This window comes from Petromyzon marinus, unplaced genomic scaffold, assembly GCF_048934315.1.
Source record: "Petromyzon marinus isolate PM22_M1 ecotype Great Lakes invasive population unplaced genomic scaffold, UKy_Petmar_22M1.pri1.0 PM_G_Scaffold_30, whole genome shotgun sequence".
In the NCBI taxonomy this organism is placed as follows: Eukaryota; Metazoa; Chordata; class Hyperoartia; order Petromyzontiformes; family Petromyzontidae; genus Petromyzon; species Petromyzon marinus.
This window is the reverse complement of record NW_027422873.1, coordinates 1634104-1706192: the sequence shown is the minus strand read 5'-3', so window position 1 is coordinate 1706192 and position 72089 is coordinate 1634104. Positions and strand designations below refer to the sequence as shown.

The 72089-nt window shown below is 49.6% G+C and overlaps 1 protein-coding gene and 1 pseudogene across 1 annotated transcript in view; both read left to right on the top strand.

Moving 5' to 3' along the window:
* The first annotated feature begins 34347 nt into the window (after nt 1-34347).
* LOC142915397 (putative RNA-binding protein 46 pseudogene) lies at nt 34348-52236 on the top strand (annotated as a pseudogene).
* Nucleotides 52237-66330: 14094 nt separating this feature from the next.
* LOC142915378 (uncharacterized) overlaps nt 66331-72089 on the top strand; it is a 35100-nt gene continuing 29341 nt past the window's right edge. Inside the window, exon 1 of the mRNA XM_076061211.1 lies at nt 66331-66363. Coding sequence (XP_075917326.1) covers nt 66331-66363 — 33 coding nt within the window. The remainder of the gene's footprint in view (nt 66364-72089) is intronic.

Sequence of the window (72089 nt, the reverse complement as noted above, 5' to 3'; positions counted from 1 at the left end):
GATTTTAATGGTAGGTTTATTTGAACAGTGAGAGACAGAATGACAACAAAAAAATCCGGAAAAACGCATGTTAAAAATGTTATAAATTGATTTGCATTTTAATGAGGGAAATAAGTATTTGACCCCTCTGTAATTTGTCGGTAATGTTTAGAATTCGCCAGCGTGCAATGGCCTACTCGTTTTGAATGACACTACAATAGTATGTTTTACATCCACTGTTAAGCAGATGCTGCATATTTTTTTAAAGAGCTTCTTAATCAGATGTTATCTGATGCAGTATATTTCACTGCAGTAATTAAATTTTGTTAAAATGCCTGTCAATTATTTCGATTAAACACTTGTCTGATTTTGTGTGTACATGCATCATTTTATTTATAAGGGTCAAACATTGAATAAGTGATGTTAGGACAAAGTGTGTGTGTGTTTGGAAGTAACCTGTACAGAGAACTCAGGTGAGACCCGTTGTTCTTGTGATACAGGTCAAAGGGTACTTTTGTGTTTCACGAAGCGTCTGCCTCTGGAGCAACTCATTGTCTTTGAAATAGGGAGCACGCTCGGATCATTCATCAGTTACAAGGCATACCACTTGAAAGTTACACGTACAGGAGATACATACACACAGTGTACACACAGTGTACACACACACAGTGTACACAGTGTACACACACACACAGTGTACACACACAGTGTGCACACACACAGTGTACACACACACAGTGTATACACAGTGTATGTCCACAGTGTATATACGTACACACAGTGTACACACACACACAGTGTATATACACAGTGTACACACACACACAGTGTACACACACACAGTGTATACACAATAATGTCCACGTTGTTGTAGCTGAGCCCACGCACCCAAGGGAGGTAGCAATGTAAAATGAATCTAAATCAACTTAAACTCCAATCCCGCTGTGTGACGTCACCACTCAGCATTACTTCATCGGCGTGAAAGGCCAGGGGGAGGTGTACCTCGCTAGTGACGTCATGTCACCAAGGTATTCATCCGTCCATCGCGCTCTTGAACGTGACGTCACCTCCGCTTGGGTCACTGCCGATATCGGTCCAGTGCCAATCCTTATTTGGGCAAAGCTACGCCCAGTGACTGGCGGCTCATTAACATAATGTATCCGTTAAAGCCGTCGCGAGTTTATTGCGACGGGTTCAGCACCCACGACATAACGGGAGGTACATTAACATAATTTATTTACCCTATAATTTATTTATTTACGGAGCAGCTCATGGGAGGAGCGCGTCTCGTGACCCGGAAGTGACGTCACGTCACCTGCTACCGCGTGACGTCACGAGGTAACAGGAAGCTATCGCTTCCTGTTACCTCGGAAGCTATCGCTTCCTGCACTGAAATCTGAGGTGAGAAATTCTCATTGCGATTGTGGTTGTTGTGGTGGTGGTTGTTGTGGTTGTGGTGGTTGTTGTTGTTTACCAAGGTAGAGCTTCGCTCTCTCTCTCAGGGATGTCAGTTGAGTAGCAGCGAGCATGGGAATCGATGTCCAGGTTGGAACTTTACAACGCGGGGCCTAGCCACGCGGGGCCTTGCCTCCTGCCCTCGCCTGATTGCATTCACTTTAATTATCTCGCTTAAGTTTAATTTGTATTCACCCGGCTCGCCACTTTGTAACTTTGTTTTATTGTAAATATTCACGCAGTTTTTATTTTCGTTCTTTTGTTAGCAGGCCAATCCCGCTTGAGCTGCTATACCGCTCTTGTTATCAGAAGCGACCTGCCCACAACAACACAAGGTGAGGCTTTGTCAACGTGTGTGAATGTTTTGACTTAAAACTTTCGTGACTGCATGAAGTGCCAGCGGGAGGTGTAACTCGCTAATTAATATTCATGGTTTATTCGGTAAAGCCACGTAGATAGAAAATAAAATAATACAAATAAATGAAAAATATTTTTTTTAAAATAAAGCAATAAACCCACGACGTTTTGATCGCAACACAAGTGGTCTTTATTTATTAAATTTGATCTGTTATCTTTATTTTCTATCTACGTGACTTTACTGAAAGAACCAACAATACGTGCGTCAATGTCTATCGGTCAAAGACGCTAAGCGCGTGCCGCTGTTGACTCTGAATGTGTGGAGGGGAACACCTTCACCACGGGGAGAGAGAGACAGAGACACGGATAGCCTCGGCTATGTTGATTGATCCTCGATTCATTACTTGGTGGAGTGAGGAAGAATTAATGCTGAGCAGATGAAGGTGGCCAGGCATCGTTCTGGTCACACCGCCACCTGTTTACCCATGGCAGTGTGTGACAGTGTCAAGTTTGTGTTTGCAGTAAAGTCTATTAACTCTGTTGAACACGGAGGTTATATCAAAACAATAGTTTATTTTTGTTTTCCTCTGGAACTCTTTATAAGAATGGAAACAGGAGGTGAACACAGCACACACATTCAGCTGAAGTCGGAACTGTTCATCCCCAGCATTCAAGGACATCTGAGCCTGGATTCACACCTCTAAGTTGCGATTGAACGTTAATTTATGCATTTCTGCATAACACAAATAGTATTGTTTTCAACACCATTTGCTATGTCAGCTGAATTTAGCTTTTATAAATATTCATTTTGTAGTCAGACAGCCGAAATTGTGTGCTTAGAGTTTTGGGTTAACATTCATCTTGAAGATATGAAGGCTTCCAGGCATATTCATGACATTTTCCCTCTCACTGTGTCCCATAACAGCCCGTGGAGAGAAACCCTTCAGGTGCACTCTGTGTGGGAAGGCGTTTGCACGTTCATCAAATCTGATGAATTTGGGAAACTTTTTCACTACATCATGAATATATTAATAAGTATAAACGTGTAAGTCACGTGTGCATTCCTCTGTGCCTGACGTGTAGATGGTGTGGATATTCTTTTTTTCTGTCTGCAGCTGACGCTTCCTCTGCAGATTTGGTCTGATGGAGCAAAGGCAGTCAGCGCAGCTCGGTACAACAAGTCAACAATGCGACCAGTGTGCATACAGCACAGACCGGACTGGAAATTTGACACGGCACCAGAGAACTCATACAGGAGAGAAACCCTTCAAATGTACTGTGTGTAACAAGGCATTTGCATTGCCATCAGTTTTTCAGAACCACCAGAGAACACACACAGGAGAGAAACCCTTCAGGTGCACGATGTGCGGGATGGCGTTTACACAGTCATGTAATCTTGTAACACACCAGAGAACACACACGGGAGAGAAACCCTTCAAGTGCAGTGTGTGCGTGAAGGCATTTGCACAGTCATCTGATCTTGTAAAACACCAGAGAACACACACGGGAGAGAAACCCTTCAAGTGCAGTGTGTGTGGGAAGGCATTTTCAGATTTATCTACTCTTAAAAAACACCAGAGAACACACACAGGAGAGAAACCCTTCAAGTGCAGTGTGTGTGTGAAGGCATTTGCACAGTCATCTGATCTTGTAAAACACCAGAGAACACACACGGGAGAGAAACCCTTCAAGTGCAGTGTTTGTGGGAAGACATTTTCACGGTCATCTGCTCTTAAAAAACACCAGAGAACACACACGGGAGAGAAACCCTTCTTGTGCAGTGTGTGTGGGAAGACATTTTCTGATTCATCTGCTCTTAAAAAACACCAGAGAACACACACGGGAGAGAAACCCTTCAAGTGCAGTGTTTGTGGGAAGGCATTTTCACGGTCATCTGCTCTTAAAAAACACCAGAGAACACACACGGGAGAGAAACCTTTCACGTGCACTCTGTGCGGGAAGGCGTTTGCACGTTCATCAAATCTTGAAGTACACCAGAGAACACACACGGGAGAGAAACCCTTCAAGTGCAGTGTGTGTGGGAAGGCGTTTGCAGATTCATCAAATCTTCAAGTACACCAGAGAACACACACAGGAGAGAAACCCTTCAGGTGCACTCCGTGCGGGAAGGCGTTTGCACAGCAACAACAACTTAAAGTACACCAGAGAACACAGAAGCATCAGAAGATCCACAAGGAGCGGAGTCTGAAATCAGCTTGTGAAAGTCAATGTGCCGCAATGAGCCCATCCCTCATGAAACACGAACCGGAAGAAAATCCCAGCTTGGACACTTTTAAAGGTATCGAGGTGAAATATGAAGAAGTGATGGTGAAGAGGGAAGATGTGAAGATGAAGAGGGAAGAAGTGACGGTGAAGAGTGAAGAAGTGAAGGTGAAATATGAAGAGGTGATGGTGAAATGTGAAGAAGTGAAGGTGAAATGTGAAGAAGTGAAGGTGAAATGTGAAGAAGTGATGGTGAAGAGGGAAGAAGTGAAGGTGAAATGTGAAGATGAATATTCAACTCCAAAATGGGACCTTCACATCGATGGAGGCAACGTGAAGCAGGAGGAGAATTCTGACTGTGAGGCAGAGCGAGGCAACTCCCAGCAGTTTGTGGAAGTGGAGGTGTGGGTGGACTTCCTCCGAGACAATACAAAGTCAAGTGGAGACCCGGTAGATGTGTAAGCTTGAGATGATGTCGCTACAATGGATGCACCTTTGTCACAGGCCTTTAATGACAAGAACGTGAAGTTGGACACTCAGTTGCTAGGTTCAACCTGCAGAATAAGGGCGGCCAGTCTTTGTGGACCTGTGGGTTGGGTAGATCTTTAACCAGGAGCGAGAGACAATAAGCCCCCAAGCATTCACTATGTTATAATAATTGCATTTACACGGTACTTGCTTAACCGCCTCAGCAACTCGGAGTTTAGTGTCTCGTCTGAAACACTCGAAGAGCAACCCCAAGTAGCAGCTGCCCCTGTGTGGCACAAGGTGGTGGCCCTGCACCAGCTTGCATGTGGACAAGAGCCTGTCAGTAGGGGGCGATGATTGATGCGTTATCTCAGTTGTGTAGTTTGTAGGTAATGTTTAGAATTTGCTACATTTTCACTCAGATGCCAGCATGCAATGGCCTACTCGTTTTGAATGACACAATAATGGTTTACATACACTGAAGCAGACTGTGCAACTTTTTTTTAAAAGCTTCTTGTTAATACGATGTAACGTGATGCAGTATATTTAACTGCAGTAATCAAATTTTGTTAATATGCCTGTCAATAATTTAGAATGAATACTTATTTGATTTTGTGCATACTTGTAACATTTGATCTGTAAGGGTCAAACATTGAATAAGTGATGTTAGGACAAAGTGTGCGTGTGTTTGAAAGTAACCTGTACAGAGAACTCAGGTGAGACCCGTTGTTCTTGTGATACAGGTCAAACGGTGTTTTTGTGTTCCACGAAGCATCTGGAGCAACGCATTGTCTTTGAAATAGGGAGCACGCTCGGATCATTCATCAATTACAATGCATACCACTTGAAAGTTACACGTATAGGAGGAGGTACATTCTCTACAACACGAATTATAGTTTTGTCTTACGTGTTGAGGCCATGTGATATGTCGAAGGCTCTCTGCCAGCTCACAGGACAGACCCAAGTTGCCATGTGCTCAATAAGATGACTGACAGGCACCACTGCACCGACTTGGTGTGGTAGACGCTCCGCTCGTCGTGAGCGTCGCTCATCCGCCCTCCGTTGTTACTGGAGGGCGACTGCCTCCAACTGCCCAGCAGCGTGCTTCACGAGCCTCCTCCACAGAGGCCTATCTTAACACCACTGGTACCGGTCATCGGCAAGTCCACTCAGCTCCACATCTTTATGTACAGCATAAGTCCATACATCTTTAAGAGGGTTATCGAAATGCCATGCAACAGACAGATGGGCAGATATGAACGAACAGAGCTAATGCATGAACATCTCAACCTTGGTTGGAAAGCGTTAAAAAGGAATGTCTTATTTGACCTGAACTGCATATTGTTTGATTTGAGTTAAGGACAATAAAAAAAACTAATACAGAGATCGTGCACTCACATCAGTCTGGGTTAGCGCGTGAGAGGACCTGTAATACTATGATCTTACCAGATACGGAGACAAATTGGCATTAATGCAGATTTGAGGCTATGCGGATGGTTTTGAACCCAATGCACCCTTCAATGGTAATGCACATAATAGAGACATGCTTTGTTCTCTTTCCTAAACCCATGCTTTTAAAACATTCTCAAGCAATTTTCTCTGCCAGTCATGTTGCCTGATCTTTTTGCACTCACACAAAGACAAAGATCCCCCATATAGCCTTAACAGACAGTAGGAGCAAGTGCTGTTAGCGAGCACCTATGAAGGCCAGAACGGTACACGAGGTGGTGGGTGGCCAGCACCACGCCCGACCGCCTTTTCTCCCTAGTGGCAATGTTTACACTGTACCAGGTACTCACACACACACACAAAGAGCCCCCGTACAGCCTTCAACAGACTGCTGGGGCAAGTGCTGTTGGTGAGCTCCTATAAACGCCGGCACGCACGGCACTCGAGGGGGAGGGTGGCCAACACCGCACCGGGCCGCCTTTGTCTCCCCTGATATTTACACAGCACACTAGGAAGTCATTCAAGACTACATCGATGTAGGGAAAACCCAGGACTGGTTTAAATATCTGCCACTGTTGTGTGTCATGAGCAGGAATCCAATTTGGGTCACCGAGTTTCGGAGTGCAGTGCGATAGCCACTAAATTACCGCTCCCCACTCGTACACAACGACAAGAACAAAGATCCCCGGTAGAGCATTAGCAGACTCTAGGGGCAAGTGCTGTTAGCGAGCACCTATGAAGGATGGCACGGCACACGTGGGGGGTGGGTAGCCAGCACCGCGCCCGGCCGCCTTTGTATCCCGAGTGGCGATGCTCACATCACACGAAGTACTCATTTTTAGGCTGAGACGACCTAGGGAAGGCCCAGGACCGGTTCAGATAATCGTCACTGGCGGTGTTGGCCGTGAGCGGGAAACGAACCCGGGTCTCCGGGTTCGTAGCGCAGCGTAGCGCTAACCGCTGCCCTACTGCTCGTACAAAGATACGTTTAAACACGCGCACGCAAATACACATTCTGTTTGACTAACACTTCTTTCAAACCTTACGTAGCCAAACATTTCCGTTGTAGAGTTTCTGGATAATGTCTGGAATTAACCACAATTTTGACTGTGACACCAGCATGCAATGACCTGTGCGTTGTGAGTGACACAATACTCTGTTTTACATCCGCCGTGAAGCAGAACAGCGCATATTGTGGTGAATGTTACAGGGGTAGCCAGGTGTGCCTGTCGGATTTGAACTTTGAACCTCTGCAACAAATAGAGAATGCGCTACCATATTCCTGGTTCTTTCGGTAGAGCCACGTAAAGAGAATACAAAAAAATAAACAATAAAAGATTAAAAAGATGCAAATAAATAAAAATAATACATTTTAAAAAATAAATTGATGAGAAGATGCCATGGGTCGACTGACTGAGATGACTGGCCAATGCTCCGCCTTTGCCCTCCACTACACACACACAGTGTGTACGTACACACACTGTGTGTGTGTGTACATACACTGTGTGTGTATGTACACACTGTGAGTGTGTACGTATACACAATAATGTCCAGGTTGCTGAGATCACACACCCAAGGGAGGGGGCAATGGAAAATGAATCTAAATCAACTTAAACTCCATCCCCGCTCTGTGACGTCACCACTCAGCATGACCTCATCGCCATGAAGTGTTAGCGGGAGGTGTACCTCGCTAGTGACGTCATGTCACCAAGGTATTCACACTACCCCCAACCCCGTCCACAGCGCTCTTGAGCGTGACGTCACCTCCGCTTGGGTCACTGCCGATATCAATCCAGTGGCAATCCTTATTTGGCCAAAGGTACGCCCAGTGACTGGCGGTCATTAACATAATGTATTCGTTGAAACCGTCGAGTGTTCATTGCGACGGGTTCAGCAGCCACGCCCCATCCCATGGACATATGGCCCGAATTCATTAACATAATTTATTCTGTTACAGAGCCGCTCCTTATGGGAGGGGCGTGTCTCTTAACCCGGAAGTGACGTCATGTTACCTGATTTACGCGCGTGACGTCGCGAGGTAACAGGAGGCTGCCGATCCGCGCTTGCACTGAAATCCGAGGTGAGAAATTCTCATGGTGGTGGTGGTTGTTGTGGTGGTGGTGGTTGTTGTTTACCAAGGTAGAGCCTCGCTCTCTCTCGTAGGGATGTCAGTTGAGTAGCAGCGAGCATGGGAATCGATGTCCAGGTTGGAACTTTACAACGCGGGGCCTAGCCACGCGGGGCCTTGCCTCCTGCCCTCGCCTGATTGCATTCGCTTTAATTATCTCGCTTAAGTTTAATTTGTCTTCACCCGGCTCGCCACTTTGTAACTTTGTTTTATTGTAAATATTCACGCAGTTTTTATTTTCTTTTGTTAGCAGGCCAAGCCCGCTTGAGCTGCTATACCGCTCTTGTTATCAGAAGCGACCTGCCCACAACAACACAAGGTGAGGCTTTGTCAACGTGTGTGAATGTTTTGACTTAAAACTTTGGTGACTGCAGGAATTAATATTCTTGGTTCTTTTGGTAAAGTCACGTAGATAGAAAATTAAATGAAAATAACAATAAAATAAATGAATAATTCCAAATAAAGCAAAAAAACGTCGTTTTGATCGCAACACAAGTGGTCTTTATTTAATGTAATTGTATTATCAGTTATTGTTATTTTCTATCTACGTAACTTTACCGAAAGAAACAAGAATACATGTGTCAATGTCTATCGGTCAAAGACGCTCAGCGGAGAGACGCGCAAACTCCAAATATACAGCAGGCGTCAGGGTCGGGATCGAACCCACGACTTCCTGTATACCAGGTGAGGTAGTTAACATCTCACCACGGAGAGAGACACGCAAACTCCAGTTAGCCTCGGCTATGTTCGTTGATCCTCAATTAATTACTTGGTGGAGTGAGGAAGCATTCATGCTGAGCAGATGAAGGTGGCCAGGCATGGTTCTGGACATGCCACCGCCTCTTGACCCGTGCCAGTGTGTGACAGTGTCAAGTTTGTGTTTGCAGTAAAGTCTATGCTAAATTAGCCTGTTATGTAAACCCCTTTGTCAAGGTGCCTCACTTCTCTCAACCAGCTTAAAAGACTCTGCGAATCTTAGCGTTCATTGTAGCTGTGTCATCCCGACAGGTCTGTTCCTTTCACCTGAAGAAGGCCACTTGTGTTGTGGCCGAAACGTCGTGAGAATTTTATTGTTTTACTTTATTATTTTCTCATTCTACGTGACTTTACCAAAAGAACCAAAGAAGATCTATTAACTCTGTTGAACACGGAAGTTATATCAAAACAATAGTTTATTTTTGTTTTCCTCTGGCACTCTTTGTAAGAATGGAAACAGGAGGTGAACACAGCACACACATTCAGCTGAAGTCGGAACTGTTCATCCCAGCATTTAAGGACATCTGAGCCTGGATTCACACCTCTAAGTTGCGATTGAACATTAATTTATGAATTTCTGCATAACACAAATAGTATTGTTTTCAACACCCTTTGCTAGGTCAGCTGAATTTAGCTTTCATAAATATTCCTTTTGTAGCCAGTCAGCCGAAATTGTGTGCTCGGAGTTTTGGGTGAACATTCATTTTGAAGATACGAGGGCTTCCAGGCATGTTTATAACCATTTGCCCTCTCATTGTGTGCCATAACAGCCTGTGTGATGAATTTGGGAAACGTTTTTACTACATCATGAATATATGAATAAGTATAGACGTGTAAGTCACATGTGACACTATATATGCATTCCTCTGTGCCTCGATACTGTCGTGTAGATGGTGTGGATTTTTTTTCTGTCAGCAGCTGACGCTTCCTCTGACGCTTCCTCTGCAGAATTGGTCTGATGGAGCAAATGCACTCAGCGCAGCTCGGTAGGACAAGGCAACAATGCGACCGGTGTGCATACAGCACGGATCGGACTGGAGATTTCACACGGCACAAGAGAACTCACACGGGAGAGAAACCCTTCAAGTGCACTGTGTGTGGGAAGGCGTTTTTACGGTCATCTGTTGTTAAAAAACACCAGAGAACACACACAGGAGAGAAACCCTTCAAGTGCACAATGTGCGGGAAGGCGTTTGCACAGTCATCACATCTTCAACTACACCAGAGAACACACACGGGAGAGAAACCCTTCAAGTGCAGTGTGTGTGTGAAGGCATTTGCACATTCATCAAATCTGCAAAGACACCAGAGTACACACACGGGAGAGAAACCCTTCAAGTGCACTGTGTGTGGGAAGGCGTTTTTACGGTCATCTGTTGTTAAAAAACACCAGAGAACACACACAGGAGAGAAACCCTTCAAGTGCATTTTGTGCGGGATGATGTTTGCACAGTCATCACATCTTCAAGTACACCAGAGGACACACACAGGAGAGAAACCCTTCAGGTGCACTCTGCAAGAAGGTGTTTGCACATTCATAAAATCTTCAAGTACACCAGAGAACACAGAAGCATCAGAAGATCCGCAAGGAGTGGAGTCTGAAATCGGCTTGTGAAAGTCAAAGTGCCGCAATGAGCCCATCCCTCATGAAACACAAACCGGAAGAAAATCCCAGCGTGGACACTTTTAAAGGTATCGAGGTGAAATATGAAGAGGTGATGGTGAAGAGGGAAGAAGTGATGGTGAAAAGCGAAGAAGTGAAGGTGAAATGTGAAGATGAAGATTCAACTCCAAAATGGGACCTTCACATCGATGGAGGCAACGTGAAGCAGGAAGGAGAATTCTGACTGTGAGGCAGAGTGAGGCAACTCCCAGCAGTTTGTGGAAGTGGAGGTGTGGGTGGACTTCCTCCGAGACAATCCAAAGTCAAGTGGAGACCCGGTAGATGTGTAAGCCAGAGACGATGTCGCTCCAATAGATGCACCTTTGTCAGAGGCCTTTAATGACAAGAATGTGAAGTTGAACACTCAGCTCCTAGGTTCAACTTGCAGAGTAAGAGTGGCCAGTCTTTGTGGACCTGTGGGTTGGGTCAATCTCTCACCAGGAGCGAGAACCAATAAGCTCCCAAGCATTCACGATGTTCTAATGATAATTGCTTTTACATGGTGCTTACTTAATCGCCTCGGCAACTCGGAGTTTTGTATCTCGTCTGAAACTCTCGAAGAGCATCCCCAAGTAGCAGCTGTCCCTGTGTGGCACAGGGTGGTGGCCCTGTACCGGCCTGCATGTGGACAAGAGCCTGTCAGTAGGGGGGGATGATTGATGCGTCATCTCAGTTGTGTAGTTTGTAGGCAATCTTGATTCGAAGCTTTCGTGACTGCAGGAATCCACACTCTTGAGTTCTTTCGGTAAAGTCACCACGTGGGTAGAAACATAACATCACGGCGTTTAGATCACAACACAAGCAATCGTCATCAGGTGGGACAACCACAGCAAGAGAAACTGCTGAAGTAGTAGGCGCCTACTCCAGCAGTTTCCTCTTATTGCTGCTGTGCTTGTCCCACCTGATGACGATTGCTTGTGTTGCCATCGAAACGCCGTGATCTATTATTTGTAGCGTAATGTTTAGAATTTGCTACATTTTGACCCAGACGCCAGCATGCAACGGCCTACTCGTTTTGAATGATGCAACAATAGTACGTTGTACATACACTGTTAAGCAGACGGTGCGTATTTTTAAAATAGCTTCTTGTTAATACGATGTAACGTGATGCAGTCAATTTTGCTGCAGTAATTCAATGTTAATATTCCCGTCAATGATTTAGAATGAATACTTGTCTGATTGTGCGCGTACATGTAACATTTTGTCTGTGAGGGTCAAACATTGAATAAGTGATGTTAGGACAAAGTGTGTGTGTGTGTGTGTTTGGAAGTAACCTGTACAGAGAACTCGGGTGAGACCCGTTGTTCTTGTGATACAGGTCAAAGGGTACTTTTGTGTTTCACGAAGCGTCTGCCTCTGGAGCAACTCATTGTCTTTGAAATAGGTAGCACGCTCGGATCATTAATCAGTTACAAGGCATACCACTTAAAAGTTACACGTATAGGAGGAGGTACATTCTCTACAACACGAATTGTAGTTTTGTCTTACGTGTTGACGTTGATTTTGTCTAACTGGGACTAGAAATGCACCTTGCTGATTCACGTCTGGATGTTCGTACCTATCGGTTGAAGCAAACCCCACTGCTGTTGTTGAGACGCTGTGCACCAATAAGGGTCCAACACATTGACGGCCTTCAGGCCAGGAAAGTCACAACATTTGCACACGAAGGACGCATTCACGCAAGTACCCCATGCTCCGTTTTGAAGTTGTAAAATGAAACATCTTTGAATTGTGTTGTGTTTTGAATTAGATTATTTTATTTCCTCATTAAAAGCTTGTATCAATTTACATCTGGAAGACTTCATTGAAAAGGACATTGCGTGTTAATTTTCTCTGGTCATTAAGTAGATGGCCTTGCCGGGGGTTCACACACACAGTGACACAGTGACACAACAACAACCGCCATTTGCTACTAAGTGGCGGTGACGTCACCACGACGCTTGTGCCAAGCACAGTGACACACACAGTGACACAGTGACACACACAGTGACACACAGTGACACACAGTGTACACACACAGTGTACACACAGTGACACAGTGACATACACACAGTGACATAACAACCGCCATTCACCACTAAGTGGCGGTGACGTCACCACGCTTGTGCCAGGCACAGTGACACACACACAGTGACACAGTGACACACAGCGACACACAGTGACACAGTGACACACACAGTGTACACACACACAGTGTACACACAGTGTAAACACACGCAGTGTATACACAGTGACACACAGTGTACACACACAGTGTACACACAATGTATATACGTACACAGTGTACATACACACACTGTACACACACAGTGTACACACACAGTGACACACAGTGACACACACAGTGACACAGTGTACACACACATAGTGTACACACACAGTGTACACACACACACAGTGTACACACAGTGTATACACAATAATGTCCACGTTGCTGAACCCACGCACCCAAGGGAGGGAGCAATGGAAAATGAATCGAAATCAACTTAAACTCCAAATCTGTGACGTCACCACTCTGCATTACCTCATCGGTGTGAAACGCCAGGGGGAGGTGTACCTCGCTAGTGACGTCATGTCACCAAGGTGTTCACCCCAACCCCGTCCACAGCGCTCTTGAGCGTGACGTCACCTCCGCTTGGGTCACTGCCGATATCGTTCCAGTGGCAATCCTTATTTGGGCAAAGCTACGCCCAGTACTCTTTGGTTCTATTGGCTAAATTCTAGATTTAAAGCTTTCGTGACTGCTAGGATCCATACTCTTTGGTTCTATTGGGTAAAGTCACGTAGGTGAAAATAAAATAAAAAAAATAACAAAAAATCACGACGTTTCGGCCACAACACAAGCGGCCTTCATCAGGTGAAGGGACGAGACTGTCTCTAGGACAGCGCTGGAGTGGAAGAAGCCACGCTTAGATCACGACCTTTAAGCTGTGTGAGAAGAAAAAGACCAAGCGCCTTGACAAAGGAATTAGCATATAATTTAGCATTGAAATGGCTCATTGAAATAGCTAAGTTAAAGTATACACATCCGCAGAGGTACCCCTTGACAAAGGAATTAGCATAAAATTTAGCATTGAAATAGCTGAGTGATTAGCTTGTTAAAGTCAGAGCATATACATTCACCGAGGCACCTAGTACTCATCACGTCCAGTGACTGGTGGCTCATTAACATAATGTATCCGTTAAAGCCGTCGAAAGTTTATTGCGACGGGTTCAGCGCCCACGCCCCCATCCCTCCACATATGGGCCGGCGTCATTAACATAATTTATTCAGTTGGAGAGCAGCTCTTGGGAGGGAAGTGACGTCATACTACTTCCTGCTGTCGCGAGGTAACAGGAAGCTGCCGTGTGCGCGCTTGCACTGAAATCCGAGGTGAGAAATTATCATCGTTGTGGTGGTGGTTGTTGTTGTTGTTGTTTACCAAGGTAGAGCCTCTCTCTCGTAGGGATGTCAGTTGAGTAGCAGCGAGCATGGGAATCGATGTCCAGGTTGGAACTTTACAACGCGGGGCCTAGCCACGCGGGGCCTTGCCTCCTGCCCTCGCCTGATTGCGTTTACTTTAATTATCTCGCTTAAGTTTAATTTGTCTTCACCCGGCTCGCCACTTTGTAACTTTGTTTTATTGTAAATATTCACGCAGTTTTTATTTTCTTTTGTTTTCACCAGGCCAAGCCCGCTTGAGCTGCTATACCGCTCTTGTTATCAGAAGCGACCTGCCCACAACAACACAAGGTGAGGCTTTGTCAACGTGTGTGAATGTTTTGACTTAAAACTTTGGTGACTGCAGGAATTAATATTCTTGGTTCTTTCGGTAAAGTCACGTAGATAAAAAATAAAATAAGAAAAATAAAAAAAAAGTAATACACCCACGACGTTTCGATCGCAACACAAGTGGTCTTTATCTTATTGAATTTAATCTGTTATTTTTATTTTCTATCTACGTGACTTTACTGAAAGAACCAACAATACGTGCGTCAATGTATCTATCGGTCAAAGACGCTAAGCGCGTGCCGCTGTTGACTCTGAATGTGTGGAGGGGAACACCTTCACCACGGGGATAGAGAGACAGAGACACGGATAGCCTCGGCTATGTTGATTGATCCTCGATTCATTACTTGGTGGAGTGAGGAAGAATTAATGCTGAGCAGATGAAGGTGGCCAGGCATGGTTCTGGTCACACCACCACCTGTTTACCCATGGCAGTGTGTGACAGTGTCAAGTTTGTGTTTGCAGTAAAGTCTATTAACTCTATTGCACACGGAGGTTATATCAAAACAATAGTTTATTTTTGTTTTCCTCTGGAACGCTTTGTAAGAATGGAAACAGGAGGTGAACACAGCACACACATGCAGCTGAATTCGGAACTCTTCATCCCAGCATTCAAGGACATCTGAGCCTGGATTCACACCTCTAAGTTGCGATTGAACATTAATTTCTGCATAACACAAATAGTATTGATATGTCAGCTGAATTTAGCTCTCATAAATATTCCTTTTGTAGTCAGACAGCCGAAATTGTGTGCTTAGAGTTTTGGATTATCATTCATCTTGAAGATATGAAGGCTTCCAGGCATATTAATGACATTTGCCCTATCATTGTGTGCCCTAACAGCCCGTGGAGAGAAACCCTTCAGGTGCACTCTGTGCAGGAAGGCGTTTGCACGTTCATCAAATCTGATGAATTTGGGAAACTTTTTCACTACATCATGAATATATTAATAAGTATAGACGTGTAAGTCACGTGTGCATTCCTCTGTGCCTGACGTGTAGATGGTGTGGATTTTCTTTTTTTTCTGTCTGCAGCTGACGCTTCCTCTGCAGAATTGGTCTGATGGAGCAAAGGCACTCAGCGCAGCTCGGTACGACAAGTCAACAATGCGACCAGCGTGCATACAGCACGGACCGGACTGGAAATCTGACACGGCACCAGAGAAGTCACAAAGGAGAGAGACCCTTCAAATGTACTGTGTGTGGGAAGGCGTTTGCATTGCCATCAGTTTTTCAGAACCACCAGAGAACACACACGGGAGAGAAACCCTTCAGGTGCACTGTGTGCGGGAAGGCGTTTACACAGTCATGTAATCTTGTAATACACCAGAGAACACACACGGGAGAGAAACCCTTCAAGTGCAGTGTGTGTGGGAAGACATTTTCAGATTTATCTACTCTTAAAAAACACCAGAGAACACACACAGGAGAGAAACCCTTCAAGTGCAGTGTGTGCGTGAAGGCATTTGCACAGTCATCTGATCTTGTAAAACACCAGAGAACACACACGGAAGAGAAACCCTTCAGGTGCACGATGTGCGGGATGGCGTTTGCACAGTCATGTAATCTTGTAACACACCAGAGAACACACACGGGAGAGAAACCCTTCAAGTGCAGTGTGTGTGGGAAGGCATTTTCACATTTATCTACTCTTAAAACACACCAGAGAACACACACGGGAGAGAAACCCTTCAAGTGCAGTGTGTGTGGGAAGACATTTTCAGATTTATCTACTCTTAAAAAACACCAGAGAACACACACAGGAGAGAAACCCTTCAAGTGCAGTGTGTGCGTGAAGGCATTTGCACAGTCATCTGATCTTGTAAAACACCAGAGAACACACACGGGAGAGAAACCCTTCAGGTGCACGATGTGCGGGATGGCGTTTGCACAGTCATGTAATCTTGTAACACACCAGAGAACACACACAGGAGAGAAACCCTTCAATTGCACTGTGTGTGGGAAGACATTTTCAGATTCATCTACTCTTAAAACACACCAGAGAACACACACGGGAGAGAAACCCTTCAGGTGCAGTGTGTGTGGGAAGACATTTTCACATTTATCTACTCTTAAAAAACACCAGAGAACACACACAGGAGAGAAACCCTTCAAGTGCAGTGTGTGTGGAAAGGCATTTTCAGATTCATCTCATCTTCAAAGACACCAGAGAACACGCACGGGAGAGAAACCCTTCAAGTGCAGTGTGTGTGGGAAGACATTTTCAGATTCATTTGCTCTTAAAACACACCAGAGAACACACACAGGAGAGAAACCCTTCAAGTGCAGTGTGTGTGGAAAGGCATTTTCAGATTCATCTGCTCTTAATACACACCAGAGAAAACACACGGGAGAGAAACCCTTCAAGTGCAGTGTGTGTGGGAAGGCATTTGCACAGTCATCTGCTCTTAAAAAACACCAGAGAACACACATGGGAGAGAAACCCTTCAAGTGCACTGTGTGTGGGAAGACATTTTCAGATTCATCTGCTCTTAAAACACACCAGAGAACACACACGGGAGAGAAACCCTTCAAGTGCACTGTATGTGGGAAGGCATTTGTACAGTCATTTGCTCTTAAAACACACCAGAGAACACACACGGGAGAGAAACCCTTCAGGTGCAGTGTGTGTGGGAAGACATTTTCACAGTTATCTGCTCTTAAAACACACCAGAGTACACACACGGGAGAGAAACCCTTCAAGTGCAGTGTGTATGGGAAGGCATTTTCACAGTCATCTGCTCTTAAAACACACCAGAGAACACAGAAGCATCAGAAGATCCACAAGGAGTGCAGTCTGAAATCAGCTTGTGAAAGTCAAAGTGCCGCAATTATCCCACCCCTCATGAAACACGAACCGGAAGAAAATCCCAGCTTGGACACTTTTAAAGGTATCGAGGTGAAATGTGAAGAGGTGATGGTGAAATGTGAAGAAGTGATGGTGAAGAGGGAAGAAGTGATGGGGAAGAGCGAAGAAGTGAAGGTAAAATGTGAAGATGAAGATTCAACTCCAAAATGGGACCTTCACATCGATGGAGGCAACGTAAAGCAGGAGGTGAATTCTGACTGTGAGGCAGAGCGAGGCAACTCCCAGCAGTTTGTGGAAGTGGAGGTGTGGGTGGACTTCCTCCGAGACAATACAAAGTCAAGTGGAGACCCGGTAGATGTGTAAACTTTGCGTTTTAATAATTGTGTTTTTTAATTTTATTTTGGGCACCTTTATAATACACGCCACAGGACCCGCACGAGCTTAATCCGGCACTGTCCGGGATACCGTTCCAGTGGCCAACCAGGCTGTTGAAACCACCGCGGGTGGAGTTGAGGGTGACGGTGGAGGGCGCGAAGGGGGCGAGTGATGCCGATGGGCGGCGAGGTGGTCACCCGAGATGATGCCCAGTGGGGAGACGAAACAATGAAATCGCTCCACGTGTCAGGTGATGTTGATATCGAAAACTGACATATAACTGGCATGCCATAAATAGGAAATTAACTCTGCTTATTCGAATCAATGTATTCATATATGTTGATAAACTGTTTTCAAGCAGATTGTCTCTAACGGCGACTACAGGGACCACGTGATTGTTTAAAAATGTCTTTGATTATAACTATAATTGCCTACAATTCGTCATGTGTAGCTTATTTAGACTATAATTTATTCACTACCCAAACTGTATTTACTTGAAAACATAGAGCTGATATTTGTAAGCAGTCTTTTTTATTTATACGTTAAGTGGAATTGGTAAAAAAAATATTTGTACACGTAGAGGCGTTGTGGTCCATAAGTCTGGTGACACAGAGGCGTTGTGGTCCATAAGTCTGGTGACACAGAGGCGTTGTGGTCCATAAGTCTGGTGACAAAGGCATTGTGGTCCATAAGTCTGGTGACACAGGCGTTGTGGTCCATAAGTCTGGTGACAGAGGCGTTGTGGTCCATAAGTCTGGTGACAGAGGCGTTGTGGTCCATAAGTCTGGTGACACAGAGGCGTTGTGGTCCATAAGTCTGGTGACACAGGCGTTGTGGTCCATAAGTCTGGTGACACAGAGCCGTTGTGGTCCATAAGTCTGGTGACACAGGCGTTGTGGTCCATAAGTCTGGTGACACAGAGCCGTTGTGGTCCATAAGTCTGGTGACACAGAGGCGTTGTGGTCCATAAGTCTGGTGACACAGGCGTTGTGGTCCATAAGTCTATGGGCTGTGTTGAGTCTATGGCAGTGTTGAGTCTATGGAAGTGTTGAGTCTATGGGTAGTGCTGAGTGTGTAGACAGTGTTGAGTCTGTGGGTAGTGTTGAGTCTATGGCAGTGTTGAGTCTATGGGTGGTAGTGTTGAGTCTGTGGGTAGTGTTGAGTCTATGGCAGTGTTGAGTCTATGGATGGTAGTGTTGAGTCCATGGGTAGTGCTGAGTCTATGGGTAGCAGTGTTGAGTCTATGGGTGGCAGTGTTGAGTCCATTGGTAGTGCTGAGTCTATGGGCAGTGCTGATTGTATGTGCAGTGTTGAGTCTATAATAGTGTTGTGTCTATAGTAGTGTTGAGTCTATGGGTGGTAGTGTTGAGTCTATAGTAGTGTTGAGTCTATGGTAGTGTTGAGTCTATGGGTGGTAGTGTTGTGTCTATGGTAGTGTTGTGTCTATGGGAGTGTTGAGTCTATGGTAGTGTTGAGTCTATGGGTGGTAGTGTTGTGTCTATGGTAGTGTTGTGTCTATGGTAGTGTTGAGTCTATGGGTGGTAGTGTTGAGTCTATGGGTGGTAGTGTTGAGTCTATGGTAGTGTTGTGTCTATGGTAGTGTTGAGTCTGTGGGTGGTAGTGTTGAGTCTATGGGTGGTAGTGTTGAGTCTATGGTAGTGTTGAGTCTGTGGTAGTGTTGAGTCTATGGTAGTGTTGAGTCTATGGTAGTGTTGAGTCTATGGTAGTGTTGTGTCTATGGTAGTGTTGTCTACAGTGAGGGAAAAAAGTATTTGGTCCCCTGCTGGTTTTGTACGTTAGCCCCATGACAAAGAAATGATCAGCCTATAATTTTAATGATACGTTTATTTGAACAGTGAGAGACAGAACAACAACAACAACAAAATCCATAAAAACGATTCGCTACGTGGCCACGAGTGACGGTGAAATATGAAGAAGGGGCGACCTTGAAGCGTGAAGGTCAGGAATCTTCTCCGGGTGCTCCTCCCACGTTTGCAGGCGCCTATCAACGTCATCACAGCATCCCAATGGCAGTATTCTCGACACGAATATCTCGAGACTCAAGAAGGCTATTCTGGATAAAAATCATTCGCGTTATTCTCATGATTATTGTAATCCTCATGTGTGTATGTTGAACTCCTTTCGCACAGTACGTAGCCAACCTTGCTATACATCCTAAAAATAATAGAAGAGTCATCCTATGCAGAGACCGGTGCCTGCCAATAAATGTGTAACTTCCACCCTCGAGCTCAGATAAGAGCCGTCAAATGTATATTTGACAATGGTGACACTTTGCTTTGTGTTTCTGGATAAGGTTAACATATAGGTTGCATTTTGCATTCAAACAGATGACTATACAGGAATACAGCTTCTGACCTTCAAGTGTGCATAACGTTCATTTTATTTAAGCCGAGATGCCATTCATTAATGTGAATGGAAATAAGCTCAAATATGTTTTATGAAAGTATACCACATTGATGAAATTTATGGTGTGCATTATTGAAGGTCTGTGAACTTTATAACAGTCTTCCCAGCAAGTGAAGAAACTTGTCAAGCATTTCTAAAACACTTTATATAAACAAGGTTAATGTTTTAATGGTATCTGTGAAAGCAGAGGATGGAGCTCTTTTTTCATCAGCGGAGTACGGTGCCACACTCTTACACAGCAACTCTTTGAGTTTATGGATCACGCAATGATCGTAAAACTCTGCACGCCCGACTTGCAGGGCAGCACTGTGGTGTCTGTCAGAGCGTTCATTTTGATCTATGCACGTAGTCTTCAGTCTCGGTGGTGCTTTCCTGGGTAAATATTCTAATGAAATATGGATGATGAATGTTAGCAACTGCTCAATCTGCTGTGTGTGTATATATTTACATTTCTGCTCTAATTTGATGCGTGAGAAGGGGAGATCCATTTTTCACTTAATGGGAACCAGTCTTTCCAAAAAAAGACTGCAATATAGTGGCTGTACAAATATACTTACAGCTTTGTTGAACAGCACCGCTCACCTTCATTACAGTGGAGATAACCCATGTATATCTGTTCACCAACATTGATCTGTTGTTCACACATTACTAAGCTTGTGGTTATGGTGGTGGAGGCAGAAAAATACATTCTCATCCCCACAGTTCACAATTGTAATGCGAGCTTGTGATCTTTGCAGGTCTTTCTCCGGGTCAGACCACCTTGCCTTGCACATGAAGAGTGTTGTATGTGTAGAGGTGTTACGGGAGGGTGACACGCGGTTGTGTAACGGTGGCCACACAAACACGTGTAGAGGTGTTACGGGAGGGTGACACGCGGTTGTGTAACGGTGTCCACAAACACGTGTAGAGGTGTTACGGGAGGGTGACACGCGGTTGTGTAACGGTGGCCACAAACACTTGTAGAGGTGTTACGGGAGGGTGACACGCGGTTGTGTAATGGTGTCCACAAACACGTGTAGAGGTGTTACGGGAGGGTGACACGCGGTTGTGTAACGGTGGCACACAAACACGTGTAGAGGCGTTACGGGAGGGTGACACGCGGTTGTGTAACGGTGGCACACAAACACGTGTAGAGGCGTTACGGGAGGGTGACACGCGGTTGTGTAACAGTGGCCACACAAACACGTGTAGAGGTGTTACGGGAGGGTGACACGCGGTTGTGTAACGGTGGCCACACAAACACTTGTAGAGGTGTTATGGGAGGGTGACACGCGGTTGTGTAACGGTGGCCACAAACACGTGTAGAGGCGTTACGGGAGGGTGACACGCGGTTGTGTAACGGTGGCCACAAACACGTGTAGAGGTGTTACGGGAGGGTGACACGCGGTTGTGTAACGGTGGCCACAAACACGTCCGCTACGGCCACCACCCTGGGGGACTGGGGGACGCTGTGATCACTCCCAGCCCCGCCCCTCAGTGAGGGACAGTATAAAAGGTGGGACCCGGGGAGCTGAGGTTTAGTTCGACTCAAGCAAGATGAAGAGCCAGTGAAGAACGAAGATCGACTAGCCAGACCCTGGAACTCCTTTGGCCCACTGCCCTTCTGAGGGCCGGGCACAGCAAGCCAGGGTGTGACCCCAGAGCCACGAGGGCCGATGTCCTTCCGAGGGCCGAACTCGTGTGGCTGGTGATCGGGACCTGCGCCGAAGCTGGGCCAGGTCAGACAGCCTCCTGAGAGAGGACCAGGATAGAGGGAACCAGGGAGCTGGCGTGGGCTAAGGCTCGGGGAACGTTCCCTCTGTATAGTACGGGTGAAGAGGCCGTTACCTCTTCAAGTATCAGATTAGCCACTGTAGAGTGAAGTGTCTGTAATAAATACGTGTTGCCTCCGAAGAATAAGTCTCCGTCGTCAATAAGGCCACTACACTTGCACAGCTGCTTCTGAAGTTGCTTGAAAGAGCCATTCTTACCCAATAGACAGTTTTTCACCATGACACAGGGGGTTATTTTGGGGGGTTATATATAAATGTTGTCGTTAAATCTGCCACCACCCGGCGCAGCCAACTAGTAAGGTTTTTCACTTAAACAGAAGACGCCAATTCGTCACTAGTACAACTCACGCCGGTGTGTTGGGGAGCGAAGCCACAACATCTGAGTACGACTTGGCATGTTCTGTTTGTGACGAACCTTACAAATTGGCTGTGTCGGATGGTGGCAGGTTTCATGACACAGTTACGTGTTCACGCAATCTAACCCAATAAAACCTACGAGGATGATATTTTGATTTAAAGCTTTCGTGACTGCAGGGATTCATATTCTTGGCTCTTTCGGTGAAGTCACCACCACGTAGAAGCGAAACAATAAAACCAAGAATAAGGATGATATTGGTCGCGAAAGCCGACGTGTTAAACAGTTCTTCACATTTCAATAATTCAGCAATGTATTTTGATCGCTCAAAGGTAAACTACCATATATGTAAATGCAGAAATAAATGTTTTACAAGACTTTGTTTGAGCTCTTGTTGGTGATTTGGCTAAGATCTTCAACTTGGCTACACTTGAGAATATGGTTTAATTTTGCACGCTCGCCTGGGTTTGAATCCAGGATCGGCGGTGCTGGGCTCAGTCATTTGACGCAGCATTACACCTCCAAACCACCTGTCGACTTTCTCATTTATTTTTCTTTATTTTTCACCTACGTGACTTTACCGAACAAAACCAAAGAGTATGAATCCTTGCAGTCACGAAAGCTTCAAATCTAGAAGAAAAAAATGTCTATATTTGTGCCTTCAAGAATAATACTGGTTGGAGTGCCCTTTCAACGAGTAGCGTTGCATAATAATCAGTCATCCTATTGTTAACAACGTGACAATAATTGCATTAAGGGGCGCGCATGATCAATGACCGAATGCTGTGTTGTGTGACAATTCAAGTAACGAAACATTGCGGCCATTGAGTGGTATTGATAAGGCAATTAGAAGTATTTCAGTCGAACGCTTTTAATTCATAATCGTTATGAATCAATGAACGAACATCGACGTGGTACTGTGCTGAAGATTTCAACCATAATAACTTCGCATATCAGAATGTGTTAAGGATTGGATACGAATCAAAGACCGAGTGCCGTGTTGTGTAACAATTCAAGTATACGAGTTTTCATAATATAAAGTTAAGGTTTGATAGAATAGTTCGCATGTTTTTAATCTCTCTCTCAACAACCGATCGATTGCGTTACGCGTCGGGAATTAACCACAGGTGCAGCTATCGAGGTGAAACAACGCAATTTGTGATGGTATCATGTTAACGCTGTGTTGAAATTCCAAAATCCCGAGATTGAGTTTTCATATTATCCAAAAATTAAAGTTAGCTAGAAAATAAAATTGATTAAAGCAGGTTTGTGTGTGATTCTTCCTGAAATTCTGCATAATATTGTTCTGCGTATGAGATCTGAATCCTGGGGACCTATCATAAGCACACTATCACAACACAATCCATAACACACATAATTCATAATGTTCAATCAAGAGTAATCGTATCCTTATCGATAATACGGAATTAAAGAGCAGAGTCGAATCGACTCTCTCATTCACGCTCACAACGCCTGCGTCACTGCATACGATTAATTGCGTCATTCCAATTCATAACACAATCCTAGTCACCGAGGCTCGACCCGATAATATATAACTACCTACATTATCATAACCATGCCCACTCGCATAAATTAATACGAGTATCTCTCGAATCAGCATAATTTATGCACATAATTACACCAATTAACATAAATACAGATAAATTATGGAAATTTCAAATTTCATTTAATTTTCATTATTTTCATCAATTTTCATAACACCTATATATACAACAGTGTACACAGACACAGTGTACACACACACACTGTACACACACACAGTGTACACACACACTGTACACACAGTGTAAACACGCAGTATAAACACAGAGTGTACACACACACAGTGTAAACACACACAGAGTAAACACACACAGTGTAAACACAGTGTAAACACACAGTGTACACACACAGAGTGTACACACACAGTGTACACACACAAACAGTGTACACACACATTGTGTACACACATGTACACACACACATTGTGTATACACACAGTGTACACACACACAGTGTACACACTGTGCACACACAGTGTACACACACAGTGTACACACACACAGTGTACACACAGACACATTGCGTACACACACAGTGTACACACAGACACATTGCGTACACACACATTGTATACACACACAGTGTACACAAACACTGTACACACACAGTGTACACACACATATTGTGTACATACACACAGTGTACACACACACAGTGTACACACACACACGGTGTACACACAAACAGTGTATACACACAGTGTACACACACACATTGCACACACACAGTATATACACAGTGTGCACACACAGTATATACACACACACAGTGTACACACACACAGTGTACACACACAGTGTACACACACACAGTGTACACACACACAGTGTACACACACACTGTCCACACACACACAGTGTACACACACACTGTCCACACACACACAGTGTACACACACACAGTGCACACACACATAACATACACACAGTGTACACACACACAGTGTACACACACACACACAGTGTACACACACACAGTGTACACACATACACACAGTGTACACACACACACACAGTGTACACACACACAGTGTACACACACACAGTGTACACACACACACGGTGTATACACAATAATGTCCACGTTGTTGTAGCTGAGCCCACACACCCAAGGGAGGGAGCAATGAAAATGAATCTAAATCAACTTAAACTCCAACTCTGTGACGTCACCACTCAGCATTGCTTCATCGGCGTGAAACGCCAGGGGGAGGTGTACCTCGCTAGTGACGTCATGTCACCAAGGTATTCCACCGCGCTCTTGAGCGTGACGTCGCCTCCGCTTGGGTCACTGCCGATTGCGTTCCAGTGGCAATCCTTATTTGGGCAAAGCTACGCCCAGTGACGGCAACTCATTAACATAATGTGTTCGTTAAAGCCGTCGCGAGTTTATTGCGACGAGTTCATTGCCCACGACAAATGGGACGAGTGACATTAACATAATTTATTTATTCTCTAATTTATTCAGATACGGAGCCGCTCATTGTGGGAGGAGCGTGCCTCGTACCCCGGATGTGACGTCATGGCACCTGCAGCTGCGTGACGTCATGAGGTAACAAATCCAAGGTGAGAAATTCTCATTGCGATTGTGGTTGTGGTGGTGGTGGTGGTTGTTGTTGTTTACCAAGGTAGAGCTTCGCTCTCTCTCTCGTAGGGATGTCAGTTGAATAGCAGCGAGCATGGGAATCGATGTCCAGGTTGGAACTTTACAACGCGGGGCCTAGCCACGCGGGGCCTTGCCTCCTGCCCTCGCCTGATTGCATTCACTTTAATTATCTCGCTTAAGTTTAATTTGTCTTCACCCGGCTCGCCACTTTGTAACTTTGTTTTATTGTAAATATTCACGCAGTTTTTATTTTCGTTCTTTTGTTAGCAGGCCAAGCCCGCTTGAGCTGCTATACCGCTCTTGTTATCAGAAGCAACCTGCCCACAACAACACAAGGTGAGGCTTTGTCAACGTGTGTGAATGTTTTGACTTAAAACTTTGGTGACTGCAGGAATTAATATTCTTGGTTCTTTCGGTAAAGTCACGTAGATAGAAAATAAAATAAAAATAACATAATAAACATAAAAATATATTAAATAAAGCAAAAAAAACCCGCGTTTTGATTGCAACTCAAGTGGTCTTTATTTAATGTAATTGTATTATCTGTTATTGTTATTTTCTATCTACGTAACTTTACTGAAAGAAACAAGAATACGTGTGTCAATGTCTATCGGTCAAAGACGCTAAACGGAGATACGCGCAAACTCCAAATATACAGCAGGCGTCAGGGTCGGGATCGAACCCACGACTTCCTGTATACCAGGTGAGGTAGTTAACATCTCACCACGGAGAGAGACACGCAAACTCCAGTTAGCCTCGGCTATGTTCGTTGATCCTCAATTAATTACTTGGTGGAGTGAGGAAGCATTCATGCCAAGCAGATGAAGGTGGCCAGGCATGATTCTAGACACGCCACCGCCTGTTTACCCAGTGACAGTGTACAGTTTGTGTTTGCAGTAACGTCTATTAACTCTGTTGAACACGGACGTTATAGCGTAACAATAGTTTACTTTTGTTTTCCTCTGGAACTCTTTATAAGAATGGAAACTGGAGGTGGACACAGCACGCACATGCAGCTGAAGTCGGAACTGTTCATCCCAGCATTTAAGGACATCTGAGCCTGGATTCACACCTCTGCCTAACACAAATAGTATTGTTTTCAACACCCTTTGCTATGTCAGCTGAATTTAGCTTTCATAAATATTCCTTTTGTAGCCAGACAGCTGAAATTGTGTGCTCGGAGTTTTGGGTGAACATTCATTTTGAAGATACGAGGACTTCCAGGCATGTTTATAACCATTTGCCCTCTCATTGTGTGCCATAACAGCCCTGTGATGAATTTGGGAAGCGTTTTTACTACATCATTAATATATGAATAAGTATAGACGTGTAAGTCACGTGTTACTGTGTATATATGCTTTCCTCTGTGCATCGATACTGACGTGTAGATGGTGTGGATATTATTTTTTTCTGTCTGCAGCTGACGCTTCCTCTGACGCTTCCTCTGCAGAATTGGTCTGATGGAGCAAATGCACTCAGCGCAGCTCGGTATGACAAGGCTCCAATGCGACCGGTGTGCATACAGCACGGATCGGACTGGAAATTTGACACGGCACCAGAGAACACACACAGGAGAGAAACCCTTCAGGTGCACTCTGTGCGGGATGGCGTTTGCACAGTCTCCACATCTTCAAGTACACCAGAGAACACACACGGGAGAGAAACCCTTCAAGTGCACTGTGTGTGGGAAGGCATTTGCATGTTCATCTAATCTTGTAGAACACCAGAGAACACACACGGGAGAGAAACCCTTCAAGTGCAGTGTTTGTGGGAAAGCATTTTCACGGTCACCTGCTCTTGTAATACACCAGAGAACACACACGAGAGAGAAACCCTTCAAGTGCACTGTGTGTGGGAAAGCATTTTCAGATTCATCTGCTCTTAAACCACACCAGAGAACACACACGGGAGAGAAACCCTTCAAGTGCAGTGTGTGTGGGAAGACATTTTCAAATTCATCAAATCTTCAAGTACACCAGAGAACACAGAAGCTTCAGAAGATCCACAAGGAGTGCAGTCTGAAATCAGCTTGTGAAAGTCAAAGTGCCGCAATGAGCCCATCCCTCGTGAAACACGAACCCGAAGAAAATCCCAGCTTGGACACTTTTAAAGGTATCGAGGTGAAATATGAAGAGGTGATGGTGAAATGTGAAGAAGTGATGGTGAAGAGCGAAGAAGTGATGGTGAAGAGCGAAGAAGTGAAGGTGAAATGTGAAGATGAAGATTCAACTCCAAAATGGGACCTTCACATCGATGGAGACAACGTGAAGCAGGAGGAGAATTCTGACTGTGAGGCAGAGCGAGGCAACTCCCAGCAGTTTATGGAAGTTTAGGTGTGGGTGGACTTCCTCCGAGACAATACAAAGTCAAGTGGAGACCCGGTAGATGTGTAAGCTTGAGATGATGTCGCTCCAATAGATGCACCTTTGTCAAAGGCCTTCAATGACAAGAACGTGAAGTTGGACACTCAGTTGATAGGTTCAACCTGCAGAGTAAGGGCGGCCAGTCTTTGTGGACCTGTGGGTTGGGTAGATCTTTAACCGGGAGCGAGAAACAATAAGCTCCCAAGCATTCACTATGTTATAATAATTGCATTTACACGGTGCTTGCTTAATCGCCTCAGCAACTCAGAGTTTTGTGTCGTACCTCGTCTGAAACACTCGAAGAGCATCCCCAAGTAGCAGCTGCCCCTGTGTGGCACAAGGTGGTGGCCCTGCATCGGCCTGCATGTGGACAAGAGCCTGTCAGTAGGGGGCGATGATTGATGTGTCATCCCAGTTGTGTAGTTTGTAGGCAATGTTTATTCCAAGCTTTCGTGACTGCAGGAATCCACACTCTTGAGTTATTTCGGTAAAGTCACCACGTGGGTAGAAACATAACAGACCACGGCGTTTAGATCACAACACAAGCAATCGTCATCAGGTGGGACAACCACAGCAAGAAGAAGACGCTGAAGTAGTAGGCGCCTACTCCAGCAGTTTCTGCTTATTGCTGCTGTGCTTGTCCCACCTGATGACGATTGCTTGTGTTGCCATCGAAACGCCGTGATCTTTTATTTGTAGCTAATGTTTAGAATTTGCTACATTTTGACCCAGACGCTAGCATGCAACGGCCTACTCGTTTTGAATGACGCAACAATAGTACGGTGTACATACACTGTTAAGCAGACGGTGCGTATTTGTAAAATTACTTCTTGTTAATACGATGTAACGTGATGCAGTCAATTTCGCTGCAGTAATTCAATGTTGTTGATATGCCCGTCAATCATTTAGAATTAATACTTGTCTGATTGTGCGCGTACATGTAACATTTTGTCTGAGGGTCACACATTGAATAAGTGATGTTAGGACAAAGTGTGTGTGTGTGTTTGGAAGTATCCTGTACAGATATCTCAAGTGAGACCCGTTGTTCTTGTGATACAGGTCAAAGGGTGCTTTTGTGTTTCACGAAGCGTCGGCCTCTGCAGCAACTCATCGTCTTTGAAATAGGGAGCACGCTCGGATCATTCATCGTTACAAGGCATACCACTTGAAAGTTACACGTATAGGAGGAGGTACATTCTCTACAACACGAATTGTAGTTTTGTCTTACGTGTTGACGTAGATTTTGTCTAACTAGGACTAGAAATGCACCTTGCTGGTTCACGTCTGGATGTTCGTACCTATCGCTTGAAGCAAACCCCACTGCTGCTGCTGTTGAGACGCTGTGCACCAATGAGGGTCCGAGCATTTTAGGGCCTTCGGCCAGGAAAGTCACAACATTTACGGCACACGAAGGACGCATTCACGCCAGCGCCCCGTGCTCCGTTTTGAAGATTTAAAATTAAACATCTTTGAATCGTGTTGTGTTTTGAACCGCCTCAGCATCTCGGAGTTTTGTGTCGTACCTCGTTTGAAACACTCGAAGAGCATCCCCAAGTAGCAGCTGCCCCTGTGTGGCACAGGGTGGTGGCCCTGCACCGGCCTGCATGTGGACAAGAGCCTGTCAGTAGGGGGCGATGATTGATGCGTCATCTCAGTTGTGTAGTTTGTAGGCAATCTTGATTCGAAGCTTTCGTGACTGCAGGAATCCACACTCTTGAGTTCTTTCGGTAAAGTCACCACGTGAGTAGAAACATAACAGGTCACGGAGTTTAGATCACAACACAAGCAATCGTCATCAGGGGGGACAACCACAGCAAGAGAAACTCCTGAAGTAGTAGGCGCCTACTCCAGCAGCTTCTTCTTGCTGCTGTGCTTGTCCCACGTGATGACGATTGCTTGTGTTGCCATCGAAGTGCCGTGATCTATTATTTGTAGCGTAATGTTTAGAATTTGCTACATTTTGACCCAGACGCCAGCATGCAACGGCCTACTCGTTTTGAATGATGCAACAATAGTACGGTGTACATACACTGTTAAGCAGACGGTGCGTATTTGTAAAATAACTTCTTGTTAATACGATGTAACGTGATGCAGTCAATTTCGCTGCAGTAATTCAATGTTGCTAATATGCCTGTCAATGATTTAGAATGAATACTTGTCTGATTGTGCATGTAACATTTTGTCTGAGGGTCACACATTGAATAAGTGATGTTAGGACAAAGTGTGTGTGTTTTGGAAGTAACCTGGACAGAAAACTCAGGTGAGACCCGTTGTTCTTGTGATACAGATCAAACGGTGTTTTTGTGTTTCACGAAGCGTCTGGAGCAACTCATTGTCTTTGAAATAGGGAGCACGCTCGGATCATTCATCAGTTACAAGGCATACCACTTAAAAGTTACACGTATAGGAAGAGGTACATTCTCTACAACACGAATTGTAGTTTTGTCTTACGTGTCGACATAGATTTTGTCTAACTAGGACTAGAAATGCTCCTTGCTGATTCACGTCTGGATGTTCGTAACCATCGGTTGAAGCAAACCCCACTGCTGTTGTTGAGACGCTGTGCACCAATAAGGGTCCAACACATTGACGGCCTTCAGGCCAGGAAAGTCACAACATTTGCACACGAAGGACGCATTCACGCAAGTACCCCATGCTCCGTTTTGAAGTTTTAAAATGAAACATCTTTGAATTGTGTTGTGTTTTGAATTAGATGATTTTATTTCTTCATTAAAAGCTTGTATCAATTTACATCTGGATGACTCCATTGAAAAGGACATTTCGTGTGAATTTTCTCTCGTCATTAAGTAGATGGCCTTGCCGGGGGTTCGGTTCAATGCGGACACAAACAGTGTACACACACACAGTGTACACACACACAGTGTACACACACAGTATATACACACAGTGTACACACACATAGTGTACACACACACACACACACAGTGTACACATAGTGTACACACACAGTGTACACACACAGTGTACACACACAGTTTACACACACAGTGTATACGCAGTGTACACACAGTGAACACATACAGTGTACACACACACAGTGTATGTACACAGTGTAAACACACGTAGTGTACACACACTGTATACACAGTGTACACACAGTGTACACACACAGTGCACACACAGTGTACACACACAGGGTACACACACAGTGTACACACACACTGTATACACAGTGTACACACACACAGTGTACACACACACAGTGTACACAGTGTACACACACACAGTGTACACACACTGTACACACTGTACACACATACAGTGTACACACAGTGTACACACAGGGTACACAGTGTACACACACACAGTGTACACACACACAGTGACACAGTGTACACACACAGTGTATATACATAGTGTACACACACAGTGTGTGCACACGCAGTATATATACACACGCAGTATATACACACTGACACAGTGACGCACACATAGTGACACACACAGTGACACAGTGACACACACAGTGACACACACAGCGACACACAGTGACACACAGTGTATACACAGTGTACACACAGTGAACACATACAGTGTACACACACACAGTGTATGTACACAGTGTAAACACACGTAGTGTACACACACTGTATACACAGTGTACACACAGTGTACACACACACAGTGCACACACAGTGTACACACACAGGGTACACCCACAGTGTACACACACACTGTATACACAGTGTACACACACACAGTGTACACACACACAGTGTACACAGTGTACACACACACAGTGTACACACACTGTACACACTGTACACACATACAGTGTGCACACAGTGTACACACAGGGTACACAGTGTACACACACACAGTGTACACACACACAGTGACACAGTGTACACACACAGTGTGTGCACACGCAGTATATATACACACGCAGTATATACACACTGACACAGTGACGCACACATAGTGACACACACAGTGACACAGTGACACACACAGTGACACACAGTGTATACACACAGTGTACACACACAGTGTATACAAACGGTGTACACACACTGTATACAAACAGTGTACACACAATTCTAGATTTAAAGCTTTCGTGACTGCTAGGATCCATACTCTTTGGTTCTATTCTATTAACAGACAACGGGAAAAGAAGTCGCAACTCATCGAGACGCTGACCTTCCTCAAAAGATGCCGCGATCACAAGCTTAAGGGTCGTGATCTAAGCGTGGCTTCTCTCACTCCAGCGCTGTCCTCCAGGCAGTCTCGTCCCTTCACCTGATGAAGGCCGCTTGTGTTGTGGCCGAAACGTCGTGATTTTTATTTTATTTTCACCTACGTGACTTTACCCAATAGAACCAAAGAGTATAGTGTACACACACACAGTGTATACACACAGTGTACACACACACACAATGTACACACACACGCAGTGTACACACAATGTACACACACAGTACACACACACACAATGTACACACACAGTGTACACACACACAGTGTACACACACACAGTGTGCACACACAGTGTATACACATAGTGTACACACACAGTGTACACACACACAGTGACACACACAGTGTACACACACAGTGTACACACACACAGTGTACACAAACAGTGTACACACACACAGTATACACACACAGTGTACACACACACAGTGTACACACAGTGTATACACAGTGTACACACACACAGTGTACATACAGTGTGCACACAATGTACACACACATTGTACACACACAGTGTACACACACAGTGTACACACACATTGTACATACAGTATATACACAGTGTACACACACAGGGTACACACACAGTGTATATATACACACTGTACACACACACAGTGACACACAGTGTACACACACACAGTGACACACAGTGACACACACAGTGTATACACAATAATGTCCACGTTGTTGTTGCTGAGCTCACACACCCAAGGGAGGGAGCAATGGAAAATGAATCTAAATCAACTTAAACTCCAACTGTGTGACGTCACCACTCTGCATTACCTCATCGGCGTGAAACGCCAGGGGGAGGTGTACCTCGCTAGGACGTCATGTCACCAAGGTATTCACCCCTCCTCCGTCCACCGCGCTCTTGAGCGTGACGTCACCTCCGCCCGTGTCACTGCCGATATCGTTCCAGTGGCAATCCTTATTTGGGCAAAGCTACGCCCAGTGACTGGTGGCTCATTAACATAATATGTCCGTTAAAGCCGTTGCGAGTTTATTGCGACGGGTTCAGCGCCCACGCCCCCATCCCTCGACATAGGGGCCGGCCTCATTAACATAATTTATTCATATTCTTAGTTTTTTCGTTGAAGAGAAACAACAAAATATATATTTGGTTATTTTGTTGTTTCTCTTCAACGTGACTTTACCGAAAAAACTAAGAATATGAATTACTGCAGTCACGAAAGCTTTAAATCAAAATATAATTTATTCAGTTAAAGAGTCGCTCGTGGGAGGGAAGTGACGTCATACTACTTCCTGCTGTCGCGAGGCAACAGGAAGCTGCCGTGTGCGCGCTTGCACTGAAATCCGAGGTGAGAAATTCTCATCGTTGTGGTGGTGGTGGTTGTGGTGGTGGTTGTTGTTGTTTACCAAGGTAGAGCCTCGCTCTCTCTCGTAGGGATGTCAGTAGAGTAGCAGCGAGCATGGGAATCGATGTCCAGGTTGGAACTTTACAACACGGGGCCTAGCCACGCGGGGCCTTGCCTCCTGCCCTCGCCTGATTGCATTCACTTTAATTATCTCGCTTAAGTTTAATTTGTCTTCACCCGGCTCGCCACTTTGTAACTTTGTTTTATTGTAAATATTCACGCAGTTTTTATTTTCATTTTTTTCACCAGGCCAAGCCCGCTTGAGCTGCTATACAGCTCTTGTTATCAGAAGCGACCTGCCCACAACAACACAAGGTGAGGCTTTGTCAACGTGTGTGAATGTTTTGACTTAAAACTTTGATGACTGCAGGAATTAATATTCTTGGTTCTTTCGGTAAAGTCACGTAGATAGAAAATAAAATAACAGATAATCATTTTTCTTTTTTTACAATGAAGCAAAAAACCCCTCAACGTTTGTATGGCAACATTAATGTTGAAGATGCGAGGGCTTACAGAAATATTTATGACATTTGCCCTCTCATTGCGTGCCATGACAGTGCTGTTTGCACAGTCACACATAGTCACTGTAAGATGATTTTCTTGGTCGTGTTTTTGTTTTGTCGCTTGTTGTGGTTGCACCCGATTCAAGAGCCGAATGGCTCACGGGACTATAACCAAAATAAATCAAACTGAAAATCAAAAAACTGAAACCGCGTGATGAATTTTGGGAAAGTTTTTCACTGCATCTCCAAATATAAAAGGCAAAGTTGTGATTGTGTGTGTTGTCTGTTCAAAATGTTTAGCGTACTTCGCGACATGCAACAAACTGGAAATTTGCCATGTGGGTACTTTCCAGACTGTACACCGTACAAACATTGGAAGTAAAACTTTGTGGGAAAAGTCCACGATGTTTTTTTGTATTTACCGAACAGCTTCAACGGAGGCGGATGGATCGTTGCGCAAAAGACGTTGATGGCTTGTTGAGTCTCCAGGGGGGGGGTTCGTGTATCAGTAGATGGGTCGTGGCTGCTGATTATGAAAGAGAAACCAATCCCACGGGGTCAGCACTGCACTCTGTCGGCAGGGTTACCAAGGCAGTGGAAATATATCTGGTCCAGTTTTTTATGGAGATCAAAGGTCAAAGGTCGCGTCATGGGTGACCTATAATGTTCGCCGCCGCCGCTGCTGCTGCTGCTGCACTCTCCTCTGCTCTCGTGACCCCCCTCCCCGCCAGCCTGCTCCTCGTCAGAAGAGGGGACGGTCGCCGTGACTGAGCGCCCCTTCGTCAGGTCTGATGGGCGTGGCGTCGCTTACGTTGGGGCCATTCGTGGTGTGCTGCACTGCGTGGCGGCGTGCGCTGCGTGGTGCGCGCTGCGTGCCGGGGCGGAAGCGGCAGCAAGCCCCCAGCTGTGACTGTAAATCGAGCCGCGTGGTGATATCATACCAAAAAAATAAGCCACTGAAAGAACCCAGGCTTGGTTATTTTTTTCACGTAGGAACATTCAACAGAAGCGACGGTGAGCTCCTCGGGTTAGGTCTGCCGTCCGTTGGTGTCGGCAGCTGCAACAAATATTCTCCTGAATTGTTACAAAGGAGATTGTGAATAAACAAGGCCTGATTAATTATTCTTGCGACCGTGAAGGGTCGTTAGCCCCTGCTTCTTTGGACAGGTCTCAATGTTGCGTTTTATAAGAGGCGTCCAGAGCAAATCTCAGAGCAGAATGATATATAGGGTTGAGCTTAATGAACGATGTATTGGGAGGCACAATGATAAATAATATCGCAGTAATCAAATTAAGACATTACGGTAACCCTTACCAACTCTAAATGGAGTGTAGCTGGGAAACAATGTTTGTGTCTAAAGAGAGACAGTTTTTATTTTTTCAGTCTTCCCAGCGTGGTCATTGGATTATTAAAAACAACATTTAGGGAGTCTGTATATTTTTCATGGAAGCCTGATTGTTTGGGATGTAACAGCTTATTTTCTGAAAGTTAACCAATTTGCGTATTTAGTAAATGTTCAGGTAGTTTTAACAATGGTGATAATATCGTAGTCTATTTTGGATTCATACAGCGCCCTTTCCAGGCCACTTTACAACGTGAGCTGACGGCAGTTAGTAAGGACGGTGACTGAATGGGAACGGAGCCGATGTCCGGGGTAGCAAAGGTGGAACAAAGTGGAAGTGTAATGGCGAGTGAGGGTGTCCGATCGGTGCCGCAGCGTGGACGAGCGAGGTGCGGGGCACGTGCGTGAAGCGGTGACACGTGCGTAGGTGAGAGGAGGCGAAGGGTGATCGTGGCAGAGGTCTGGCGGCAGGATAGTTGAGCTTTTCGATTTAAAGCTTTCGTGACTGCAAGGATTCATCTTCTTTGGTTCTTTCGGTAAAGTCACCACCACCACCACCACGTAGAATGAGAATAAAATAATAAATTGATAAAATAAAATAACGCGATAATATTCTCACGACGTTTCGGCCACAACACAAGCTTCCCAGTGTGGTCATTGTCCTCCAGACAGTCTCGTCCCTTCACCTGATGAAGGCCGCTTGTGTTGTGGCCGAAACGTCGTGAGAATATTATTGTGTTATTGTATTTTATAAATTTATTATTTTATTCTCATTCTACGTGGTGACTTTACCGAGAGAACCAAAGAAGATAGTTGAGCTTATGGAGGTGCACAGCGTAGGGCTGGGGAGGGAATGTGGTCTGGTGCACATAGAAAGTCACGTGGGAGCCAGGTCAGGAATTGGAGTTGGAGGAGGAGGGAGGAGGAGGAGGATTGCAAGTGGGTTTGAGGTTCGGGTGGAGGCACCGGTGTAGGGGTGGAGGCAGCGGAAGAGAGGAAGCAGTCGAGAAGAGGAGGGACGTGAGGGCCGCGTGAAAGGTGTCAAGTGAGAGTCCCGTGGTGGAGGAGTTTCTTCTGCGCTGCAACTGGGCTAGAAGGGGGAAAGAAGAGAAGCAAGGAGGTGAAGGAAGGGCGAGGAAACGGAAATATTCACATCGAAGGGACACATTTAAAGAAATATTGGCCGATTTTAATGTTGAGGATAATTTGTAGGCGCTCTTTTGCGAAGGTGGCGAACAAATTCAGTTGTTCATTCAACAGGGTAACTGAGGCTTCTGCAATGGACAAATTAAATATACGGGTTAGGGGCCTGAAAATGAAGTCACCCACAGCGATTAAAGCAAAAGGCAGGTAATTTATCAGCTCCAGAACTATTTATTCTTGGTTCTTTCGGTAAAGTCACATTGAAGGGAAACAATAAAATAATAAAATATATATAAAACAATAAAAATTCTCACGACGTTTCGACCGCAACACAAGCAGTCATCATCAGGTGTGAAAACCACAGCAATAAAATTTGAAAAAAAATAATAAAACACTTTCCTAAAAGTCATATTTATTAAGTGCGCCACCACCGAACAGATTTTATCCATCCTACAAGTATCGTCGCCCAATGTAAACATTGAGTCTTCATGTTGTTCTTCATAGGAGATATGGAACTGCATCCTGGTCCTGACTCACTACTACAAATGTTCTTGCCGTTGATTGTGTTGCAGTCGAAACGTCGTGATAATTTTATTGTTTTATATATATTGTATTATTTTATTGTTTCCCTTCAACGTGGTGACTTTACCGAAAGAACCAGGAATATGAATCACTGCAGTCACTGCAGCTTTACATCAAAGCTCCAGAACTGTTGAAGGAATGGAGCTCTGTAATGGTCTGAAAATGAGCCGCATCGAATTGATTGTTGATGGTTATGAACGCTTTGTTTTGGATCTGTTGAGCCCACGGGAGATGGTTACTTGCTACTGCAACGTATTATCTCCACACATATAAAAGGCAAAGTTGTGATTGTGTGTGTCTGTTCAAAATGTTTAGCGTACTTCCAGACATGCAACAAACTTTACATTTGCCATGTGGGTACTTTCCAGATTGTACACCGTGCAACAATTATAAAAATACACTTTTGTTTTTTTTAGGCGGGGGGGGGGAGCTCAAAAATGCATTTAATTTTTGCAAGGCAAGTGAGCTGTGACGTCAAATCTGTCACGTGACCCGCGCACGTGGAAGGGTCACGCATTGCTGCGTAGTGGTTAGCGCGCTGTCTGTGTGTGTGTGTCTGTGTGTGTGGGGAGCGGTAGTGTAGCGGTTAGCGCGCTGCGCTATGAACCTGGCGACCCGGGTTCGATTCCCGCTCACGGCCAACACCAGTGACGATTATCTGAACCGGTCCAGGGCCTCCCCTAGGTTGACTCAGCCTCAAATGAGTACCTGGTGCGGTGTGTAAACATTGCCACTAGGGAGACAAAGGCGGTCGGGCGTGGTGCTGGCCACCCACCCCCTCGTGTACAGTTCCGGCCTTCATAGGTACTCGCTAACAGCACTTGCCCCTACAGTCTGTTAAGGCTATATGGGGGATCTTTGTTTCTTTGTTATGTGTCTGTGGAGGAGTTGGAGGAGTTGGAGACGCTGCTGCTGAGACTGGAGCGTGCCACTAAGAGGTGGGGCCTTACCATCAGCCCCACCAAAACTAAGCACCTGCCTGGGTATTTTGTACCATGGGACACTCCACCCCCACAACTCCCAATCGGTGATGGGGCAGTTGTGGAGAGAGTGGAGAGTTTCCCATACCAGGGTAGTGTGCTTATGACTGGCTCCAGTTTAACAGCAGAGGTCTCACTCCGAATCAGTCGAGCGGCAATATCTTTTCATCGGTTGCGTAACGCGGTGTGGAAGCTACCTGGTCTGTCACTCCGCACTAAGCTTCAGGTCTTCTCGGCCACGGTCATTCCCTCCCTTCTCTACGCTTGCGAAACGTGGACCCCCCTAATGGAACATCTTCGCCGGTTAGAAACATTTAGGCTGGCCTGCCTACGATCCATCCTGGGTTTAACCAGACTGGATTATGTGAGGAGCCCACAAATCCTTGAAAGATCTGGGCAAGGTCCCATCGGTGAGCTCCTCCGGCGGGCAAGGCTGCGATGGCTGGGTCATGTAGCCCGCATGCCCAGCCAACGCATGCCGAAACAGCTTTTGTTCGGCCGGATTGAGGGGGCTAAGCGGGCGCGGCACGGGCTAGAGAAGAGATGGAGTGATGTGGTACAGGAGGACGTGGAGCTGAGTGGACTTGCCGATGACTGGTACCAGCGGTGTCAAGATCGGCCTCTGTGGAGGAGGCTCGTGAAGGATGCTACTGGGCAGTTGGAGGCAGTCGCCCTCCAACAACAACGGAGGGCGGAGGAGCGACGCTCAGAACAACGAGCGGAGCGCCGGGTGGCTAAAGCACAGCAGGTTGGCACAGTAGGGGGCACAGGTGGTGCATCAGCCAGTCATCTCAGTCAGTCGACCCGTGGCACCTGGGTCTGCCCCGTGACCTCCTGCCAGCGGGCGTTCGACACTTCACGTGGCCTCAGGGTGCACACAGCCTGGCACAAGCGTCGTGGTGACGTCACCGCCACTTAGTGGCGAATGGCGGTTGTTGTTGTTGTCTGTGTGTGTGTGTCTGTGTGCGCATGTGTGTATGTGTGTCTGTGTGTGTGTCTGTGTGTGTGTGAGTGTGTGTGTGTATGTAGTGGTTAGCGCTACGCTGCGCTACGAACCCGGCGACCCGAGTTCGATTCCCGCTCCCGGCCACCACCGGTGACGATTATTTCAATCGCTCCTGGGCCTCCCCTAGGTTGACTCGGCCTCAAACGAGTAACTGGTGTGGTGTGTGAGCATCGCCACTGGGGAGACAAAGGAGGCCAGGCGTGGTGGATCCAAGTCCCGGGCTAAGCTGGGCAGTAACAGCTAGTCATCAATTCTTTCGGTAAAGTCACCACGTAGAAGGGAAGCAATAAAATAATAAAATAATAATGTATATTTTTTATATAAAATAATAAAAATAAAATTGTATTGTTTTATATTTGTATTATTTTATTGTTTCCCTTCTACGTGACTTTACCGAAAGAATCAAGAATATAGTCTATAGGCTCTACATAGCCTCAGTAGATACTATCTATATACTATATACTATCTATATACATAGCCTCTAGAGAGGCTAAGTAAATAGATAGTATCGACTGCAGGTCGACATTAAATGTCGATGCTGTGTGTGTGTCGATGCTAGCGAGCACCGCTGATGACAGTCTACACAGCGACATGCGAACTGGCTGCGTGACGATGTTAACGAGGCAACGCTCGTTGACAGCACTTGCCCCAACAGCCTGTGCAGGCTATACAGGGACCTTTGCCTTTGTATTTGCTTGTATGTGTGTGAGAGCGGAGCGGTGGCGCAGCGGTTAGCGCCGCGCTACGAACACGTCTACACGGGTTCGTTTCCCGCTCACGGCCAACACCACCGCTGACGATTCTCTGAACCGGTCATGGGCCTCCCCTAGGTCGACTCAGCCTCAAATGAGTACCTGCTGCGGTGTGTAAACATCGCCACTAGGGAGACAAAGGCGGCCGGGCGTGGTGCTGGCCACCCACCCCCTCGTGTACCGTTCCGGCCTTCGTAGGTGCTGCTCGCTATCAGCACTTGCCCCAGCAGTCTGTTAAAGCTACACGGGGGATCTTTGTCTTATTGCCTCGTGCCATTGTAACGGAGTGTGTCAGACTTTCACCCGCGGATCCAATGTACTCACTTTTTGTTTGGGGGGTCTAATTAAATCGCTCCACGTCACCCACAGAATTTGTAATTCGCAAAACGGACGTGATTGTGGAACACACACGTGTCGCCCGTCACGTGTCAGCAAAGCTCTTCACAACTCGGGCAGCTTTGTCAGAAAACTAAACACTCAACAACATTTGTCAAGTGGCCCTGCCCTGGGACGAGAACACACACGCGGTTAAAATATAGATGCGTCTAAACATGTAATAGGCAACGTTTCGTCCACGTGCTACGATGAAGGGTCACTGCCCGAAACGTCGCCTTTCATACATGTTATTGCTATTGCAAGGCCACCGTGCTGTTCACTAATGATTTGCGTGTCTTTGGTTATCACAGTCGCGTGCCATTTGGCAACGATAGACATTTTGCCCCTGACAATTAATTACAACAATAACAAAAACGCGGCTTGATCACAAGGCGCTACAAATTGCGGCGGGCTGCTCTACGAATAATTAGGCAACGTGACTGCAATTCGTGATCTGACTTGACAGGAACGCGTTAACTCCGCCACGTAATGTAATCACACGGCGCGTTCGGGGACTCCGTAAGAGAAAACAAACATAAATCCCGTGCCGAAGGAAATCTCTTGCCAAAACGGTGTACAGTAGAGTACAGTCATCGTTACGTTACTTTAGATATATAGAGTCTCACACACTTACCGGCTTCAAGAGGTAACACAAACTCAACACATTCGCAAATAACGCAGTTGCATTTTAGGCGTTTTCAGCACAGCGAGAGGGCCCATCACGCCACCTGGTGGCATCATGGCGAGAGGGCACATCACGCCACCTGGTGGCATCACGGCGAGAGGGCCCATCACGCCGCCAAGTGGCATCACGGCACGAACACCCTGGTGCACGTCTCCTGCTCCATGCGAACTTTGCACGACGTCGGGGCCTGCAAACGCCCGAGCAGATCTTCCACACGCACAGACAAAGATCCCCCACCGTGTAGCCTCAACGGGCCGTAGGGGCGAGTGCCGTTAGCGAGCAGCAGCACCTACGAAGGCCGGCACTGTGGCACACGAGCGGGTGGGTGTCCAGCACCGCGCCCGGCCGCCGCGCCGGTTGCTCGTTTGAGGCCGAGTCGACCTAGGGGAGGCCCGGGACCGGTCCGGATAATCGTCACCGGTGGTTTTGCCCGCGAGCGGGAATCGAACCCGCGTCGCCGGGTTCGTAGCGCGGCGTAGCACCGACCGCTGCACCGCCGCTCCCCACAACACACAAACATGTACACACGTACACACACATGTACACACACTCACAGACACACGCACACACGTACACAGACACACACGCGTACACACTCACACGTACACACACGCACACGTACACAGACACACACTCACACGTATACAAACACACTCACGTACACACACACACGCACATACACACGTACACACGTACACACTCTCTCTTCATGTGGTCGCGTGGATTTTTCCCTCCGGGTTCGTAGCGGCGGCGTAGCGCCGACCGCTGCACCGCCGCTCCAAACACCGACGCGATCGCGTTGACAAACCTCGCCTGGTCTACGGGAGGTCGTGGGTTCAACAACCCCTAACCCTCGTGACACTTGCGGCTCCTCCAGGTTTTCCTCTTCGCATTTAGATTCAACGTCGCGATATCGGGGAGCAATTGGGGCCGCGGTGGGTGTCCACGCGGCAATGATGAGCGGTCGCGGTCTGAGCTTGGCTGCGTTTCACTCCAGCGCTGTCCTCGTGACAGTACGGTCCCTTCACCTGATGAAGGCTGCTTGTGTTGTGGCCGAAACGTCGTGATTTTTGTTTTATTTTTTTAACCTACGTGACTTTACCGAATAGAACCAAAGAGTGTGGATCCTTGCAGTCACAAAAGCTTCAAATCTAGGTTTACCAGATACCCAACCGATACCAGCGGCTGGACAAATGGCTACACCCGCACGTTTGGCCACGTACGGCGCGTAAGAAGTTCACCGTACAAAGCCACTCGCAACAGAGACGAATAAATTAGCACGGGGCCCTTGAAAGTGCGCGGCCCGTAGCTGCACACGTAGCAGCTACTTTTGCTACTGGGATAATCCGGCACCTCACCGCGCTCGTTCGCCGCTGCGTCCGTCTCGATGGCAAAGCCTAAACGGAAAAAAATGTAAACGAGCATCTCTTCGACTCGATTCGAAGCTTTCGTGACTGCAGGAATTATTACTCTTTGGTGTTTTCGGTAAAGTCACGTATAAATGAGAAATAATAAAATGACATAATAGCGTACGACGTTTCGGTTGCAACACAAGCAGCCATCATCAGGTACAGAAGAGCTACATTTACGAGAGAGGGGAGACACATAACCTCAGATGCATACACAGACACCCAAGTAGGGGGAACTAACACAGATACAACAGGGGACACAGAGAGAGAATCACACCAAACAGGGTTTAGCAAAATTTGGAAACCATGTAAAGCAACACAGACGGTCGGTCAAAACACAATTAACGCATAGTCTGGTTGATTACGCTATTTCAAAGATTGCTAAATTGCAAGTTAAGTATGAAATTTTAAAATACAGACCGCACACACACACATAGACATCCAAGCAAAGCGAACCAGCACAGAGTGAAGTCGCCTTAAATAGGCAGAGAAGGTAAGGTTAAAATGCGTGCGTAGCGCATCACCACCGTCGTCAACATCATCATCACGCAGAGCGGACACAATGGCGAATGATACGGGCAGCGATCCACCGCATTAAAACAATCACAACATTTTTGCCCATCATCATCATCACTGTGGCTAAATGTTAACTACCTCGCCTGGTACGCAGGAGGTCGTGAGTCCATCCCGACCCTGACGCCTGCTGCTGTATATTTTGGAGTTTGCGTCTTTCTCTCTCATCATCACCACGGGGGCTAGGGGATGTTAACTACCTCGCCTGGTATACAGGAGGTCGTGGAATCGATCCTGACCCTGACATCTGCTGTATATTTGTAGTTTGCGTCTCTCTCATCATCAGTGTGGCTAGGTGATGTTAACCCCTCACCTGGTATACATAATTTTGTCGGATTGATACTGACACCCACTGTATTTTTGGAATTTGTGTTTCTCTCATCATCACCACGGTGGCTAGGAGATGTTAACTCCCTCACCTGGTATACAGGAAGTCGTGGGTTCGATCCCGACCCTGACGCCCGCTGCTGTATATTTGGGGTATGCGTGTTCTCCCCCTGGTTCTGTTGATATTTCTCCGCGTCCTCAGATTTTCCCCTCCACGTTTGAAGTCAACGTTTGCGCGTTTACAGTATCTGGCCGCTGCTTTACGTTCCCACGTGATGATAACAACGATAAGCCACTAAGTTGAGCTGTCATTTGTGACGGCCAGGGTCGTTTCTAAAAAAACGATCTAAACAGCAGCTCAGTGTGGCCTTACACCTGGTGAAATGAAACACATTGCTTCATGTGTTTAGTTTACTGTGTGAGGCCTTACACCGTTAGTGAAGACCTCGTTTTCAAGACAAATCACTTGATGTTCCTGGTACGAGTGAGCATAGTGGTGTGTGGGGGGGAATGGTAAATGTTTTATAGCAATTACTGCGATGAATAATCCATTAAAAAGAACGTTGTTGAATTACCTTTGATGACGAGACGATGGAGGTGGTTTTAGTGATGGCTGGGCCACGCAGTCCACATGCCCAGACAACGCATGCCCAGACACCGCATGCCCAGACACCGCATACCCAGACACCGCATGCCCAGACACCGCATGCCCAGACACCGCATGCCTAAACAGCTTTTGTTCGGCCGGATCGAGGGGGCTAAACGGGCGTGGCACGTGCTAGAGAAGAGATGGAGTGATGTGGTACAGGAGGACGTGGAGCTGAGTGGACTTGCCGATGACTGGTACCAGTGGTGTCAAGATCTGCCTCTGTGGAGGAGGCTCGTGAAGGATGCTACTGGGCAGTTGGAGGTAGTCGCCCTCCAACAACAACGGAGGGCGGAGGAGCGACGCTCACAACAACGAGCGGAGCGCCGGGTGGCTAAAGCACAGCAGGTTGGCACAGTAGGGGGCACAGGTGGTGCATCAGCCAGTCATCTCAGTCGACCCGTGGCACCTGCTGGGTCTGTCTGGTGACCTCCTGCCAGCGGGCGTTCGACACTTCACGTGGCCTCAAGGTGCACCTAGCCTGGCACAAGCGTCGCGGTGACGTCACCGCCAATTAGTGGCGAATGGCGGTCGTCGTCGTCGTCGTTATTGGCGAGGATTTGAGGAGGACGACCCTTCAGGAGATGCGGGCGTTTGACAATAACGCACGACCATTGTCGTTTAAGCACTCATAGAGACCCATAGACCACTACTCATAGAGACCCATAGACCACTACTCATAGAGACCCATAGACCACTACTCATAGAGACACATAGACCACTACTCATAGAGACCTATAGACCACTACTCATAGAGACCCATACACCACTACTATTGGCGAGGATTTGAGGAGGACGACCCTTCAGGAGACAATAACGCACGGCCGTCGTCGTTTCAGCACTCCGGGCGGCGCTTTTTAGACGGACCTCACGTGGGACTCGCCTCGACCCAAGCCGCAGGAACGAGCGCACCGCAGGAAGTTCGCGCGAAGGAAACCCGGCCGTCGCCTCGCGAAGCTCGTAATCGCACGCGAAAGGTCATACTCGGATTGTAAAACGCCGCGGCTTGGCTCTCCGACACACACCACCGGCTAAGTCTTCTTTGGTTCTTTCGGTAAAGTCACCACCACGTAGAATGAGAATAAAATAATAAATCGACAAAATAAAACAACGCGATAAATCCTCACCGGCTGGCGCCGCACTCGTGCAGTGACATCGCGCCGCGTGCTGGCAGGGCGGAGGAACCGGGGCGAGGGTCACAGCAAGACCTCGCGCGGAAGCCCCTGGAACCCTCCGGTAGGCTCGGGAAGGCGAGGCGCAGGCCGGGGGCCGAGTCGAACCGCGCTGAGAGCTCCGGACTGCCGGTTCCGGGAGTGGACAAGTCTCCTTGTCTCGTCTCCTCGTCTCGTCCTCGCCGCCTTCGCCCGATTATCGCGCGGTCGACCGCCGTGGGCGCGGCGCGGAGAGGGCCGTGTCCGGGACGAGGCGTGCGGCAGCGGAGAGAGAGAGGGGGGGGGGCCCCCAGCGGTGGCGTGAGCTCGGCAACAACAACAACAACGACGACGACAACGACGAAGACTAAAGAGGGCGGAGCGGGCGCCTCCTGCGACCGCCTCGTCTCCGGCCTGACCGCGCCGCGTGGTGCGACGCCGCGTGGTGCAAAGCCGCATGGTGCGACGCCGCGTGGTGCGACGCCGCGTGGTGCGACGCCGCGTGGCTTCGTTGACGCGCGAACGCGACGACGGTTTGTTGCGTGCGCGGACTGACGCGCAGGCGGGCGGAAAAAACATTTTACTTTTAGAGGCGAGGTGAAGACGCGACATGAAGGGCCGCGGCCCGGACGTTAACACGGGACGTCAACAACAACTTGCAATGCATCGCCACGGAGTTTGTACAAAGAAATCGCCGTATTTATAAGTTTTTTTAGACGCGGCCTTCGATGATTTTTAGACGCGACAGGGACGATGCGGAACGCACCACGGACACACGGGGGGGGGGGTTAACGACGTTTGTACGCTGCCCTTCGTGACGCGGAGAGAGCGGTAGGGATCGTGGGTCATGGCAGGAACCGGGGGGGTGGTGGGGGTAAGCGACTTGGAAGTTCATATTCTTAGCTCTTTCGGTAAAGTCACGTTGAAGGGAAACAATAAAATAATAAAATGTATATAAAACAATAAAAATTCTCACGACGTTTCGACCATAACACAAACGGTCGTCATCAGGTGTGTCGGTTTGAAGGCCGGAACGGTACACGAGGGGGTGGGTGGCCAGCACCACGCCCGACCGCCTTTGTCTCCCTAGTGGCGATGTTTACACACCGCACCAGGTACTCATTTGAGGCTGAGTCGACCTAGGGGAGGCCCGGGACCGGTTCAGATAATCGTCACTGGTGTTGGCCGTGAGCAGGAGCAGCGTAGCGCTAACCACTACACTATCGCTCCCCACACACACGCCTGCACACACACAAACACACCAGTACACACACACACACACCAGTACACACACACGCCTGCACACACACACACCAGTACACACACACACACCAGTACACACACACACCAGTACACACACACCAGTACACACACACCAGTACACACACCAGTACACACACACACCAGTACACACACACCAGTACACACACACACACCAGTACACACACACACACCAGTTCACACACACACCAGTACACACACGCCTGCGCACACACACACACCAGTACACACACACACACCAGTACACACACACCAGTACACACACACACACCAGTACACACACACCAGTACACACACACACCAGTACACACACCAGTACACACAAACACCAGTACACACACACACCTGTACACACACACACACCTGTACACACACACACACCAGTTCACACACACACCAGTACACACACGCCTGCGCACACACACACACCAGTACACACACACACACCAGTACACACACACCAGCACACACACACACCAGTACACACTCACACCAGTACACACACACTAGTACACACACACACCAGTACACACACACACATCAGTACACATACACACACCAGTACCACACACACACCAGTACACACACACACCTGTACACACACACACCAGTACACACACACCTGTACACACACACACACCAGTACACACACACACCTGTACACACACACACCTGTACACACACACACACCTGTACACACACACACACACCTGATGATGACCGTTTGTGTTATGGTCGAAACGTGAGAATTTTTATTGTTTTATATATATTTTATTATTTTATTGTTTCCCTTCAACGTGACTTTACCGAAAGAGCTAAGAATATGAATGACTGCAGTCACGAAAGCTTTAAATAAAAATTTTACTTGGAAGTTGACAAGTAGGAAGGAGAGCGATCTGTGTGTGTGTGCGCGTGTGTGCGTGTGTGCATGTGTGTGTGCGCGTGTGACACTTCACGTGGCCTCAAGGTGCACCTAGCCTGGCACAAGGGTCGTGGTGACGTCACCGCCACTTAGTGGCGAATGGCGGTTGTTGTTGCTGACAAAAACAACTCCCTACCTCCACGTGGTGCCGGACGGGCAACGTTGTCGTGGACAGTGCTGTGGGGTGGAGGGCCAATTCCAATCGGCCTCTTCTCTCAGGGCATTTGCGACCACCATAGCGGCTAATTAATTGAAGGTGGAGGGGCTGGTAACCCCTCCACCTTCAATTACTTAATTGAAGGTGGAGGGGTTACCCACTCACCCACCCACTCACCCAGACACTCACACATCCACCCACTCACCCAGTCGCCCACCCACTCACCCAGACACTCACCCAGACACTCACCACCCACTCACTCACCCGCCCACACACATCCACCCACTCACCCAGTCGCCCACACACCCAGCCACTCACAACAATCGCCACTAATTGGCAGTGACGTCACCACGACGCATGTGCCAGGCTCACGTGGTTAGCAGTAATTAATTAATTAAGCCCCTCTCCACCTTCAATTAATTAACCCCTCCACCTTCAATTGATTACCACTAACCACGTGACCCTGGCACAAGCGTGGTGGTGACGTCACCGCCAATTAGTGGCGATTGTTGTGAGTGAGTAGCTGGGTGAGTGGCTGGGTGAGCGAGCAGGTGAGTGAGTGGGTGAGTGAGTGGGTGAGCGTGTGGGCAACTGGGTGAGTGGTTGGGTGAGTGGGTGGTGAGTGTGTGAGCGACTGGGTGAGTGAGTGTGTGGGTGAGTGGGTGAGTGAGTGAGTGTGTGAGGTGAGTGTGTGAGCGACTGGGTGAGCGACTAGGTGAGTGTGTGGGTAGATGAGTGGGTGGGTGACTGTGTGAGTGAGTGAGCAACTGGGTGAGCAACTGGGTGAGTGAGTGTGTGAGGTGAGTGTGTGGGCGACTGGGTGAGTGGGTGGGTGAGTGGGTGGTGAGTGTGTGAGCGACTGGGTGAGTGAGTGTGTGGGTGAGTGGGTGAGTGAGTGAGTGTGTGAGGTGAGTGTGTGAGCGACTGGGTGAGCGACTAGGTGAGTGTGTGGGTGGATGAGTGGGTGGGTTACTGTGTGAGTGAGTGAGCAACTGGGTGAGCAACTGGGTGAGTGAGTGGGTGTGTGAGTGTGTGTGCGACTGGGTGAGTGAGTGGGTGTGTGAGTGTGTGAGCAAATGGGTGAGTGTGTGAGTGAGGGAGCGACCGGGTGAGTGTGTGGGTGGGTGAGTGTGTAGATGAGTATGTGAGCGACTGGACGAGTGAGTGTATGAGTGGTTGGGTGAGTGTGTGGGTGGGTGAGTGGCTGAGTGAGTGGGTGAGTGAGTGGGTGAGCCAGCAGGTGAGTGATTGGGTGAGTGTCTGAGTGAGTGGGTGAGTAAATGGTTGGGTGAATGTGTGAGCGACTCGGTGAGTGAGTGGATGAGTGAGGAGGGGCACTGCGAGGTGGGGGGTGTACAGGGGGTGAGAGGTAATGATTATTATACAAGGCGGTCCAAAAGTCAGGACACAGTTTTTTGGGTTTCTCTTTAAGTTCATTGTGATTTTTCGAGTTTATAAAGTTTAACACGTAGGCTTTCGCGACCAATATTATTCATAATAAAGGTTTTTGGGTTAGATCGCGTTATTTATAAATGTGTCGTAACCCTCCACCACCCGACACGGCCAATCAGCAAAAAAAGTGTCACGTTGACAAAAGACAAATAGTTCACTACTTTAGCCCACCGGTGTGTTAAAGAGTGAATCCACAACATTTACAGTTTGAGTAGTGTGACGTTTCGCTGGTAATTACATCCAGCATCATCGGGCAATTCGCCAGAATGGTAAAGCCCTCTCCACTTGCTCCCGGTCTTAAATAGAGCAGCAGCAGGGTGACGTCATCATTTAACTCATATCAGGTGCAGTGATTTGAGGCGGAGGGGGGGGTATTGTAATTATATAATGGAATAGTAATCAGTCAATGGTTATGATTAGTAATGAGTTGTAGATTAGTAATTAGTTGTAATGTGTTAGTGATTATATGCTATGTTAGTAATCCGTTAATTAGTATGTGTTTCCCCTATAAGGAATTGTAATATGTATTATTTAATAATACGCTTCCAGGCCGCACTAAGCCTGTAGCTGTTAGAGCGATTAAAGTTATTTTTATTCCTCTCAATTTCAATGGATTCTCTAATTAGTCTTTGCCAGTAATAATTAGTTTTACACAACACTTCAACGTTATCAAAATGAATTGAGTGTCCTTGTTGACAAGCATGTTCTGCCACTGCCGACAGTTGTGTTTGAGATAATTTAATATTTCTCTGATGTTCTTTTAGTCTTACGCTGATGTTACGTCCCGTCTGTCCAATATAGCATCTGCTACATAAACAATCCGATATACACCTTCTGTTGATAATTTAGGTAATGCGTCTTTAGTGCAAGATACTAGTTTTTGAATTTTGTGTACTGTACCAAATCTTACTGTAATGTTTTGCTTTTGCAAAACACGGGCTAATTTGTCAGTTACTCCTGAGATATATGGAATTTTTATTGTTTTAACAATCTGATCGCTTTCAGCAGTATTGCTTTGCGATCGTGATTTGGCATTCAGTGCTCTGTTGATTTGAGCATTATTGTAGCCATTCTGTCGTAGTGCGTCTTTAACATGTTTGATCTCTCTCACTAGACTCTCACCATCTGACACTGTTTTAGCCCGATGTATGAGCGTCTTGATAAGAGAGGATTTCTGAGCTGGATGATGATGTGAATCTGCATTCAGATAGGCATCAGTGTGTGTTTGCTTTCTGTCAACGCTGTGTGTTATTTTACCGTTTAGGCCATGTCCAAGCAAGATATCTAGGAATGGGAGTGTGTTATTCACCTCCATTGCCATGGTGAACTGGATGGCCGGGTTTTGTGCATTGAGATGACTTAGAAAATCATTAAGCGTATCTTTACCATGTGGCCAGACAACCAAAGTGTCATCCACATATCTAAACCAAAAAGATGGTTTTAATGTGAATTATTTGTCTTTTGTCAACGTGACACTTTTTTTTGCTGATTGGCTGTGTCGGGTGGTGGAGGGTTACGACACATTTATAAATAACGCGATCTAACCCAAAAACCTTTATTATGAGTTTATATAGGTAGCTCTGCTTAAACGCGTCTCTCTCTCTCTCTCCATCCATCTCTGTCTCCACTCTCTCCCTCTCTTCCTATCCCCTGTAGGTTCGGGCCCGAGCGAGTTCCTGCTGGGGATTTGGCTCTTCAGGGGTTGATTCCCCCCGTGGCTTTGTCGGCACGAGGCGACCGCGCAGAGCGTCAAGGGCTCCACCGGGCCCCAAGCTGCTGCCCCAGCACCACCGTAGTAGCCAAACCACCGGTGCTCGGCATGGCCTATATGAAGGTCTTGCTGGACCTCATGTTGCGCACGGGGTACAACATCGTCCGGGAGAACGGACAGAGGAGGTTCGGACCGCCGCCCGACTGGCGGGGGCCCCCTCCCGCCCGTGGCTGCGAGGTGTTTCTGGGGAGGATCCCGCGCGACCTCTACGAGGATGAGCTGGTGCCCGTGCTGGAGACGGTGGGGAAGCTCTACCAGCTCCACCTCATGATGGATTATAGCGGAGAGAACCGCGGCTACGCGTTCGCTACCTACGCGACGCTCGCCCAAGCCACGGATGCCGTCAAGAAACTCGACAAGGTAGAGATCCGTCCCGGACGCCGCATTGCAGTCTGCATCAGCGTGGACAATCGCCGCCTCTTCATTGGGGGGCTGCCAAAAGACAAGAAGCGAGCGGAGGTGATGATGGCGATGAGCGGTGCCACGGAGGGCGTGGTGGACGTCAAGATGAGCGTCTGTTGCTGGGACAAAACCCTCAACCGAGGCTACGCGTTCGTCGAGTACGGGAGCCATCGCGCGGCCGCCATGGCCCGGAAGAAGCTCCTTCGAATCGCCTTCCGGCCGTGGGGCCAGACCGTCAAGGTGGACTGGGCCATCCCGGAACGGGTGGCCGCGGCCGCGGCGGCAGCGGCGACAACGGAAGACGAGGAGGAGACGGAGGCGGTGGTGCCAGACCTGCTGCAGCCGGAGTGCACGGCCACCGGCAAGGCCGCGCACAGCCTGTTTGGGTGCTGGGGGGCACGCACGTGGCTGTGGTGGGTACCTCTCCACCTGCGGCCCATGCCCGTGGCTCTCGAGGCGCTGCCAGAGGCGGCCGTGCTGTCGTGGCAGGCGCGGCTGTGGATGCTGTACCGGACCGCCGGCGTCAGCTACCCGACTTTCGAGCTGCACGCTCACTCGGAGCCCGGGATGCCCGCGGGCCTCCTCTATAAGGTGTCGATTCCCGGGGTGGGAGAAGGCGCCGGCATCTTCCCCGCATTTCTGAGCTCCAGCGAGGAGGGAGCACGGGAGGTGGCGTGTCAGCTCGCCTACAACATCCTCAGCGATGCGAATCCTCTGAGAATGCGCCCAGCCCCCGCCGCGACACCGCCTCCCAGCCGCCTCTCTCAGGACCTCTCGGCATAACCCGGCTCCTTCCCCATGACCCAGCAGGTGGTCGCCACGTGCTGTACCTGCACCAAAAGCGACATGTACCCGTAGCGACATGCGTCCATTGCAGCGGCGTTCGTCAGACCGCTGACGATGTTCTACCCACGAGCCCTCAGTTAGCGTTCGCTCTGAACCTCACGTCCGTTGCGGCGTTCAAACTGCAAATTACCCGGCCGCTCACTCTCCACGTTCCCGCACGCTCTCCACTCAGCCATCCACCCCCTTTCCTTTTTCCCTCGTGGGGGGGGGGGGGGGGGGACCACCCCTGACTTCATTTGACTCGTCGCCCCGTACGCGTCCTCATTCGCTCCTTCTCACCGGACCACGCGCCGCTACCTCGCTCGCTGCGCACGTCTCACCAAATGACTCCACGTTACGTCTCGTCACTGTGCCGGCTCTTCTTGGCCACGATTCCGGCTGGCGGCATGACGGCGATGGAGAGAGATGCCGGCGAACGGCGACACGCCAGGACCCGGGACCCCACGCACGAGGCCCGAGCTCCGGGTCCGCTCCCCCTTATATCCCCCCAGGCGTGGCTAGGCCCCGCCTCCTGCCACGCCCTCTCGTGGAACCTTCCAGCAGGTTACACGAGAGGGCGTGGCCAGAGGCGTGGCTAGGCCCCGCCTCCGGCCACGCCCTCTCGTGGAACCTTCGAGCAGGATACTGGAGTAACTCGGCTAGCCCCACCTGTTGCCTTTGCCCCAGATACGCCTCCTTCCCTGATTGGTTGTTACCTCTGTGGCCGTACCCGTGAAGCCCTTGCCAGGCCAGCGGGTGTCACCCTGTCATGTCAGCAGGTGTCACCCTGTCATGTCAGCAGGTGTCACCCTGTGATGTCAGCAGGTGTCACCTTGTCATGTCAGCAGGTGTCACCCTGTCATGTCAGCAGGTGTCACCCTGTCATGTCAGCAGGTGTCACCTTGTGATCAGAATCAGAATCAGAAAGAGTTTTATTCGCCATGTAAGTTCACACCGACACGGAATTTACTTTGGCAGGATGGTGCATACATTCAACATATAGGAATCTAAAATCTTAAATAAGTTTTAAACAAGTCTTACTATAATAAGGGTTAAAAGTCTAACACTAAGGGGCTGAAGTATATAAAATTAAATAAATATCGAATATAAAATAGCTTTAAGATATAATTTAAAAATACAAATACAAATAGGGAAACATAGTTAATATCAGCAACGTGTCGTTATGTAGATCAAATGTTAAAAACAGTGTTAGCCCTTGGCCTTGTTTAACAGGCCAGCAGCAGATGGGAAGAAACTGTTTTTATGGCGTGAGGTTTTGGTCCTGATGGACCGAAGCCTTCTGCCTGAGGGGAGTAGCTGAAACAGAGAGTGTCCAGGGTGGGAGAAATCGGCCATAATCTTCCTCGCTCGCCTCATAGACCTTGTCGTGTGCAGGTCCTCGAGGGTCGGTAGATTGCAGGCAATTACCTTCTCAGCAGTGTGGATGATACGCTGCAGTCTGCTCTTGTCCTTGGCAGTGGCAGCAGCGTACCAGACAGTTATGGAGGAGGTGAGGATGGATTCAATGATCGCTGTATAGAATTGCACCATCATTGTCTTTGGCAGGTTGAATTTCTTCAGCTGCCGTAGAAAGTACATCCTCTGTTGAGCTTTCTTAGTGAGGGAGCTGATGTTCAATTCCCACTTGAGGTCCCGGGAGAGAATAGTGCCCAGGAAGCGGAAGGACTCTACAATTTTGACTGGGGAGTCTAACAGGGTGATGGGGGTGAGTGGTGCTGTATTCTTCCTGAAGTCCACAACCATCTCAACTGTCTTTAGAGCATTTAGCTCTAAGTTGTTCTGGCTACACCAGGTCACCAGATTGTCAGCTTCCCACCTATAGTCAGACTCATCCCCACCAGAGATCAGCCCAATGAGGGTGGTGTCATCCGCAAACTTCAATAGTTTGACGGACAGATGATTGGAGGTGCAGCTGTTGGTATACAGGGAGAAGAGCAGAGGGGAAAGGACGCAGCCCTGAGGAGTTCCGGTGCTGATGGACCTGGAGCCAGAGACTTGTGTTCCCAGCTTAACGCACTGCTTCCTGTCAGACAGGAAGTCTGTGATCCATTTACAGGTGGTGTATGGCACGTTCAGCTGGAAGAGCTTGTCCTGAAGCAGGGCAGGGATGATGGTGTTGAAGGCAGAGCTGAAGTCCACAAACAGGATCCTGGCGTAGGATGCTGGGGCGTCCAGATGCTGTAGGGTGAAGTGGAGGGCCATGTTAACTGCATCGTCCACAGACCTGTTGGCTCTGTAGGCAAACTGAAGGGGGTCCAGGAGAGGGTCTGTGATGGCTTTGAGGTGTGCCAGGACCAGGCGCTCAAAAGACTTCATTACCACAGATGTAAGGGCGACCGGTCTGTAATCATTTAGTCCTGTTGGCCTTAGCTTTTTGGGCACAGGGATGATGGTGGAGGACTTGAGACAGGCTGGTACATGGCATGTCTCCAGGGAGGTGTTAAAGATGTTGGTGAACACCGGAGACAGCTGGTCAGCGCAGTGCCTGAGGGTGGCTGGAGAGACAGAGTCCGGCCCGGCTGCTTTGCGTGGATTCTGCCTCTTGAAAAGTCTATTAACTTCTCCCTCCTGAAAGGAGATAGTCGTCTCTGTAGTATTGGTGGGGGATGTGGCCTCTTGGGTTGGAAGGGGTGGTTCAGGACAGTCCAATTGTCTTTCAAATCTACAGTAGAACTCGTTCAGGTCGTTGGCTAGGCGGGAGTCGTTAGTGGTGTGGGGGGCTCTGGGTTTGTAGTTGGTGATCTGCCTGAGCCCTCTCCAGACAGAAGCAGCGTCGTTTGTAGAGAACTGGTGTTTTAGTCTCTCTGAGTACAGTCGTTTAGCCTCTCTCACCGCTTTGCTAAACCTGTTCTTCGACTCCTTGAATCTGTCTCTATCTCCACTCCTAAACGCTTCCTCCTTCTCCAACCTCAACCTTCTGAGCTTTGCTGAGAACCAGGGCTTATTGTTGTTAAAGTTCACCCTGGTACGTGTTGGGATACAGCAGTCCTCACAGAAGCTGATGTAGGACGTCACAGCCTCTGTGAGTTCATCCAGACTATTGGTAGCAGTCATGAACATATCCCAGTCAGTACAGTCTAAGCACGCCCGCAAATCTTCCACAGCCTCACTGGTCCACTGTTTAGATGTCCTCACAGCAGGTTTACAGAGTTTTAGTTTCTGCCTGTATGCAGGAATCAGGTGGACCATGGCATGGTCAGAGTGTCCTAGTGCTGCTCGGGGGACGGCGTGGTAGGCTCTACTGACTGTAGTGTAGCAGTGATCCAGAGTGTTCCCTTCTCTGGTTGGGCATTTAATGAATTGTATGTATTTGGGGAGTTCGTGGCTGAGATTACCTTTGTTAAAGTCGCCAAGTACGATAACCAACGAATCTGGATTTGCTCGCTCCACACTCAGAATCTGATCGGCGAGCATGCGTTGGGCCTCTTTAACCTGAGGACAAGGCGGCAAATAAACTCCGACCAAAATGAGTGACACCTGCTGATGTCAGCAGGTGTCACCTTGTCATGTCAGCAGGTGTCACCCTGTGATGTCAGCAGGTGTCACCCTGTCATTGCACTTTAATGTAAACCGACAACAGAATCCTTGAAGAAAAAAACTCATTCAGGTGTTTGACATGTCAACGCCATTTCGTTTTTGAAAATGCATGGGAGAAAAATATATTTTGTTCACGTCGCATTCTGATGTCAGAACATTTGATTGTTGATCAAATTGAAAAAACCCTTGAACAACTTTGCTGCACACGGAGATGTCCGTGCACCGCCTCGTTTCCACGGCCTCTATCCCGGTGCCATTTCTATTTCAGTTCTGTTCCTTCGCCTGAAGAAGGCTACTTGTGTTGTGGCCGAAACGTCGTGATTTTTGTCGTTTTATTTTTTACCTACGTGGTGACTTTACCAAATAGAACCAAAGAGTACACATACAGCTGTTAAGAGTTTGATGTTTTATTGATTTTCAGTTTAGGTGTTTTTTTCCACTAATGTTTCTGTTGTTAATGTTTCAGTGGAAATAAAGTACTGAAAAGTCTCTCTCCACTCTTTCTCTCTCTCTCCACTCCCTCTCTCCACTCTCTCTCTCTCTCCACTCTCTCTCCACTCTCTCTCTCTCCACTCTCTCTTTTTTTACGATCAGAAGAAACAAGAAGATGCTCGGTGTAGTCGGCACTTTGCTCCGTTCATCATTTCGTTTTTTTTTAATGCTTTGCTTTATGTAACCCCCCCCCCCCCCTTTTAAATGAAAGACCCAAATTTTTTTTTCTTTTTTCTTTCCCCTTCCCTCTCTCTCTACCCCTCTCTCTGCCCCCCCTCTCTCTCTACCCCCCTCTCTGCCTCTCCTCTCTCTCTACCCCCTCTCTGCCCTCCCTCTCTCTCTGCCCGCTCTCTTCCTACTCCATTTGGCTCTCTCTCGCTCTCTCTTTTTTCTTTATAACTACGACAGGTGCTGCATCTGCACTCAGCCCTTCCCACAGTCAAACGGCCTCCGACGGGTAACTTAAATCTGCATGCAGAGCTCTCCGTCATCTGCCACCGAGCACACGGCCTCCTCCAGCGCCCACTGCTCCTTGAAGGCCGGCATGGCGTGGGTCAGCCGCACGTGGCGGAACTCCAGCCACACCCTGGCTCCGACCAGAGCGCGGAAGATGCCCAGGCTACTGGCTGGACGTTGCCCCTCCAGGGCCACCTTCCTTGCCCTGTATATGGCGAGCTTGGCGTAGCCGAAGAGCACGTTGACCAGCCCCTGAAGATGTTGTGTTCCGTCGCCCTTCGGGTATCCAAAGATGAGGACCGTCGGGGAGAAGTGGAGGCTGAACCTTAGGAGGATGTTTCTCAGGACCTTGAACAACGAGTCCAGGCTCTTGCACTCCACGTATTGATGCGCCACCGTCTCCACTTTACCGCAGAACCGGCACTCTGGGGACGTGTTGGTGAAGCGCGCCAGGGACAGGGGGACGTTGGTGGTGACGGTGCCGTGGGCGATGCTCCAGCTGAGGTCGCCGATGCGGTTGTACGTCGGTCTGCAGTAGAGTTGCCTCCAGCGAGGCCTCTCCGGAGAGACGCAGGGCAGGGCTTTCCTCCAGGCATGGTCCTTGTGGCTCTTCAGGGTGTCCTGTTGGTGGAACCGGACCATGTACGAGTAGTGCACCTTCCTCTTTACATTTGCGAAGGTCTTCTAGCCGGCACAGGTTGTGATCCGTCTTCGTTTGTCGGCATTGGCGATGCAGTGGCACGACTGAGAGCTCCGGTGGAGGGGGATCGAGGGCCTCGTCATCCCCAACGCCGATGGGGGTCGTTCTCCCCGCTGCAGCTGAGAAGGCCCCCTTGGCTTCGGCCAGGATCCGGGCAGCCACCCGGAGCGACTGCAGCCCTGTCTGCTGGTCCGAGCCACCGGCCCCGTGTTTCAGGCTCCACCAGATCTCCCATCCTGGTGAGCCGCGCATTGGCGAGGCGCCTCTCCATGCCAGGGGTGGTGGTGGTGGATGGCAGCTTTGTCTGTGGGTTCCTGAGGATCAGTTCGAAGACCAGATCCTCGGCCGATCGCGGTTGGTTCAGCCTCCTGACAGCGAGGGAGCTCCATGTCTGCAGGACGCTTCTGTAGAAGGGTGGCAGCTGTCCCAGTGGGAGGCCCTGCAGGTCCATGTAGAATAGTTGCTTGGAGCACTGCAGACCCCCCAGCCGTGACCCGGTGTCCTCCACCCGACCAGAAGAAGTCGAGGACTCGCTTCTGAAGTGCGTTGACGAGGCTCATGGGGGGGTACAGGGAGAAGAGTCGGTGCCACAGCATGGATGTCACCAGCTGGTTCACCACCAACGTCTTTGTCCTGAAGGTGAGGAACTTGCACAGGCGACTCCAGGTGGCCAGCCGCTCCTTCACCTTCTCCAGCTCGACCCAGTTCCTCTGCGGTGGTTCCTCCTCTGGTCCGAGGAACACTCCCAGGTGGTGCAGCGATGTTGTGCTCCAATTGATGGCTTTTGCCTTCTCGGGACACTCGGTCATGTCCCACGCTCCGACCAGCAGGTCGCTGCACTTTTGCCAGTTCATTTTTGATGAGGAGGCTTTCGAAAAGACCTCCTGGCACTCATGCAGCAGGGCGACATCAGCCAGGGAGCGCAGGATGAGGAGGACGTCGTCGGCGTATGCCGTCAGGACCAACTTGACACTTGGTTCCCCCAGCACCAGGCCGCTGAGTCTCCGCCTTATGAGATTCAGGAAAGGCTCTAATGCCAGGGCATAAAGTTGGCCCGACAATGGGCATCCCTGTCTCACTCCTCGCTCGAATTTGACCGGGGCAGTGAGGGCGCCGTTGATCTTGATCATGCACTCCGCCTTGGTGTAGAGTAGGCAGATTGTTCGGACAAAGGCATCCCCAAAACCCAAGGTCTTGAGGGTTCCCAGCAGGTACTTGTGGTCCACTCTGTCAAAAGCCTTTTCCTGGTCAAGAGCCAGAAACGTGATTGGGATGCCCAATCTCTGAGACACCGCGATGAGGTCCCTGACCAGGAAGATGCCATCGTGGATGGTTCGTCCGGGGATGGTGTAGGACTGGTCCCCGTGTACGACTTGTGCAATCACCCCTTTCAGTCACAGGGAGAGAGCCTTCGTCAATATTTTGTAGTCTGTGTTCAGGAGGGAGACCGGACGCCAGTTTTGTAGGTGCCTCAGGTCTCCGTTCTTGGGAAGCAAAGTGAGCACCCCCCTCCTCCAAGACTGAGGCATCACCCCAGTGACTGAGGCTTCCTCCAGCACCTCTCTGTAGTCCTCCCGCAGGGATGGCCAAAAAGCGGCGTAAAACTCCCCTGTTAGGCCATCTAACCCTGGGGATTTATTTGGGGCCAGTACTCTTACAGCTGCGTCAAGGTCAGTCCTGGTGAGCGTTTGCTCTAGCAGCTCTTTCCCGTCTTCCCCCAGGGTGGGTAGACCACTCCATGCCTCCGCCTGGGCCAGTTCCGATGTTTCTTCAGGGGAGAACAGGCTGCCGTAGAAGTCTCTGATGATGGTCGACTTCTGCTGGAGTTCGTGCACCAGGACACCGTCACCATCAAAGAGGCACTCCATGGATTTGCGTCTCCAATTCTGCCTGCTGAGGGAGTAGAAAAGCGGGGATCCCGTGTCGAGGTCCGTGATGAGCTTCACCCGGGATCGCACAAATGCTCCCCTCGTCTGCTCCTCCTGTAGCCTTTTGAGACGCTCCCTATTCTCGTATTCTTGGAGAAGAGCAGGGTCACTGTCCTTGGCGAGGCGACCCTCCAAATTGAGGACTCGGGCTTCCATGTCGGTGATGTCCGCGTTCTTCAGTCTGGTGCTCCCCCAGGTGTATTGTTGGCACAACAGCCTGGTGTGCACTTTGCCCATATCCCACCACTGGGCCAGAGAGAGAGAGTCGAACTGCGTTTTGGTTTTTCGCCACTCTTCCCAGAAGTCCTCGAACATTTCTAAGAAGGTGCCATCCTCCAGCAGTGAGTTGTTAAAATGCCAGTGGGATGCGCCCTCACGGGCCCTCTCCAGCCTGACACGGAGCACGATGAGGTTGTGGTCCGTGAATGGTGCCGCCCTGATGCCAGACGTTATGGCGCACGTCACAAAGCTCTTAGAGATGTAAAATCTGTCGAGCCTGGACTGCGTCACTGAGCCATCGCGCCTCGTCCTCGTGTACGTGAACTGGCGTTGGCCCGGGTGATGTATGCGCCACACATCCACCAAGGCGGCGTCCTCCAGGAGTCCCTGCATTTCCTTCTTTGACCCTACTCCCCCCGGCTGCCTCCCCGAACGATCCAGGGCGCCGAGTGTGCAGTTGTGGTCGTCACCCACAATCACGCACTCGTCGTCCGGGATCCCGGCCAGGTGCCTCCTCAGGAGGTGCAGAAACGGGATCTTCTCCTTGTTGGTCACCGGCGCGTACACGTTCAGCAGGTGGGTGGTGACATCGCCCACCCTCTCCTTGCCCCGGGACTCGAGTCTCTGCTTGGCAAGGAGTCTCTCTGCTTGAGTCACAGAGGCCTTTATTGCCTTGCTGTCCTTCCATCGAGCCAAGGCAATGTCCGCTCTGTCCTTCCTCATGTTGGTCTCGTCGAGGGATTTCCAGAGAATTTCCGAGGAGATCACGGGAGTCTGAGGGTCAAGGAGTGTAGACCCCTGGCTGCTCTCGCTCCCCATGCTGAAGCAGTCGTCCCGATCTGAATCGATTTCCTCGGCGTCCGGCTCCGCTGGAAGAGCTGCAGTGGCTGAGCTGGCGCATGGCCCAGTGGCGTCCTCTCCCCCAGTGTCAGGGATGGCCTGGGATGGCTCCTGCTCAGGCTCTTCGGGTGGATGGCCCGGTGTCTCTTCCGCTGGCTTTGGATCAGCAGTGGGACGGGGACCCTCCTATTCAATCCCATCCATTTCGTCCTTGCCTTTGGTGAGTGTCTCTCCGCCAACTTCTTCCTCTTGGTCAAGTGCTTCCTGTATAGCTGGTGGGGAGTGAGTCTCTATGACAAAGGTAGGCGGGTCGATTTCCGTGGTGATGTCGCCTACATCGTCGACGGTCTCCTGCTGTAGAAACCCTTCCCCAGACGCACGCTGCTTCTTCCTCTTGGCGGGTTTCTTCCTCGCCGCCCGCGCGTCACTCGGCGTGGCGTCCGGGACGGCAAAAACCGCGTCTCCGGCGTCTGGCAGCTGTTCTGCTTCCTCCCCTGGTGTGGGGGGTTTCACGGCTTCTTCCTGTTCGAGGTCTGGGAGGGGTTCCTCCTCTGAATCTGACCCTTGAGATCCGGGTCCTTCTGTATTCTTCCTCTTGCAATTTGTCGCTTGAGGCGGCGAAGTTGGGGCCACGACTTCAGGTGTAGGAGGCTGCGTGGCTGGCGGGTCCGGTGTGAGCTGTTGGGGGCTTGTTGCAATGGGGGCTCTTGCTGCTTTGCCCCCCTTGCTCTGCCTCCCTCCTCCCCGCTCTTTTCTCCGACCCTCGCCGTCGTCAGTTTAGGACAATCCCTTCAGAAGTGCCCCTCTTCTTTGCAAAGATTGCATCTGATGGAATCTTTGGCATAAAAAGTCTATGGGCAATGCCTGCATTGACAATGACAAACGAGCCCTCTTCCTGCTGTCCGGGAGTCAGCAGGACATGCACCTGCCTCTTGAAAGATAAAATGTGATTGAGAGCAGGGTTTCTGCACCCCAGTGCCAGGGCACGTGCTGGCACCACGATGGTGCCCAGTTTGGACACGTGCTCCAACACGGCCTTGTCGGGGATGTAGGGCGGCACGTTCGAAACGACTATTCGCGCCGCCACCGAAGCGATGGGTTCCAGCTGGACGTGGAGTCCCCCCACGGTCATCCCCTTCTCGACGGCTGCATCGGCCACCTTCTTCGTCGTCAGGAAGAAGACGGCTTTCCCGCTGACCTTCGAGGCGTGGGTGATGGTGGCTGGCGGGACAATGGTGGCCAGGGCCTCGACGTACGTCTCGATCGTGACGGAGCTCGAGGCGTAGCAGCGGATGCCGTTCTCGCGCAGAGGCAGGGGTCGCTGCATGCTCGGGGGGGGTTGGCTTTGGAGCAGAGGCCCTAGTGGGGGGCCTCGTGACTCCAGGCAGATTGGCAGCTGCGACCTTTGCGTAGGTGGCCATTTTGTTCCTGCTGCCTTCAATTTCTACCTGACTGTGGTGCTGCGCTTCTATACAGAGCTCCCATTGAGAGAATGTAAACTGAGGATGAATAAAGAATCCTCGTTTAAGAAACTAATTAAAGGAAAACAAAGAAAGGAAAGAGATATATTTATTTATTCAATAAACAATTTTTATTGAATAAATTATGAAGCAGTAAAAAATTGATAGTGATATCTAATAATAAATTTGCGTGTTAAATAAATGAATGTATTTTGCAAACATCTATTTTTTGGAAAAAATGTGTTTATTAAATACATTCACTCATCGTTAAATAAATATTACTTACAGTCCTTGCACACTCGTGGAGGCAAACAAATAAAACGCAGTGCGTTAAGGAATCATTAACTAATAGATTGCTTTAGCCTCAAAGTAAACGATTGCTTTTGTGGCCTTAGATTTCTGCGCTACAGTGTGGATACCTCCACGTGGCTCACACAAAATGTAAGTTTTAACAAATCTCAAATAGTTTGAGTATTTGTCAACCGCTCTAAAGGTCCACGTGATGATGACGACGATGATGATAATAAACCGAATTGCTAGAGCTATCATTTGTAACGGCCAGGTCAGGGCCTTCCTGCAAGAGAGCTACGCCGCATCTCAACGAGGGCCTTACCCGGTAAAAAATAAAAGTTTCGTTTTTAGTTCAAGTCCCGTGCACAACATCACGCATCCACCTGTAAAGAGGAGGAGGAGGAGTTCCAGCCCAGGTAAGTGAACTCGCCACCTTTATTATCGTCACCACCACCGTCACCACCGCGATGTCTCCAGCAAACAACAAAACAGCTGCCAGGCCCCCTTCAGTCTGGGGGCAGGCAGGCAGGGAGAGAGGGGACGAGGCTACGACAGACCACGTGACCCACAACCAACGCCGGGGCACGTGGCGACGTCAAACAGAACCGTGACGCGCTAAACGCCCCCACCCCCACCCCCCCTGGGTGGGGGCGAGTCGAACGGACGACGATTCTCTGTCGACTCTCTCGGGATCGTTCTGGAAGATACATCGTGGACGCGCCCCAACAACGCACGCACAGCCTCACCACCACCACCACCCACCGGGCCATCGATAAAGTTGTGCGAGTCTGGTGAGTCTGTGGGTCTCTGTGTGGTGAGTCTATGGGTCTCTGTGTGGTGAGTCTGTGGGTCTCTGTGTGGTGAGTCTATGGGTCTCTGTGTGATGAGTCTGTGGGTGTCTATGTGTGGTGAGTCTATGGGTCTCTGTGTGGTGAGTCTGTGGGTCTCTGTGTGATGAGTCTATGGGTCTCTGTGTGATGAGTCTGTGGGTCTCTGTGTGGTGAGTCTGTGGGTCTCTGTGTGGTGAGTCTGTGGGTCTCTGTGTGATGAGTCTATGGGTCTCTGTGTGGTGAGTCTATGGGTCTCTGTGTGATGAGTCTATGGGTCTCTGTGTGGTGAGTCTATGGGTCTCTCTGTGGTGAGTCTATGGGTCTCTGTGTGGTGAGTCTATGGGTCTCTGTGTGGTGAGTCTGTGGGTCTCTGTGTGATGAGTCTATGGGTCTCTGTGTGAAGAGTCTATGGGTCTCTGTGTGATGAGTCTGTGGGTCTCTGTGTGGTGAGTCTCTGGGTCTCTGTGTGATGAGTCTATGGGTCTCTGTGTGATGAGTCTATGGGTCTCTGTGTGATGAGTCTGTGGGTCTCTGTGTGGTGAGTCTGTGGGTCTCTGTGTGATGAGTCTATGGGTCTCTGTGTGGTGAGGCTATGGGTCTCTGTGTGATGAGTCTATGGGTCTCTGTGTGATGAGTCTATGGGTCTCTGTGTGGTGAGTCTATGGGACAAACTCAGAAATATCCAGCGGCGGCAGGCATCGTCAGGGGTCGGGATGGAACCCACGACCTCCCGCGTGCCAGGCGAGGTGGTCGACATCTAGCCACCGCGCGGTGTGATTGGTGTGGCGACGACTTGGGGAGCGGCTTTCATCCAGCGGTGTCAACCGGGGGCGGGGACGAGGTCCTAAAGTTCCGATTTCTGCTCCACCGCGGCGGTGGTGGCGGCGGCGGCGGTGGCAGCGGTGGCAGCGGCGGCGGTGGTGACGGCGGTGGCGGCGGCGGTGGCTACCTGCACTCGGCAGAGACAATATCAGGCTTGGGGACCAGGCCTGGGGTGTTCCGCCCTCGCTCGTTTGCCGGGGAACGAGAAGATCACGCAGGGTGGGGAGAAAACACTCACAAGGCACGGAACTTGAAACAACAGCCAGCAGCAGTATCATCATCATCATCTGGCCCGATGATGATGATGATGCCGGTTGTGGTTGTTGTAATTAGCGGTGAGGTGTCAACAGGTACTTGAATTGTGAACGTCGTTGTGGGTTTACTCTCCAACACACTACCGGTTAGTACTGAACAAGTATACTACACTGTACACTACACTACACACAACACTGGACAGTACACTGCACTGTCCACTACACTATACACTACACTGTACAGTACACTATAAACTAGTAACTAATTGGCACGTTTTGTTTACGTGACACTAAACCTGACTAATTGGCTGTGTCAGGTGGTGGCGGGTTTTACGATACAGCGTTTATATATTGACGCCACTTAACACAAAAACATATTCGACTTTGGACACAATGGGAATATTGTGTTCATGTAGCAGCAGGAGGAGGAGGAATCCAGAAATGTACGGTCGGGGGTACAGAGGTCAGAACGTTACAACAGCAAACACGACATGCAAACACGACACGCAGACACGACACGCTAACACGTCACGCAAACACGTCACGCACACACGACACGCAGACACGTCACGCAAACACGACACGCAAACACGACACGCGCCGTCGGCACATGCCAGGTATAGCAAAGGTTAACAAATAAATAAAAATAAATATATAGACACAAATATTTTGTGTATCTTACCAGGTAAGCCCCCCGCTGTGCTACTACGTCACTTGTTTAGTAGAAGCTACACCGGCTACCACAAGTGACAGCTCAACTCAGTGGCTTATCGTCATCATCGTCATCATTATCGTCATCATTGTCATTATCATCGTCGTCATCGTCATCATCGTTATCATCATCGTCATCATCGTTATCATTATCGTCGTCATCGTCATCATCGTTGTCATCATCATCGTCATCATTATCATCGTCGTCATCGTCATCATCATCATCGTTGTCGGGTGGCAAATATAGAGCAGCAGCCAAATGGCTCTGAACGCGTAGAGACGCAGGAAGTGTCAGGGTCGGGATAGGACCCACGACCTCCTGCGTACCAGGCGAGGTAATAATAATACGGTTTTTCCCCTTTTTGGTACTGGCAAAGGAGGTCTAATGATGTAGATAATCCAGGCGAGGTAGTTAACATCTCATAGCCACCGTGATGACGACGATGATGATGAGGGAGACACCGCAAACTCCAAATACACAGGTGTCAGGGGCGGGGAAGTAGCCCACGCCCTCCTGTGGACCAAGCGAGGCAGTCCACATCTCAGCCATTGTGATGCTGATGATGATTATGAGAGACACCGCAAACTCTAAATATACAGCAGCAGCAGGCGTCGTCAGGGTCTGGATCCAACCCACGCCCTCCCGTGTACCAAGCGAGGCAGTCCACATCTACGTAGCCACCGCAACGCCACCGCCGCTCACCGGGACGCTCGCTGGCGTTCCGACTGACCCGCACGTTGCACATCAGCAAGGGGAGCAGCACCAGCACCGTCAGCACCGTCATGGCCACCGTCAAGCTGATGGGGTAGATAGTGCTGCCGCTGGCGGGGAGCGTCGCCTCGTCTCCCATAGACACCGCGGACGAGGGTGGGGAGGAGCGGGAGGTGGATGGGGTGGTGGTGGTGGTGGCGGCGGTGGTGGTGGTGGTGGCATTGGTGGTGGTGGTGGCGGTGGTGGCAGTGGTGGCGGCGGTGGTGGTGGTGGCGGCGGTGGTGGTGGTGGCGGCGGTGGTGGTGGTGGCGGTGGTGGCTACGGGATTGGGGACACACGAGGAGATTCGGTGAGACGCGGGGAGATAACGGGGAGATACGGGTAGACATGGGGAAGCAGAGACACGGGGAAACAGAGAGACACAGTGAGACAGATACAGACAGAGAGACAGATACAGACAGAGAAACAGACAGAGAGACTGACAGAGAGACAGACAGAGAGACACAGACAGAGTGGGATGCTGAGCAGTGTTGTTGGATGAGGTTAGTAAGGAGGAGGTTTTGGTCTTAATCACTTATCTGTGTATGTGTGTGTGTCTGTCTGTGTGTGTGTCTGTATGCTGGGCTGGCTGAGTCATGTAGCCCGCATGCCCAGCCACCGCATGCCGCAACAGCTTTTGTTCGGCCGGATCGAGGGGGCTGAACGGGCGCGGCATGGACTGGAGAAGAGATGGAGTGATGTGGTACAGAAGAACGTGGAGCTGAGTGGACTTGCCGATGACTGGTACCAGCGGTGTCAAGATCGGCCTCTGTGGAGGAGGCTCGTGAAGGACACTACTGGGCAGTTGGAGGCAGTCGCCCTCCAACAACAACGGAGGGCGGAGGAGCGACGCTCACAACAACGAGCGGAGCGCCGGGTGGCTAAAGCCCAGCAGGTTGGCACAGTAGGGGGCACAGGTGGTGCATCAGCCAGTCATCTCAGTCAGTCGACCCGTGGCACCTGGGTCTGCCCCGTGACCTGCCAGCGGGCGTTCGACACTCCACGTGGCCTCAAGGTGCACATGTCCTGGCACAAGTGTCGTGGTGACGTCACCACTACTTAGTGGTGAATGGCGGTTGTTGTTGTGTCTGTGTGTCTGTGTGTGTCTGTGTGTGTCTGGCACAAGCGTCGTGGTGACGTCACTGCCACTTAGTGGCGAATGGCGGTTGTTGTTGTCTGTGTGTGGCTGTCTGTGTGTCTGTGTGTGTCTGTCTGTCTGTGTCTATTCAACATCGCCTTGCCAGGCACGCTGAGGAGAGGCTTGCAGAGCCCCAATGTGGTTTCAGGAAAGGGCGGTCCTGCACAGATGCCATATTTTCTGTCCGTCTGCTACAGCACAGGTGTAGGGAATTCCAGCAAGACCTACATCTCTGCTTTATTGACCTGGTCAAGGCCTATGATACCATCAGTAGGCCTGGGCTCTGGGTTGTTCTTCATGCTTTTGCAGTCCCTGACCCTCTGCTCACTATCATTAAGGACCTTCATGATGGTGAGCAGGCCCGGGTAAAACTACGTGGCCGGGAGTCAGAGCCATTCCCTGTACACCTTGGGGTGCGATAGCGATGTCCTCTGGCTCCCACATTATTTAACATCTATTTCGACCGCGTAGTTCGTGAAGTCTTCGATGGCCGTACCAGACCAGAGGAATTTCCATCTGGTACAGATGTAGCGCCATAGATGGAACAGCGGTGCCTCGTACCGTCAGGGGAGGGGCTGCAGCGGCAGCCCTAGAGGGGAGGGGCTGCTGGGGGCTGAGGACCCCAGACAGCCCCACCCCTCGGCTCTAGGACCCCAGACAGCCCCACCCCTCGATGGGCAGGAGGCACCAGAGGGGACCTCCCTGGCTGATCTGGAGCCAGCCGCAGCCGAAAAACGAAGGGCGGCGGCGGCAGCAGCCGAGTAGGACCCTGGACCCCCTCGCCCCGCCGTCCTTGTGTAGGGCGGTAGTTGGTGACGTCACGTCGCGCTCAACCCTCCGGTACGATGACGTCACGTGCGGTGACGTCACGGACAGGGGGCCGGGACGGTGACATCATGTCCCCCTGGGGTATTTAGGTCGGGACCCCTTGACGTGTTCGAGGTCGTCGCGGGGAGCCAGGAACGTGTGAAGTTGGGAGTTGTGACCCAGGGTTGGGGGAGATTAGCACCGGGCTAGCGGAGCCTGTGGGTGTGCTAGGGACCTCCCCAGTACCCTTACTTTGGGGGAGCGATGGGACCCAGGGTAGGGGGAGATTGGCACCGGGCTAGGGTAGCCTGTGGGTGTGCTAGGGACCTATCCCAGTACCCTACCCCTGGGGGAGCGATGGGACCCAGGGTAGGGGGAGATTGGCACCGGGCTAGGGTAGTCTGTGGGTGTGCTAGGGACCTCCCCAGTACCCTACCCCTGGGGGAGCGATGGGACCCAGGGTAGGGGGAGATTAGCACCAGGCTAGGGTAGCCTGTGGGTGTGCTAGGGACCTCCCCAGTACCCTTCCCCTGGGGTGTGGAGTGTAGGCAGTGAGCGTGCAGTAAAACAACTGGCGCAAGCCCCTACATGAAGATCTGCCTCCGAGTCGTCATTTACGCCTCAACACTTGTAAGGGCCGGGACGCCGTGCGGGCCGGTGGTGGGACTCTGGGCCAGTGGTGGGACTCTGGGCCAGTGGTGGGACTCTGGGTCAGTGGTGGGACTCTGGGTCAGTGGTGGGACTCTGGGCCAGTGGTGGGACTCTGGGTCAGTGGTGGGACTCTGGGCCAGTGGTGGGACTCTGGGCCTGTGGTGGGACTCTGGGCCAGTGGTGGGACTCTGGGCCAGTGGTGGGACTCTGGGTCAGTGGTGGGACTCTGGGCCTGTGGTGGGACTCTGGGCCAGTGGTGGTGGGACTCTGGGCCTATGGTGAGACTCTGGGCCAGTGGTGGGACTCTGGGCCAGTGGTGGGACTCTGGGCCAGTGGTGGGACTCTGGGTCAGTGGTGGGACTCTGGGCCTGTGGTGGGACTCTGGGCCAGTGGTGGGACTCTGGGCCTGTGGTGGGACTCTGGGCCGGTGGTGGGACTCTGGGCCAGTGGTGGTGAGACTCTGGGCCGGTGGTGGGACTCTGGGCCTGTGGTGGGACTCTGGGCCAGTGGTGGGACTCTGGGCCAGTGGTGGGACTCTGGGTCAGTGGTGGGACTCTGGGCCTGTGGTGGGACTCTGGGCCAGTGGTGGTGGGACTCTGGGCCTATGGTGAGACTCTGGGCCAGTGGTGGGACTCTGGGCCAGTGGTGGGACTCTGGGCCAGTGGTGGGACTCTGGGTCAGTGGTGGGACTCTGGGCCTGTGGTGGGACTCTGGGCCAGTGGTGGGACTCTGGGCCTGTGGTGGGACTCTGGGCCGGTGGTGGGACTCTGGGCCAGTGGTGGTGTGACTCTGGGACTCCCGGCCCCACGCCCTTGTAAGGGCGAGGTCCGAGGAAGCCAGAGTGTGGACCCGCACCTTGGCTGGGTGGGGTCAGGGTAGCCTCCCCTAGGGTGGTCACAGCGGAGGAGCCCAGAGCGTAGGCAGTGTCACGGCACGCTAGGGGCAGGCCGTGTGCCTAGGCTGTAGCAGTGTATCAGGAGGACTGTTGGAGTGTTGCGTTGTAATAAAGGAGTTACCTATGCAAAGTGTCTCCGAAACCCACTACACGGATACAATGGGAGGCTGATCGATGCCCAGGTGCGGTCAAGGGATGGCTCCCTATCGCTCAACCACGTTGCGTATGCCGATGATCTGGTAATCGCTGCTCACTCAGAGGAGGAGTTGGAGGCGCTGCTGCTAAACCTGGAGCTTGCCACTAAGAGGTGGGGCCTTACCATCAGCCCCACCAACACTAAGGACCTGCCTGGGTATTTTGTAACATTGGATACTCTACCCCCACAACTCCCAATTGGTGATTGAGTTGTGGAGAGAGTGAAGAGTTTCCCATACCTGGGCAGTGTGCTCATGACCGGCTCCGGTTGGACAGCAAAGGTCTCACTCTGAATCAGTCGAGCGGCATCATCTATTCATCGGTTGGGTAACGCTGTGTGGAAGCTACCTGGTCTGTCACTCCGCACGAATCTTCAGGTCTTCTCGGCCACAGTCATTCCCTCCCTTCTCTACGCTTGCGAAAAGTGGACCCCCCCTAATGGAACATATTCGCCGGTTAGAAACATTCAGGCTGGCCTGCCTACGATCCAATTTGGGTTTAAACAGGCTGGATTGTGTGAGCTCACAAATCCCAGAAAAATCTGGACAAAGTCCCATCGGTGAGCTCCTCCGGCAGGCAAGGCTCGGACTCCAGCCCCTCGCACCCGTCCAGAGCCCCCGTTTAGCCCCTGTGGTGGTCACAGACGCCATGAGGGGAGGAACCAATCGGAATTGGCCCTCCCCCCACAGCACTGTCCACGACAGAGTTGCCCGTCCGGCACCGCGAGGAGGTAGGGGGTACACACACACACAGGTACATACACACAGGTGCACACACACACAGGTAAACACACAGGTACACACACACACAGGTACACACAGGTATGCACACACAGGTACACACACAGGTACACACACACAGGTACACACAGGTACACACACAGGTACACACACACAGGTACACACACAGGTACACACACAGGTACACACACACACACAGTTACACACGCAGGTACACACACAGGTACTCACACACATACAGGTACACACACAGGTACACACACAAACAGGTACACACGCAGGTACACACACAGGTACACACACACAGGTACACACACACAGGTACACACACAGGTACACACACACAGGTACACACACACAGGTACATACACAGGTACACACACACAGGTACACACAGGTACACACACAGGTACACACACACAGGTACACACACACAGGTACATACACAGGTACACACCAAGGTACACACACAGGTACACACACACACAGGTACACACACAGGTACACACACACAGGTACACACACAGGTACACACACACAGGTACACACACAGGTACACATACAGGTACACACACAGGTACACACACACAGGTACACACACACAGGTACACACACACAGCTACACACACACACAAAGGTACACACACAGGTACACACACAGGTACACACACACAGGTGCACACACACAGGTACACACACACACACAGGTACACACACAGGTACACACATGCAGGTGCACACACACAGATACAACAACACAACAACAACCGCCATTCGCCACTAAGTGGCGGTGACGTCACCACGACGCTTGTGCCAGGCTATGTGCACCTTGAGGCCATGTGAAGTGTCGAACGCCCGCTGGCAGGAGGTCACGGGGCAGACCCAGGTGCCACGGGTCGACTGACTGAGATGACTGGCTGATGCACCACCTGTGCCCCCTACTGTGCCAACCTGCTGTGTTTTAGCCACCCGGCGCTCCGCTCGCTGTTGTGAGCGTCGCTCCTCCGCCCTCCGTTGTTGTTGGAGGGCGACTGCCTCCAACTGCCCAGTAGCATCCTTCACGAGCCTCCTCCACAGAGGCCGATCTTGAGACCGCTGGTACCAGTCATCGGCAAGTCCACTCAGCTCCACGTCCTCCTGTACCACATCACTCCATCTCTTCTCTAGCCCGTGCCGCGCCCGCTTAGCCCCCTCAATCCGGCCAAACAAAAGCTGTTTCGGCATGCGGTGGCTGGGCATGCGGGCTACATGACCCAGCCATCGCAGCCTTGCCTACCGGAGGAGCTCACCGATGGGACCCTGCCCAGATCTTTCAAGTATTTGTGAGCTCCTCACACAATCCAGTCTGGTTAAACCCAGGATGGATCGTAGGCAGGCCAGCCTAAATGTTTCTAACCGGCAAAGATGTTCCATTAGGGGGGTCCACGTTTCGCAAGCGTAGAGAAGGGAGGGAATGACCGTGGCCGAGAAGACCTGAAGCTTAGTGCGGAGCGACAGACCAGGTAGCTTCCACACAGCGTTACGCAACCGATGAAAAGATATTGCCGCTCGACTGATTCGGAGTGAGACCTCTGCTGTTAAACTGGAGCCAGTCATAAGCACACTGCCCAGGTATGGGAAACTCTCCACTCTCTCCACAACTGCCCCATCACCGATTGGGAGTTGTGGGGGTGGAGTGTCCGATGGTACAAAATACCCAGGCAGGTGCTTGGTTTTGGTGGGGCTGATGGTAAGGCCCCACCTCTTAGTGGCACGCTCCAGTCTCAGCAGCAGCGTCTCCAACTCCTCCTCTGACTGAGCAGCTATTACCAAGTCATCAGCATACATAACGTGGTTGAGCAATAGCGAGCCATCCCTTGACCGCACCCGGGCATCGATTAGCCTCCCATTATATCTGTACCATATGGAGATTCCCCCGGTACAGCTATTGAAGGCTTCACGAACTACGTGGTCAAATAATGTGGGAGCCAGAGGACATCCCTGTCGCACCCCAAGGTGTACAGGGAATGGCTCTGACTCCCGGCCACGTAGTTTTACCCGGGCCCGCTCACCATCATGAAGGTCCTTAATGATCGTGAGCAGAGGGTCAGGTACTCCAAAAGCACGAAGAACGACCCAGAGCCCAGGCCTACTGATGGTATCATAGGCCTTGACCAGGTCAATAAAGCAGAGATGTAGGTCTTGTTGGAATTCCCTACACCTCTGCTGTAGCAGACGGACAGAAAATATGGCATCTGTGCAGGACCGCCCTTTCCTGAAACCGCACTGGGGCTCCACAAGCCTCTCCTCAGCGTGCCTGGCAAGGCGATGCTGAATAATCCTTGCCAGGACCTTTCCCGGCACACTGAGGAGTGAGATGCCCCTGTAGTTGTTACAGTCTGTGCGGTCCCCCTTCTTAAAAAGGGGGACCACCAGGGCATCCTTCCAATCCTGCGGAACCCATCCAGTGGTCCAGACTGTTGTTATGATGTCATATAGGGCAGTCTGTGCACAAACGCCACCCTCCCTCAGCATTTCGCTTGGGAGATCATCTCTGCCCGCTGCCTTTCCTGGTCTCAGACTCCGGATCGCCTTCAATACTTCCTCAGCAGATGGCACCTCAGCCAGCCACTCACAGGGGGTGACTTCATCCAATATTTGAGGCACCGCAGCCTCAGCAGGGTCATCCTCACTTTGTGCCACGATGTTTTCCTGGCTGAGGGATTTTCCCTCCCCCAGGACCTCACAGAAATGCTCAGCAAATCTGCAAACCTGTTCCTGGGGGTCGGAAATTGGATCACCGTTTTTTCCCCTAATGATGGTAATCGGTGTGGCGATGCAGGTTACTTTTTTGATGGAGTTAAATAGAGATTTGTGATCACGGGCCACTGAGGCAGACTCCATCTCCTCAGCAACCCGCGACCACCACCCATCCTTGCAGCGCCTCACGGCTCTCCGAACCTCCGAGCGAAGGCTGC